This window comes from Corvus hawaiiensis, chromosome 2, assembly GCF_020740725.1.
Source record: "Corvus hawaiiensis isolate bCorHaw1 chromosome 2, bCorHaw1.pri.cur, whole genome shotgun sequence".
Classification (NCBI taxonomy): domain Eukaryota; kingdom Metazoa; phylum Chordata; class Aves; order Passeriformes; family Corvidae; genus Corvus; species Corvus hawaiiensis.
This window is the reverse complement of record NC_063214.1, coordinates 27,989,875-28,061,963: the sequence shown is the minus strand read 5'-3', so window position 1 is coordinate 28,061,963 and position 72,089 is coordinate 27,989,875.

Below are 72,089 nucleotides of genomic sequence, written 5' to 3'. Positions count from 1 at the left end.
CTCGCAGTTTATGATGTCAATAGAACCCCTAAATGAAATTACAGCCTTCTGATACGCAGCGGGGTAGTTTTTTTTCACTGTGTAATATACACGGCCAGAAGAAATTGCACTATATGCACAGTTTCACTAAAGTAGAGTTTATCACAAGAATGTTCCCACTAAAATATGATTAGGCTTCTTGTTTGCTGGATAACACTTCTAATGAATCAGGGTATGCGTGATAGTCATGTTTTGTGAACGCAGACATGTACCCTGAGGTGAACTGGGCACTCCACCACCTCAAAGCACCAGCTATTTCATCTCCACTGTAATTTGCACCTGCTTTGTTTTGCCAGCAGCACAGACCCACACTAGCTCTGGAACTCAAACTTGAAGCTTGCAAAGATGAAAAAAACAAGCAAGGCAGCAATGGGGGGATCTACATGCTGTATTTACAGGCACTTTCATTTTTTAAGCATGCCTGAGCCTGGTTAAACCTGATCAGTAGCCCTGTGAGGGCAGGGAAAAAAAAAATCCACTTTTCAGATGGGTAAGGGAGAAATAGACAGAGGTAAAGATCATAATGATGCATCTGGGATACAGATTCAGGTCTCCTAAAGCCTGTTTCATTTCTCTCCATTCTCATTATGTTACCGATACTTTCCCCTTCACAGCCCAGGACAGGAAAAAACCCCCTTCATCTTACCGTTCATGAACCTTGCTATTTCTTTATCCTTGAGCTGAGGACAGACTGCAGCTGATAATTAAAGATCTGTGGTTAGTGGCTGCTGTACCTCAGTAACTTGCAATCCCTTCTACTTTCCTAACTTTCCTTGTCATATGACTTAATTCAAAATCAAGTTTCACTTTCTTTTCTGAATTACAGGAAGGCAAATTAGTCATGTTTCAATGTTGTTACCCAGGAAAACAAGCTGTTGTTCAACTTTTGGAAAAGAGAGGCTTACAATATTAAATAAGAAAACAAATTGAGAATACCTTAAAATGGGAAATGTACTCAAAACAAGGCAGTTGCTTTTATGTACTTTTATTGCAAAAATTGTCTCTGGATACTGCTTAAATTCTTGTACTTCTGAAGCATCCCAGTACCTATGAATCTGCCTACCTTTATCATTACATCTTTTTCTGTGCTTTGTTCTTGTCTGATGCAGCTAACAGTCACAGAACAACAAGCATATCACGTCAAACAATTGTTGTGCAGAAAACAGTAGTTTTCATTCTACTACATAAACATATATTCTCTTCCCCAAAAGTGTGAAGTGGTGGTTTGAACATGAGGGAAAGAATACCATTTTCTCCTTGCTTGCATCAGGCAAAGGAAGATAACTTTCCCACTTCATCTATGGGTAAAAGAGAGAGGTTTAACTTGGCAGAGCATGCAGAGCACTTTGAGATCACCAGCTGGAAGGGATGCTGTAACTAAAATGGCTACTGCTAGAAGCAGTGTCTGTATAGAAGAATGGCTGTATGTATTAATTTTCTTTTCTTTTTAAGCAACTATGATAAACTATTACACAGTAGATAAAGAAGCTACTACTAATGAGACAATTTATCATCTTACCATCCTAAACTGTTTAAACAGACGGTTAGAATATGATTTGAAATTGCAGATTTTCACCCTAACGATTTTAGACCATAGACAAACCATTATAACCTTGGCCTACAGTCAATAAGCAGCTTATACCATAATAAGAAAGACCGATGAATTTTTCCACATTGCTATAAATAAATACCAGCAAAGACAAGTTCCTTTGCTACCAGAGAGACTTGGAGAACAAATAAATTAATGAAATAATTTAAACATGGAGACGTTTAGAGCAACACAGAGACTCTTAAAAAAGAGATTAAACATTGTTTTTCGTTCTTGGTGAAAGATGCCAGAGTGACAGCCCTTGGCTTCAGTATATCCAGAGAAAAAGTGTTATACAGGCAGAAATTTGAAGTTTCAGACATTTAGCACTGTGCTTTGAGAACTTTCCATTTCAGAAGTACTTATGTCTTTCAGACTTACACTGCCTGGAGGGAGAAAGTAAATCAGAGATAAGCTTCAAAGATCAGACCCAAAAGTGTGTGTGGGCGTTCAGTATAGCCCATTCAGAGAAGAGAAAAAAAAAATCCATTATGTTTCTATCTGTGATGTGAACTGCCTGAAAGTTTGGGATGTTCTGATCTGTCAGCTGCTTTGAGTACACTGCAGAAAGGTGATGCAACAGCCAAGTTGGGATCTTAGCATCAATTTAGTCGAAAGCTGGGACCATTTGGATTGAGGCTTTGATGTATGTAAAGGTTATTTCTATGTGTATGTAAGACTCCTTACTGAAGGGATCAGCCAACTTAATTGCGGGTTTTGTTGAGAGCTGGTGATTTAGTTTAAGTTCAGAGAGAGGTCTGCAGCACCAGGGAATGAGGAGAAACAGCTAACCCTTGCTGCTCAGCACTGAAAAACGTCTGCGGTCAACATAGGGGTTTGTACATGAAAAAGAGGAGTTCACAGTTCTTTACAGTTCTAATGCAAAACCAGATGGAACTCTGAGGTTTTGTCCGTCTTCCACTGAAGTTTTCAAGATTAGTCAAACTTCAGGCTGAAACTGAAGCATGGGGAGGGACTGACAACCCCACGTGGATTGAAACCAACAAAAATATTTGCAAAAATTGCCAGGGAGTAAAGCCACCAAATCTTACAGGACTTTACTTTTTGGTTATAAGAAATAGCAAGTACCTTAATATGGGTTGGACGTGACTTGACACTGAGCTTAGTTCTGAAGTCAGTGTCAAAGCCTCTGACAACTTCAGTGGAGGACTGCTCAGCAACAGCCTTTATGTACCAATCTCAGGACTCAGAAGGGGAATGAAACCAGGGAAAAGGTGACTGGACTTCTCTGTATGTCACAGGTGACCAGCAGTAGTTGAAGAGGGGCTGCCTCCCTGGGTGTCACAGAGACAAGCTTGTTGATACACCTGCTGAATAAATGCTACTCAAAAGCAAGACAAGGGTGAGAAGAATGCTGCCTAGTTAATATCCTGTGTGAGATATGTTGGTTCCATTAAGGATCTTGGTCTTTTGCCAGGGACATGTTTCAAAGAACAGGATAATAACTCAAAATACAAATATTTTGACTGCTACCCTCTGTTCCTTATATGCCTACTTTGTTAAAAGTAGAAAATGTTAGTCAAGAAATGATTCATTTCTTCAAGTCAGATAATATGGAAGATGATGAAGGATGAATGGAACAGCCCACGCATTGCCCTGGCCTTCTTAAGCATTACAGCAGAAAAATATTAACAGAAGTGATATGTTCAGCAGGGCAGGAAAGGACAAAAGGAGACAATCTGGGCCTGGAGCTAGAGGTGCTCATCCTACTCCTTTTTTTTTTTTTTCTGCCTTTCCCATGCAGCCGTGAACAAATCACCGCAGCTTTCTAAGCCTTGTCTTCCCTATCCAACAGCTGAAAATAATTCTAAGTACCTTGATGTTGGCTGAGACACTCAGTTCTTTGGCATCCAAGATTTTGTATATGAAGTTCTACAAAGTACATTATTTTTTTTCCTGATTCACAGTTCCCCGTACAGACAAAAAGAGAACAGACGGGAAGCGACAGAGTTAAAAAAGAGAGAGAAAAAAAAAAAATCCAACCTTTCCCACTCCCTCAAATGGACCAGCAGCCTATAAACCAACTAGTTCTTCCTATTCCCAGAGGTGGCTTCCACAGAAGCATTTTCTCTTACAATGCATCCACCGTAGAGTTTCTTTTCTGCTTGGCTGGGCAATCAGGTATTCAGAGCATAATGTAAATGCTCAGAACACAGAGGCATGAAAACTTGCCAGACAGAAACTCCAAGCGAAGGATTAGCATCCCCCCCCCCTTCCCGTGCCCCCCCGGCCGGCTCGCCCCCCCGCCGCAGCCCGGCCGCGCTGCCCGGCCTGACCCCCGCTGGCGGCCGAGGGGACACCGGGGCGGGCGCGGCCCCCCCGCTCCACCGAGCTCCCCGCACTCGGCTCGGCAGCCGCCGCGCTCCAAGCTTCATATTCCTTCCGTGCTTGCCGCTGATTCTGTTTTCATATTAAAAAAAAAAAAAAAAGAAAAAAAAAAAAAAAGAGGCAAAAACACAACAACAAAAAAAAAAAAAAACAACAAAAAAAAAAAAACCTTTATTTCCTGCTTCGCCGCGGCGGCCCCGAGAATAGAAGCCTTGACACGTCAAATTCTGGGAGCTCACCACTCACCAGGGCTGTGGTTCCTGGTCCAAGCAGTGACGAAGGAGAATCACCTCACAGTCTCTGGAGAGTGGCAGGGCTTGGCTGCGAAGCGCGCCCTGCGCTGATGGGCTTTTTGAGTTCGCTCTGTTCCAGAGCGAGTGCCGAGGCAGAGAAATTAGGGAGGGGAGAGGTGGGAAGGAAAATCACTGGAGCCTCTTACGATCAAACTTCCACTAAGCAAGAGGAAATGTCTTATAAATAAACAACAGCAAGAGAAACAAAAAAATCCATCCCGTCCTGCCAGAGGAATGTACATTATTGTCTCTCGACGGAAAACTTTACACCACACCAGAAAGCAAGAAAGCAGCCATTTCTCCTGAAGCTACCCTCCCTTGGGTGGGGAGGAGGAGGGCAATGCAAACTTAAAAAAAAAAATATTGGGAAGTTCATGCGATTTCCCAGTAGACAAACAAAACTGTCCAAATTCAACAGATGTCACTATTCCAAGGTTTCACGCAGCATTAAATTTCTTTAGATCTGATGATTGTCACTCCACCACTAGGACACATTCAAGGAGGAAGTTCAAGGCAAGGGGAAGGAGGAGAAGGTCACATCATATGTATGTGTGAGTGTAGATCTGTATGCATATGTGTCTGTATTTATTTATGCATAATACCGACATTTTATGCATTTTATGATTCATAAGAATATTTTTATATCTGTATTAAAAAACTCGAGGTGCATGAAATTCTCTTCTCTCGTACCTCCCCATAATTTTTTGAGATTTACGGGTCAGAGTTCCAAGGTCTTCATTCTCGTCTCACAAGACTGCAGCTGTAACCTACTTAGAGCTGACATGTTACTGTACTGCAGCTCACAAGTGACACGAGTTTGGTGATTTCAGTACAGTCCCTGGGTTTGCGAAAAACTATTGCGTGATTTGGCACAATGCACGGCAAATAGCAGTCTCTTTATGAGGAACTACAGATGGCAATTGAAAGAGTAATTCAAATAATTTATCAAGCACATTTGGAGACCTAGAATGGGGGATGGCCCGAGTCGACGAGAAACCAGTATGCTACAAGTCATTATTAGCAAGCTTATTAAACCTGCCTCACATGCACAGCAGTAAAAGATTGGAGATTGCTGGTGAGAACCGAGGTGCTTGGCAGTGTGTGTTTTGGGTCATGACTAGGAAAGCAGAGTACAGCAGGTGAGGACCTACTTGAGAGGAGAAGTGGGACAAAAGACTGAAAGACCATGAGATAACTGAAAATGGCTTGGCAATCTCAACCTGCACTTCTGTTCTAGGGTACTTCACCATTTGAGACAGAGATGCAATGCTGAAAGAACATAGTGCCCACCCCAAAATTCAGTTTACCAAGTCTCAAAAAAATTCCTAATCTGTTGAATTCTTGAGGACTGCTGTACTCACAAGACATGAATGAAAACATGTTTTTTAAACTAATTAGTTTTACATCTGTGTGTTCTTGCTGGCAAAGTAATGCTGTCACAGACTTTTGCTAGCAACAGTCAGTCTACAATGCAGGTGGATAAGGCAGAGACAAGCTTAAGATTGAAGTATGGTTGAAAATAAAAGCCAAGAACCTTTAATGCAAAATTTATAGTAAATCACAGCTTCTTCAGGCTCAGATCTTTAGGAGAAGAGACTGTTAAAGCATTTCTAGCTCTACAATACCCAGGTGATCTTAATAAAATAAAAGAAGGAGGCATTTTCAAGAGATTTCTTAAGACAGAGCAGAAGTGACATCACTGACACAGCACTGGGGGAGTGTAGGAAGGACAGGAGTCTCATTGATCTCACCAGATCAACTGGCAAATTGTACCTCTGACCATCCAGCTCATAAGGGCTGATACCAAAGAGGTCCTTAACCTGGAAGGGCGCTGGGTGACAGAGAGAAGCTGTCAGCTGATCTGACCTCATGAGAAATGCTTTGCTGATTTACAAATCAGCTCAGCATTCACTTCTCTCGCCACCTTTGTGTTTACCAGCATTGCCAGAAATACTGAAGAAAACTGAGACAAATCTGAGCTCTTGCAACTGAAACCTTATTAGTGAGAGGTGTCCAGAGAGCTGAGTGCTCAGAGAGCAGAGAGGTGCACGAAGAATAATGGAACAGAATTCGAAATAATAATTCCTGTCTGTGACGAGGAAAACCTTTAACATTTCTAAGCAGAAACACAATTAGGAGGCTGATCAACTGTGACCTTAGGATCCCAATACCTTAGCTGCCTTTAGGAGACTTACATAGATGGAAGTGGAGGCAGCATTTGGCCCTCTGTGTTTAGTAAGTCATTCGCTAAACAGTCCATAGATCAATAGCAGACATTAAATTAAGCACTCTGGCATTCTTATTATTTAGTATCATTAAGCATTAGGGATGGCTGTAGTGTAAATATAGGGAACAGAGAACCAAATGAAATCTTCTATTAAAAAAAAGCCTATGAAGTTTCTGAAAATTAGACTAAACAAAAAAACACATGCAGTGAACAGATCACGCAATTGTGATCAAAATCTCAGCAAATTCCGGCTGTCTGCCTATCACTGCAGACTATTTCCATTACAGACTTCAGGAGACTGAATTGTGCCATTCCTGCTTCACTAGCATTAACAGTGGCCACAGCCTCAGAACTGCAAAATAATAAGAGTCAGGAGGACAATCATCTTCCTCAGATTTTTTATTTTGACATTTCCCATTTGTGCCCTTTTTCAAAGTTTTAATTTGGTAAAGGCACTTTTCAGCCTGTCTTTTAACAGGTCACTAATAACTTGGGATGCAAGATCTCATATTTCATTTTTTTGCTGCTGCCACCACTAAATATTTCATTTACCTTGAGTACAGCAGACCACTCTGGAAGGTTTATTTATTTTTCTTTTTCTTTTCACTATACTGTTTACAGATTAGTTTTTCTGAGTCATTATTTGCATTAGGTTAGTTTCATTCTACCTGTTAAAGTAAATTAATAAACTGCCTATCAAAATACTTTCTTTAAGTAGCTCAGTGAGGCAACTGTACTGACTTTCCTTTTCCTTGGGAATTTCCATATTTCCTATATGGAAGTAATTGGGAGTCTTGGAGGTGGTACCTAGTTATAACAAAAGCTTCTTCTATACAATATTTTTTCATATTCACAACTATGTAACACACACAAATATAAATATATACATTTGTGTATGTACATCTGTGCATACACACATACATGTAATCAAAACCATCAGAGTTTTATTTCTTCCACCTGTCTTGCCTGTTAGTTCTTGAACCAGAAGACCAAATAAGTTTTGCAGAAATTCTACGTACGCACACACAGAGAATACAGGGCTAGACGCAATAACCCCTAAGGCTTTCTCTGCCTGCTTTGTATCAGTATAGAGAGGACAAGCCTCAAAAAGGGTGATGCTTTCCCCATCTCAGCAAAGAAAGATGAGAAAAACCTCAGCAGAGGAAGGAGAGTGCTTGGAGACCCTGACTTTTCTTTCCTCTCCTCCATACGTCCCTCCACAAGCTAAAGCTCTGTGCTCAGAGAAAGGCCATGCTGCAACCAGACCTTGGGAGCAGCTGCAGATAAGCACCTGGAGGTTAATTCTGCTTTTTGCTCCATTAACCTCTGCTCCACCTTTGTGACACCCTCAAGGAAGAAAGACAGGAAGGCAGCGTGGCCAGGAGAGCCAGGCACGTGCCAGCGGCCAGGCAGCGCTGCAGGGGGATCATACTAGGGTAGGGCTGCCTCTAGATCCTGGGCTTCACAGGCTTTGGAGACCAGTTTGCTTTGTTCCTGCCAGTTCTGCCTCAGCACTGAACACTTGTAGGATGCAAGTATTCCCCTTCTCTGCAAGGCAAGCTTCATGGCAGTTCCCTGCAGCTTTTCCCTCTGTTCTACGTTCCTCTACATAGCAGGAGATACACAGCCTTTGGCAGTGGGTGCAAACACATGAGATAAACAGAGATGAAATAAACCTAGTGGAAAAGTCTTCTCCAGCTGTAGTGTCTCTCACCTATAAATAGATATTCTCCTGGTGTCCTCCACATGCAAACACAGAGCTGAGATTTTTTTTGTTGTTGTTGTTTTCTTGTTTAGTACAAAGCAATTAAAATGTAACGACCTCTCAAAATCTTCCTTTATTTAAAAAAAACTAGGTCAGGGACACAGAAGCAGTCAGTCATGGCTTGGAGTGGGCAAGAAAACAATTTTCCTTTGATTGTGCCCTTGTTTTTGTAACTAGCTTTTCTGCTGTGACCTGCTATACTTACCCTGTCTGCTGTGCTAACCAGCAACATGCCTTTTTAATCTGCCTTCCTGGGGTCTGCATTTGATTACAGCATTCATGTTCTATTTAGATTCTTTTGAATCATGCCCTGTGGTGCTAGCACGAAAGGTGTTATTTATAAAATGAAATTCTGTTGTATTGCAACTTGGATTCAAAAAGGACAAGCAATATTAAATACTTACTTAATTTAATAATATCTTGGATTTATTAACTCAATTTCATTACAAGATTAGAGACGGTAACCTGGAGGGGGTTATTAACTAATAAACAAGCTTCAGGCAACTTTGCCCTATATAAAATAAAATAAAAATACACATATATGCATTTAAATTACTTCTATTTTGAGGGCCCAGATACACACCTCTGGCTCAAAAGTATGGCTTTCTTGATAAATAGTATTGCAGAGAGCTCTTGGCTGGAATCCACGAAGCTCACGGACCCTTTAGGACCACACTCAACAGCTATTCCAAGTGACCGACCCTATTTAGTTGGTTGCATCCCGCGTGGGATGAAGTCTGCCACTCAGCTATGACAGAACTGATGCAGGCTACACTAACTTCAAACCACTGTGGGCAGCACACCAGAAACCATGAAACTATGCCAACCCATCTGCCCCTCCTTGACTTCCCCAGCACCTCAAGGCTCACGTTTGTGAGCTGTTGCACATCTCTTTCTCTCCCAGCATCAGTCCTGCAAATTGCAGGACACAACAAAGGAGAAGATTCCCCAAAGCATTTGGGGAAACTCACAGGCAACATACTGTATCTCCCATAAAAAAGCTCCTGATCTATCGAAAGCCTCTCTTTCCAGAAGATGAGGGGATGGAAAATTCCTGACTGTGCACACAGTATGATACGAATCTGTATTCTGATACTTAGCTCTTCATGGTAACTTTAACAACATTTCAAACCAGTACATATTCTGTTCAGCCAGATATGGCACAACTGGCAGCTGAATTGAACTGCAGTCTCTTCACCTGGTAAGATGCAGCATGTTTGTCAGCACCCCAGCCTAGGGACGAGGGCCAGATTAGAAAATTCACTGGAGGTTGAAAGCTCCTCAGGAGTACAAGAATACTGAGATGCAAATTTTTCTCCATTTCCTAAATAAAACTAACAAATGCTAATACACTATTAAATGCCTCCTCTCTGATACACTCTATGACAAGAAGTAGCTTCTGTGACTTTAAACCTGTCAGGTCCACAATAAAGCCTGAGTCTGACATGGGAAAATAGCACAGTATCAATGTCACAGATACTACAGGCAGGGAATTCCCACTTGGAAGTGCATGGCTGCTAAAAGCTTTCACCCCACATCTGTTGCACAGTTAGCTGTGAGTCACCTGCAGTCAGCTTCATTAGACCCGAAGTGTCACTCAAATAAGACAAGCTATTGCTAGAACAAGAGAATTCAGATTTTTAAGCATTTGATAGATTAAAAGGAAAGTGTCACGATATGTTAAATGGATATTCAAATACTTTAGGTCTCAGTTTTCATCTGCTTACAGATCATATGCCTTTGCTTAAAGCTGCATGGTAGGCAGAGACCAAAAATAAAGGGCAAATTATTTTTTTCACTCATGTGGTGTTGTTCATTGCAATGACTCAGTGAAGGATAGAATCCAGTGCATGAAGATCATGAAAAGACAGAAAGACTAATGAATTAAGTCTGATCAGAAACAGATTTGAATTCAGAGTGATCTCTAAAATTCAGGACAGAACACCTAGAGCATGGTGGTGCATGGATATTCCCAAAAGAAACTGAGGTTAAGTAACAGAAATGTATGGAGAAGAGGTTAATTTGGGTCAGAAATGAAGGGAGATTGAGAAACAGATTTATGGTAAAACTTTCAAAGGCAAAAGCAATAATTGCACCCGCAAAAGGCATGTGCATCATTGCTACAAACAAAAACACATGCTTGGACTCTCTACAGGCAATCTGGCATCTGTCTCTCATTCCCTCCCTCCTCCTGACCCTGAGACCTCTCTCTCTGGAATTTTGTTCCATGAATATTCCATAATGCTACACTCAGCTCCTATTTTCAAGAAAAGTCAGCATTAGCTAATAAGTGGAAGTTCACAGCATTACTGTCAGTCAGTGGTTGGTTTCCATGAGAATGGAGACAGAGCTCAACAGAAAAATAGTGAGGTTCAGGCACAAGTGATATTGTGTCTACATATGTTATGTATGTACCACTTTGAAACTATGGAACTAACTTGTTTGGCACTTGATTTATTAGCAGACTCTCAAGGGTATCTACAAAATAAGCCAAGTTTAAACAACATTCATTCGGGTCATTTTGAAGTGAGGCAGAAACAAAATGTATTATTTGGTAACTTCAGAATACTACAATTTATTCTCCTTTTTTCTTTCCTTGCTTCTTTCTACATGCTTAAAACCACCATTAAGAAAAAGACTGAAGCCTTTTTTTTCTACCTGGCTTTTTTTTTTTTTTTTTTTTAATTTCATCCCACCAGCTCCAGGTCTCAAAGTATAACAATTTCTATCCTAAAATAATTAGTGAGAGAAATTTCTAACTGATTCTGTGCATTATAAAGGGGAACTATCTCTGTTTTATTGATAAAAGCATGCTATTATTCCTGAATTGATACAGTCTGTTTAAAATAAACAGACTGGGCAATATGATGCAATGGCACAGGGTATGCACGGGGTAGAACTTTACAAAGGCACATTTGTCTTCTACTATTTTTACCGATTCATCAGTTTCTGGCATATTCTCTATTAGAACTAAACAAAGTAAACAGTGTAAGAAAATAAGGAAGTCAGTTATTTCCTTTTTCAGGGAAGCAAAGCCCAAAAATCCTATAAAATGTAGATACATGTCTAAATTTCAAATGTCGTTACAATTTAATACAATTGGGCCAATAGCTTTATAAGGAAGTGCTATGAAAAGGTCATTTCAATACTTTAACATAAAGAAGGATTCAGTTATAAAGTACACCCCAAATTTAAGACTATTTAGATAAAAGCTCTTGGCCTTACTTCTGATTAAATTAATGGAAAATGAGCTCATGGGTGATGGGAGAGAAGCACCAAACCAAAACCAGTTGAGAGACACAGTTAAAAAGTCAAACTCTCTTCAGTTGTTTCAGTGTGACTGATCTCAAGAAGAATGAAGCAGTTCTGCAGGGACAGTCAGTCTCAGCAGTGGATGGAAAAACAGGAAGAGACACTGGGGTGAGAATGTCACTTGGGTGAAGCCTGCACAAGCTAGAAATCACTTGGCCTCTCTAAGACCCACCAAGACATAAGAAGTATAAATGAAATGCCACTTGTATGCATTCTTCCAAGTCTCCAGCCTCTTCCATTCTCCTCAGCCAAGAATCTCTCCATGTATCTACCTAAAGAAAAATTTATCTTCTTTTCCTCAGTGAAAATTTAAGAAGTTCGTGGGACAGACCTGTTTTAAAGACAAACAATAATCACACTCTGGCCACACAGTGGGGGAATTTTCTCCCTCTTGGGATACTCTGGTTTTGCCCATGTGAGGTCAGCCTTTGAAGCCCACTCACATCTCTCTATAATACAAAGCAAGAGTTCTTTAATTAACCAGACACTAATATAAAACTGGTACTTGATTTCTATACTGAGACTCAAGTGTGCAGTGTAGGAAGCTGAAGGACCTGGTCCAGCACAGCTGTAATCCCGTTCCACAGTATCCAGTGAAACCACAATTTAAAATTTTTCTTCGAGCATGTTTTCATTCAGCATTCTGTGGAAGGGCTGAGGCCCATTACAGCCATATTACATGGTAGAACAAACCAGTCTGACCCCAGGCAAAGGCTTTATCCTCCCTGTATCTCAGTTTCCCTGAGTGTCAGGCTGGAAGAGTCATTCTTTTTCACTTAATAGAGATGCCTTGGGAATTACCTACTTAATATACAGATAAAAAAAGGCTCTGAAAGACAAAGTACTGTGGGGCTGAGTGAGTAGGCTTGCTGCAGTAACATGGCTGTTGCCAGCAGGCAGCAGGTACCACAGATCTCATGAAAGATCACTCATCGATTTTAAGTTACGTTCATTTTGTGCCTGTTCCGTAGGCCCCCAGAGATTAAATACAGCTGAGTGCTATTATACAGTTAGCTCCAGCGAATGAAAAATATACTCTTTTAGCAGTTTTATTCCTTTATCAATTACTACTTTAAGAGACTTGTACTGTATTATTTTATATTGGCCAGTTGTAAAAATAATTTATTCCCTGAAGAGTTTTATTCCTTTAACATTTCAAATTTTTTGGTTCGATGTTTAGCATGTGACCATTTTCTGACAGAGAATGAAAGGAATACTTTATTGAAGGAGCTAATACAGCTCCTTTTCTTATGTACATTTTGACCATTTTAAAAGTAAAAGATCTGAATAGGATTTCCAGCAACGCAGAAAATCTAGTAAGATTTTTCTGTTTTCAGGTTTCTTTGCATTACTGCATTATCACCCTGGGGGTGAAAAAGATGGAAATCCTGCCCAGATTTCTGGTAAAGTACCAGACCTATTGAGGACCAAGCCCATTTTCCTCCTCTCTTCCAGGTACATCTTTTTTTCTTAAGCTTTCTCCAACCAACGAGTGTATAGAATGAAGACAAGTTCCTTACAAACTAGAAACCCAGTAGAAGAGCCATTGGGATGAAAACCTGTCAAGTGAACACAGAGAGCCACTACAGCACTGAGAGAAAAGCATGCTCAAACACTGTTCAATGACTGACACTGTCAGGTAGCTCCGTGACTTAGTTTTCTCTGTAAGTGGCTCAAACCACAATGAAAAGAGCTGTCACGATGAGGAAGGTGCCCAGTTGGATTGAAAGGGCAAACCTCTGTTTCATTTGAGAACATGGTATCATGGAGGCAGGAACCCAGATCAGCCTCCAGCTCAGCAGAAGTGTGTGATATCACAGAACACAGTGACATCGGTACACGTGCCTCAGTTGTGGTCATACACAGTACAGAGTCAATTAAGGGTGAAGCCATCTGGGATGAAGTTCATCTAAGGATGAAGAGGAGAATGCACCGGGTGTGCAACGGAGCAGAGCTGGTGTTTGAGCACTGCTGAAACAGAGCTAAGCTTTTGTGGAGACAGTGTTGCACAGCCTCATAAAACCTCTGCTTCTCAGCAGAAGATGTTGATTTCATTGCCAATTCATAATTCAGATCAGACGAGGAAGGATTTCCTGAGGTTCTCTAGCCCTGTTAACGATGGGGAGCCCAGCTCGGAGTAACCCTGGAGCTGTTAAAGTGAAAACATGCTGTATACAAGGTTTTGTACAACTTCAGTCCAAACCCTGGAGGTCCTGAAGACTCACCTGAGTTTTACTTTAGGCTACGAAACACAAGCAAACTGTGGGAGAAAAGACTGGCAAAGCTCATAGCCAGCACCTTTCATCAGCTGTTCTCAAAGTAATTTACAAAGGGATTTCCTAATCTATGAGGGCAAAACCACTACAGTGAGGAGGAACACCTTGTTCTAGACCATGGAGCATAGCAGCAGCAGAGCAGGGGCAGAACTTGAGTTTCTTTGTGGTCTAGGCCACCATATTTTCCACAAGACACAACGCCTGAAAAAATGAATACTACAAGTTAGCAGCAAAGCTTTGTACAACCCTAATCAGCAGCCATAGAACACCAATCCCCTACAAACATCTGCTCAGTCATCTAAACTTATTCACTGGATGTGGATGAAAAGAAGTCGTTCACTAACTGGAATGACTTGTGTCAATCTTTAGCCCTTTAAAACACTGACTAATTTTAGAATTTCTGTGGTTAAATACATTTGTAAACTATTAAAACAGTCTCCTGGTACATGGAAAACATATGGTTTCAACAATGTTATTCCTTCATGAAGGCCTGTTTCTTCAAAGTTTCCTTTAGTTGTACACTAAGCTTGTTGTTCAGAATGCTTATTTTTATAACCATTTTCCCTCCTTTCCACAGCTATTTACTGGAATGATATATATGTGCATGAGTGTATATATATATATATTAAAGACACATTTATTGACTGAAGATGTAATGATATGGTGCTAGTCAGAAAAGACTATAAAAAATGCATATCCCCAGGAACACATTTCCTCCCATAGCTGGTGCACTGCAAGTTTGCAGAGAGGAAATGCTGCTCATTGTGCAGTTTTAATTTCTTACACATTTGGTGAATACATTAAAAAACAGGGAAGAAGACAGCCTGCCCAGGCCAAGACCTACACATACATTCAGAAAGAATCCCTACATTCTACTAATGAAGAATGTCCATTGTTTCCCCACCACTCCCAAAGCAGTAAGCTAGAGTTGCTCCCTGTTTTAACTGTTTTTCCTGGGACTATTTTCCACGTCACACGGTAATCACCATATTTGGCTAGCTCCACAGCCACCCTGCATTCACCTTCCCTCTCTGGAGTGATCCCAGCAAACCTTCATTGCTCTGATCACCAGTTCGTTTGTGAGCTTGAAGGAAGTCGTGTTTCTCTTGGGTATCTGGCTTGGCACTGCAGACTGCTGTTGGGTAAGATGTTAATCTCAACCTTACTTTGCACTTTACGGTTGAAAGGGAGAAGTGTAGCAAACAAGACCAGGCTAGTGTTAAGTGGGAAACAGTCATCCTTAACCAACGCTTGGAGCAGGGTGCAAACCCAGGAACTCTAAAAATCAGCCTTTGGCGGAGAAAAATTAAGTAGGAGGCTATTTCTCAGCAGCCAAGTGGGCTACACTGAGCACCACTCCTTCATTTCTGAAGAACAATGGGTCTGGCAAAACACCACGCCTGAATACACGAGAAGTGGACAAGAACAATATCACTTACATAAGAGCAAAACCCTGCTTTAAAGAAATTGAGAGCCGTGTCTCTTGGAAACACACTAGACCTAAAGTCACAAATTAGGGAAAACAGCTGAGGGAAGTGAGTAAACAGGATGGAGCAGAAACAGAATTGGAAAAGGCATGGTGACAGAAATGCAGGATATAAGTTGGGTACTGTATTCTATTGCTGGATGAGGAAACGTGAAAGCCAAACAAGTCCATAAGCTCATTTCAGATATTAGCTGCATTGCTTAATGAACTTCTGCAGCATGCTCATACTATGAGTGCAGAATGATAATCTATAAAAGAGATTTGAAAACTTTTTCAAAGGTGTTTTTGTTCCCCTTGCATTTTACCGCTCTTACGATCACATTTCTTTTTCCTGTGTGAATTTATGCTGCCAAGGTTGGGACTGACTGATGTGTATGCATCTTGTTTGTACAAAGAAATCTAAAACATTACTCATGCAAAATTGTGGATGCAACTCCAGAGGTCAGACGGAAACACTTGTCCATGGAATCAAAATTAATAAATTAATACATTTATGGCTCAAACAGTCTGCCCAAGTAGCACTGTTTTACCTCCAAGTAATGTAAGCCACAGAATTTCACTTGGCTATGTCTGCATTCAATCCTATGGCCAGAAGCATCTTTGAATTGTGAAAACAGAAGGGAAAAAAATTGATAAGAGAGAGATCAAAGAAATGAGAACTAGACCTGGCATGGGAGAATAATTGTCAGTTAAGAAGAGGTAATGCAGGGAGAGAAACACTTGAAGGAATAGATGCCTGTACACTGAGTGAGGGTACTTTCAAAAGATCTAATAAATCTGTAATGCAAATACAGAGAAGGCAGCACTAGGACAGCAAGGGAGTAAGGAAGTATAAAGACAGATTCCATTTATGACTAAAATTGACCAAGGACACAGTAACTATCATACATACTTTTAAAATGAGTACATCTGAACTATCAAGCTTGTGTTCTGACCTCCTGCTTGATGTAAAATTAAGTTTCAAAAAGGGAAAAAGGAAAAGCAAACTTGGCCTCCAGATGGGATGCTGAAAGAAGTGCTGCTTGCTTTATTTGTCCATGCAGTTTTCTTGCCACTCCTGCTAGAACAGTGTGAAGGACAATTGCTTCAAGTGTAATGAAATGAGTGCCCGAATGTGAACACTTCCCAACAGGAGATCCATGATGCCTTGACAAACTGTAGTGCCAGAACCCTCTGCCATCACTGCTCTGTCTGGAAACTGCCCTCAAATATTTGAGGCATTCCTGGAATTAATAAATAAGTGCTGATTTGGCCTGGCTAGTTGCTGCCTGGTATCCCTGGCTGGCACTGCCTTACAATGGATGGCATTGTTTTGTTGCAGCAATTCTTTTGCTTTGCTTCTTAAATTTCCCAGTGCCAGCAACAGGACGACTGATTAATTTCAACTAATGTGACTGTTGAATCAAAGATATGACTCATTTTAAGGAAGCTTTTGTTGGATGCTTAGTCTGTCAAACCATGCATACTTTAGATTATTTGGCTCTGTAGACAATATGATCAGGCAGACACAACCATTTTGGTTGAACTCAGGTACACATTATTTTTGTACTGAAAAGCTGGACATGAACAAAAGTTATAGTGCAGCCTCATGTAAAGTCTATAACCAATCCTTTCTGTGCTATCTGGAAAGACATGCATAATATACAGTGTGCTGAACTTATCAGAAAATGACAAAAAAGCAAGTAAAAGGGAGAAAAAAATGTTTGTCAGCCTCAAGTCAGTGAAGCTGTAGTACTCAGAATTTGCTTTATGCAATATGCATAAATGTCAGGTCACAATACAAAAACTGGGAAAGGAAAAGAGAGTATTTTCTCTTGTTATGCTTTTGTGCCATGGAGCAGCCCATAACACATCAGTTAACTTGGGGCTCCTTGGTGGACTAAACAGAATAATGCATTTCAAACATTTCTTTAATGAATAAAACTAAATGTAATACTACAGATATTGTCTCTACTTTTTGAAGCTCACATATACAGAGCTAAGTTTCAGGGGAAGTTCATCAAAATGCCTTTGGAAAACACCCATCTAGGATCATACTGTTTGCTTTTCTATCCGTGCATTTTCATAACAAGCTTTCATTTACAAAAATGCTTCCAAATGTTAGTTATTCAAGACTCACAATGGCTGAAATGGAAAAACAGTGGTAAAGGGCTGTTGTGATCTACTCAAGGCCACAAAAAAACCCCAGAAAACTTTCATGTATCTGAAACATGCTTTCATTATCATAGAATTAACTGCTTGGCTCACCCACACTTCTGTAAGACAAACACAGTCCTGATTCTATTATTCAAAAAGTGTTTAGAAAGAACTAATTTGCAAGATGGATATATGTAACAAGCATGGTCCTTTTACAGAGAAGAAAGGAGGACTGCTCTGGGTTTTCAGACTACCTTCAAGCCTTCACTACCAGGTCATTTGACTTGAAGCTGCTAAGCACAGAGCTTACCTTGGGTGCATGTAGGTACAATAAATATTTACACATGTGTATACATAAACGATGAATGCAATACATCTACATAAGTTTGAGCATGTACACACAATGTAAGGTGACTAATGAACAATTCATTGGCATGGCAGCAGAGCTGCATTTTTGGGACTTGCCGCATGAGCAGGCTCAACTAGAAAGCAACTGGGAGCAGGAAGACTGGCAATTACATGCCCTCCTCTCACATCAGTGTCTTAACAGTCCCATATAGCAGTCTAGTCCCACAGAGTGGTCAAAGGAACCCATACAGGGTTTCTCTGAGAGAACAATCCTTTTCTACCACCTGGCAGGACTGTTGAAGCTGTATATAACTGTTCCAAGCGGGTAGGGGGTGTGTGTGTAGGTAAGAGGAACTGAACTATGACCTGACCATGAACCAAGAGGCTTTGGGCTTTTGATTCATGTGTTTCTGCCACCCATGTCATAGGGAAAGTTTCTGTTTCCACTTACCCATGTATTAGAAAAGAAATGGAAATAATTACCCACAGCACTTAGGAGACTGAAAGGCTTGACATGTGTATGTGTTTATATCTGTGTACATGCATGAAGTCTCCTGAATAACTTGGGAATATATGGGGCAGATGCTCCATTTAGCCCAGTCCTCCCTCTCCAATGGAGGTCAAGAGTAATCATCTAGAAGAAAATGCATAAAACCAGAGCAAGCCTCTTGTGATACCTTCCCAGAATATTCTCCTTCCCTTCAGTGATTTATCTGAGATACCAAGGAATTTGGAAACCAAGAGAAACAAACAAAAAAAATTAGACCAGTCCAGAAATACGGAAGATTACCCTACATTAAAACCTGTGTCCATGTCAAGCAATGTCAGCCCAGGGGAAACCCAACAGGAAGGCTCAAAACAGAAATGAAGAAGACCTGTTATCTTTTCCTGACCACAGCCAGGTGTGGTCAGAAAAAGACCACATTTAAGCTATCTGTAAAGTCTGCATGTAGACAGGAACCTGTAAAGAGAAATCGGTCCTATTGTAACAGGAGTACCAAAGGAGGAGAATAATTCACCCTGGAAGGGCCAATTTATCTTCATTTATTTTAGAGAAAAATCTAAATTTCTGACTTTCAGATTTCCAAAATTAAGCAGGAAGGATTTTTACCCTTAGCTGCAACTTTGACCCCCAATTGCTATGGGTTAGACCCAAAGGGTGAATTCCTGAACTTCAGAGCTTGGAGGAAGTTTAAATCCCAACTCACACCAAACTTGTCAGACTTTTCCTGTACATACATGCTCCTGTTTTCCTGCAGGGCAGGTTTGTGTTGGGGGAATTCCTCTAATACTTTTCTGCTGTAAACTGGTACTCTTTTTTTCCTTCTCATCTGATGGCGTTCTCAGTACACAGATGGGAAGACTAAAACATTTGGGGTCCCTTCCTCTGTAGCTACAGAAAGGACTCATATATGAGTCCCATTAATATCAGTGGAAGTATTGTAAAGAAATCTGCACTAAGAAGAGAAAATGACCCTGAGTTAAAAAAAAATTTCAAAGCTCTGACATCTAGGAACCCCTGTCACAAAGACAAACAAAGAAGTAAGGAATGCAGGACAACTTGTTTGCCCAACTACAGGACATCTGGTCTGATAAACTCAAGTTGCCTTGATTTAGAAGCAGAAACTGTAACAAGTTAAGCATTTTCAAGGTAGTTTCACTTTTGTTTATTATTTGTTTGAATGTTCAAAAAACCAAAACTGGAATAACTGACACATACTCATACAGAAGGGAAAGCAACCCAATTCCATTCACTGTTTTAAAGGCAACAGAATATTCCCACTGGCAGAAGTGGATCATGAAGCTACTCTTCAGCACTCTGCTGCACTCGAAAGAGAGATATGGAGAGGGATCCCTAAGCATACTTTCCTGTTTTTCTCATTCCACCTGGAAAAGAAGGATGAGCCTGTGCACAAGTTACTCCCAGTACATCCAAAGGCACTGCCTATGGGGTTCTGCAGCGAATTGTCTGCCTACAGGGAAACCTTACAAAAAGCTTTTAACAGATTCCTGCAAGAAGAATTAAGTAGTTCTTCAGAGAACAGATGGAAGGAGAAAAAAAACATTTTTCCATCCCCGGCACCTGCTCTAGCCTCATATAACTAGATGATTATAGCATTCCTGTCTTAAATAATTCTCAAAAAGGGACCAAGTTTAAACTTTACAAACCTCAAACCCTAATTTAACCAAATAAAATACCACTCAACCCCATTGACTGCTTTATTCTTAAATAAAGGAGGTAGAGTTCTTCTCGAGTGAAGCATCATATTTATTTTGACTTTAGACCTAACTCAAATCCCGCAACTCTGAGAATAAGAAAGAAAGAAAAAAGTATTTCAAGTGCACTTGCCAGATTCCAAACTGGGTAAATACAATTTCCTCATTTCAGTCCATTTTGCAGTTTCAACAGTCTAAGTTTTCTCTCTCTATACTTTAGGTTAGTAATGCTCTTGTTTCTTATTCCAAAATGGGTCCTGGTTTTTTGAAGCAGATGATAAGATTCCTGTGCAGTTTCTTTAAAAATTTAAACCTCTGATTATGAAAACATGCACTCATATACTTAGCTTACAGCTGGTTAGCTATTCCCCTGAATTTTTTGTCCTACAGGACTAGTCACACACTTAAATAATAAGCAGTTAGAAGTATTCACAAGAGTTTGTAAGTTCCTTTAGAATTTTTTCAGGTAAACAAACCTACCAAAATTCAAAATACTAATGTCAGGATTTATATTTCTGTCACTGCTCTGAAAATATAACAAATATATATAACATAAAATGCATATGTAAGGTAAATATTTCAATATTTACAAATGTAGTTCCCAGTAGAACTGAGACGTCTCAAAATCAGTGACAGTCTCAAATTCCAGAAGAAACAAATCTTTCTGAGCCATTACACATTGCAAATTGCAGTACCCATCACTGCATTTTTATAATTCTTATTGGTAGCTTTTCATGTTGTTACTACTTTTTACATAAAAAAAGTCCTATTGATCAGAACATCTATTTTGTTCCACATCCTTTTTAAACAAGAGCATAGACTATTTTCAGTAGTACTCAGCTTAGAGGTACCTACATGTACAGCCCAGCCCAGGGCATACAGGTGCCACTGGAAGCATTCCCACTTAGATAAATGGTTTTTGGTGCAGACTTCTTGGGAACATTCCTGGAGCTGTAACAATAATTGCACTGAAGCCAATGAAAGTTCTGGGTGTGCCATTAAATGAAAAAGAAATAGGTCCACACAGGCTTGTACAAATTAGAAATACTCTAAACAGACTGCAAATCTCCTGCTGATTCCTTAATTTGGATTTTTAAACCAGAAATTCCTTCATCTGCTTTTCACTTAGCAACATTTTTATTTTATCCTGCCTTTCACTCAGAAATCTGGTCATATTACCTGGTCAAGACCAGGAACATAAAAATCTAGCATTAAATCCTGAAGCACTGCTTGCTTCTTTCTTGGTCAAAATTCCCGCTGAGATCTATAAAAGAGTATGGGCTAAAAAAAGCTGCTGAGAATTTATCTAACTCAAAAAACAGATGACACATTACGACATGGTCCTGTGACAGTCCACCAAAACTGGGAGAACTGACACGCAAAAGGATTTCTTCCATGACCTGCCAAATGCACTTTGACCTCTTTTTAGTAATTTCCTTAGGCTTTTTGATGGAATTCAAAAGAGCTCTAAAGTCCATTGTCAGAAACGCAGACACCTCACAGTGCTATAATTTTAAATCTCAGGAAGAACCCGTGCACCTAAACTGTTCTCCTCACTCTGCCAAATGCTTTGTCCAGTAAAATGATACAAAAGGATTGATTTGACAGGATAGGCAGTGCATTCTACTGCTGAAATTATGTATTGCTAAACATCCATAAGTAACATTAAGACTAACCTAAAAGCAGTGCTCATTACTTATTTGATTTTCTTTAAGAAAAGGTATAATTCACAGAAATTATTTTATGTGCCAACAAGCTCCTAAAGTAGGCATTCTCTCTAAAGCTGCACAGTAAGAATGTCACAACATCTTGTTGATTTGCACACTGCACTTCACATTAGATGCCACAGAAACAGTCCAGGCTGAAAAACACTCATGGGGACAGCGGATCCCAAAAACCAATTACATAAACAACAGAAAATCATATTTAAAAGCAATAATTCAGCTGCTTCTGGATGAATGATTAATATATATTCACTGAAAAGTTAGATGGCTTGGTCTCCAGTCCATGATGGAGTATGCACGAAGTGGTTCCAGTGTTTACACACAGGAAGTAAAAAAGCACATTTTGCTCTGTACAGTTTTACATAAACTTCATAGTGTCAAAGGTAATACATCCTCCTGGCTAAGGGGCAAGAAGAGCTGCTATCAAGGCAAGTTTGTTGAACAACACTCATCTCCTGCCACACAAAGTGCACGTCTGGAGATGAGAACGATGTCTAATCTGCAAAGGGAAAAGACCTGAAGTAAACAGAGAAGTTCTATGTACAGTCTTATTTCTCTGTAGCAGAATGATCTGCTCTATCAGGCTATGGAAAAGAGTTTCTGGGAACAAAGTGTCTCTAAACTATGAAGCAAATTCTCTAGAATAGGATAAAAAGGTTTCCACTATTTGTCTCCTCGGAACTTTCCATTACACAGTTAAAAAAAGTCTACCAGGACCTGGAAGCTGTGCTACCTGTAGAAAAATTCCATGCAGCAAAAAAGAAAAATCATAGAATCATTTAGGTTTGAAAGACTCTTAAGATCATTTAGTTCAACTGTTAACCAAGAACAGCCAAGCCACCACTAAACCATGTTCCCCAGTGTCACATCCACATGTCTCTTAAATACATCCAGGGATGGTGACTCCACCAGTTCCCTGGGCAGCCCATTCCGATGCTATACCACACTCAGACAGGACTGCTGGTCCCTGCTGTAAAGTGGTTTGGTGAGCACTTCAGCCAGTACCTCCACTCAGTAGGCTTGGGTGGATTTCATCTGGCCCCACAGACATGTGTGTCTCTGAGTGGTGTAGTAGGCTGCTAACTACATTTCTCCTTGGACTATGGGGCTTCGTTCTGCTCACCATCCCTATCTTCTAGCTCAGGGGGCTGGATATCCAGGGGAGCAACAAGTCTTACCATTAAAGACAAAGCTCTCAAACTGCATCCAGTCAACCAAACAAGGATCCTTTGTTTCCATAGGAATCAGCATCTTTTTTGACACAATCTAGAACCCTGAATCACTGTTTTCTGTCTCCTTACCCATTTATTTGTGCAGCTGTTATCTGTTTGCTCAGCAGACAGGGCAGTGAGAAGAGACCCAACAAATCAATACATATAACATAAATCTCTTAACTCTAACCTCAAACCAGTGCCAGGCTCATGAATCAGTGTATCCCCTTCTGAAAACACCAGTATTCTGGGCAGAAATACCACCTTTCTTTGGAAATCCTAATGCTATAAATACGACCTTACAATAAAAAGCTCACAGCCCTCTTCAGGTCAGTATTACTCTGACCTCCTCCTTTACATAAGCAGCAATAGTCCTGGGGGGGCTGTCACAAGTACTATGTTACATCAGACTCTATCAAGTAACACAAAATCTAATAAGGATCTTGTGAGTGTTCCCCAGTAAAAAAACCAGAAGACATTGCAAGTGAACTCCTGCTCTCCTGAGCCATAGGTTTCATGCCTCAACTGAAAATTCCATTATAACTGCTAGATAAATACAGGATCTGGATTATGATGATGGTGAATGTTGATCTTGTAGAAGTAACTGACTGCAGATCCTTAACACCATGTCTGGAACAAAATTATCAGGAGTTTCCTTCTACATGGTGCCCCTTTAGTGTGCAATGCTGGGAGTACTCATGATGTCTCTCAGCTGCACTCTTGAGCCACGGCAGGAAAAAACCTCCAGCAACAGTCAGAAACCCATGGAGCACAAGCAAAACCTGTGTTTTGGAAAAATAGGCCTCACTGAACCTGGAAAGTATTAGCATATCTTGCTTTCCTATGTAGGAAGCTCTTCACCTCCATTTTAAGCAAGACAGAGCAAACAAGTCTATTCTATCTCCTCTAACATGGCAGCATGTGACGGTCCAAGTGTTTGCTTGTCTCTCCTTGGAGTGGGTGATGCAGATTAGACATGCCTGTAAGGCAGGAGAGTGGCTCAGAGCTCAGGATTCCTTTCAGGGGTGACCAACAGAAGATGTGAGTTTGCTAACGCACCACGTCACCCCCTTGGTCTGATGAAAGCCTCCACACCTCCCCTCCCTCCCCTCTCCTTTAATCTCTGCATGCTGCTATGCGGAAGGTGCCAACGTGAGAACAGACAGTTCTGAAAAGAAGGCAATTAGAAAAAAAAAAGCACAGTACTTTAGAAATTTAAACAACAAGCCCTGTGATCAAAATAATTCATAAAGGGAAGGATTTTATGAAGTCATTTCACGAGCACACAATGCCTTTTTCTTTTTTTTGCTTTGTTTTTTAAATAAATCCGTCAGTACACATGCCAAGGCAACACATCTGAATACAATATCAGTAGACACACCCTGAATCCCTGCGCCTGTGCTCTCCCAAGTTACAGCAAAGGCTAAAAGTTGGGCTTTTTGCCCGAATTTTAACAATTATCAATTTATTTCTTTTCGTTTGGGTGCCTTAGTTAAAGCCTTTTCTTCCCCTCGCTCCCCCTTTCTCCTCCTTTACGAGAGTTTCTTTCTCTCCTCCCTTCACAAAAAAAAAAAAAAATTCTGAAAAATAGATTTTTCTCTCTGTGACGGTAAGTGTCTGTTTAAAAAAAAACACCTAAAGAGATCTAACTTATAATGAATCCCTCTGGCATAAGGAAGCCTGTTCTAATCTCTCTTTATAGGGCTTGAGTGATAGTTTTGCTCAACGAGTATTGACAGGGCCGTCCTGTTTCTCAGGCTTTCATTTTCCCTGAGTTGGAAAAAGGATACAGTGCATTTTCACATTCTCCAAGTCTGCAGTTGTTTTTATATAAGAAGCAATTTGCTTGGGTCACATCAGGTCAAACGGGAAGCCTGCCCAGCTCTTGGTTTTAAAGGAAAAACATACAGAAAGACACAAAAACACAGCAGTTTCCTTCATTAAATTCCACTCTACCTGCCATGGGCTTGCAGCCACAATGGAATTTCCCACCCTGGCTGACCATAGCTAAACTTTTTTTTTTTTTTCTTCTCTCAATAAGAAGTCTTATTAGTTTTCTTTCAAGTGAACTTTGAGGTAAGGGTTATTAAAGTCGATGCAATTGTCCATTTTAATAAATAAATAAATTAATAAAGGCCTTCACGGGACTGTGGCCAAGTGTTGAAGTTCTTACTGAAGCCCAGATTCTGATCTTTGTTACAATGCTGTAAGTCAAAAGCAACTCTTCTAAAGTTGTTGGAATTGTGCCTGGGTAAAAGATCAGGATCTTGCCTCAGTTTTTAACTCATTTCTCACTCAGGGAAAACCTCAGCTGACTTCGGTATGAGTTTGCCTGAGTTAAGACTGCCTGTGAAGCACAGCATGAAGCCTGTCTCTGCAATGTGTTAGGCGTTCTGCTGGGCTCTTCCAAACTCACACTGCCTTCAACACTTGAAGGGAATGGCACCCAAATAACTGCCTTTCTTAGTACTTAGTAATTGCAAAAGTTACCAGAACTAGGAAAGCTTACTCCCAAGGAAAAGGAAATCAGCCACAATGCTCCCCCAGCCTCCCAATCACTGAAACCTGAGGTGAAATTCTACCCTGAGCTGCAAGAAGAAGATGCTGAGGAAGTGACTCAGTGTGAACACTTTTAGGAACAATAGATCATGAAGATGCTTCATTGATTTCAATGCAGCCCTTAGGAGAACAAGAGCTGCTTGCTTTGCTTTGACTATGATTTTATTGTACACACAGGGAAGGGGGGGAGGGGAAAGATAGAGAGGGAAAAAAAGGATACATCCTGAACCAGACTGTTTCTTTTAAGATGCTAGAAAGGTGCCTAATTCAAATTTGGATCCATATAACTATCAAAGCCTTTATACCTGGCCTCTCTCTGCTAAATGCCCAGTTGTTCCCACTGCTTTGCTACGAGTTTGCATTTAACTGCAAATGCTATAATTAAGTTTGCAGAGCAGTTTCCATTCAAACTATTTGCCCATAACTTTCTGCAAAGTTCTCCTTTTGGGCTGAAAGACTGGCCTCAAATGAATGATGCAAAGCATAAAGCAGATTGGGAGCAGGTGGAGAGAAAGTAGTGGAGGATCTGCTCAGCCTTGACAGGGCACCACAAGTGGGTGGCCCCCGCTCTCTTCACAGTTTTCTCCACTCTGAAAAGCCGTTTAGAATTTTTTTTCCCCCCACAATAAATTAAAAAAAAAAATAAAGAAGGAGGAAAAAAAAAAAAAAAAAAAAAGGCACAGTTGGCTCAGTGCCCCTGTATCCTCTGTTTTCCAGACACTCATGTGAAACAAGGGCAGTTTTGCCTGAATCAGAGCTGAGAAGTGCTGGAGTTGGCCTCTGAATGATTTTTTGGACTTACTATTGTGACTTTCATCCAGAGATCACAAAGGGGTTTGCACTATTTATCACACCGGGCAGACCTTTGAAGCAGTCTGAGCCGAAGGAGGGCAGAGTCCCTTCTTCCCTTGCAGTGTCCTTCCCCTGGCTGTCTAAGAAACAAATGAGTTTTTAAAAATTTCATATACTCTCTTTGGTTTCAAAGGCTGGCTAGTAAGATACTGCAAAGTTCTCTATTTTGTTTTCCTACGGTCAGATGGTTCTTTTCTTTTTCTTTTCTCCCTGCTCTCTCTGGTGTCTGTTTTTCTAGTTGATTCATCTATTATCCCTCTTTATGTAATTAAATTTCTCTACTCAGTGTGTCATTGTGCTCAGGCTGTATTGTGCTCTGTCACCTCCAATTCCTTTCCTTCAGAATCTCCACATCCCAATTCCTCTTTAAAGTTGCTTGCTGAAGCATTTGTTCTTTCAGCATCCCCATACGTTTATAAACTGGAGATTAGTTCACTTTGTCTGACTTCCAAAGCCATTTGCTGCTTGAGACCATTTCATGAGCTTGTCTATTCATGTGGATAAACAACAAAAAAATAAAATAAAATCATCTATACTGTGAATTAGGAAGAATAAACAGCAGTTGCATGGAACAAATACCAGTAAGGGTGAAATTAGTAACAGTCACAGTTTTGCTGATGTTGCCCCTGCCTGAACTATTTTAGTTTGACATACCTTTAGACAGTAGGATTTCACAAGTTAAAAGGATGATAAACTTTTTCAGTACAACCAAGTGATGTACCGTAACATTTAGCTCACGATTCCAGCATTTCTACACTGAAGAGTCCCTAAACTCACAAACTTCTGTCTAGATGATTAATCTGAATACTCTGCAGCTTCCCCAAGCAGTCCATTATTTCCCACAAAGCCTTTAAAACTTTCTACTAAATTCAGGATTTTGAAGGGATGTCTGGCTAACAGATGTGCTTGTTCTGACACTTTTAGATATCTTCCCTCAAAACAAGAGTCCTTTCAACAATTTAAATGCAAGTCAATGGCAAAATTCATATTGATTTAAAAAGATATGCTCAACTCCTGAAATAAGGAACTGAGCCTGACTGTCAGTCACTTTGTATGCAACATCAGAATAAATACAGAAATTCCAGTCTCCACATGGATCCATCAAATTGTTTTCATTATCTGCAGTTCAAAAATATGGCAGAAGGGGGGGGAAAAAAAAAAAAAAAAAGTTTTGAAATGGTTTACAGGAGAAATGAAGGCTGAAGTTAGACGTAGCCCAAGAAGCTACCATGAGCACTAGAAGGTCTCCTTCCCCTTGAGAATGGGGCTTTGAGCCCTCTGGTCTAGTGGAAGGTGTCCTTGTCCATGGCAGGTGGTTTGGAACTAGGTGATCTTAATTTAAGGACCCTTTCAACCCAAACAATTCTATGCTTCTGTGATCAGATGTGACATTTATGGCAGTCTCCTCAGCAGATTTTCACTCCTCTGAAATGGCCTCAGCCAATTTGCAAGACAACACACACCTCACTTCTCTGCTTTAACTCCCTTGGATCTGCATTTCTGCTCACAGAGATGTACAGTGCTGAAACCTTCCAGGCTTCAGGGTCCATAGCCACAGTCTGCAAGACCCAGAGGAAAACTGGATCATCTCTAGGCAACCACAAATGGTATAAAAGCAGACAGAGGTGAGAAACAGAACTTTTTGTGTCTCTGGTACAAACCTCCGCATGGTAAATGTCTCATCACAGGCTAATGATTTATTGGAGAGAGAACCAGGAGACCAGGTGTACCACTGAAGTCTTAAAGAAACATTTGCCAGCAGAGCTTCAATTCTGGTCAGGGAAACTTAACAGCCTTAAACACCACAACTGACTAAATAAATGTCTTATAATTTTTAAAATGACAGCAGGAATGACTGCAATTATGCTTATTAGCAGATAAAAATGTCTTTAAAGGATTGGATTGGGGGGGTTTATAAAGCAAAACAGGAAACAGGCTCATTGAATACATCTGTGGTGCATGGTTAATCTAAGCCTTGCATACGTTCATTTTCCATGCCAAGCATGATCAGTATAAGACACGATTACAGTCTATCAGTTCTAGGGGTTAGAGCTTCAACTACTATAGAAAACTAGCTTAAAATTATAATCATGTTAAGATATTATACTGGTCTTCTTAAAGACCTGCTTAGCACTTTTGTATTTTGACTGCTTCAACAATATTCCCAGAATCAAGCCTTTAAAATTAACTACTTCATTATTTGTGTTGCTTAGGATTTTTCCAAAGTCAGACTAGGAAAAAAGTTTCAAATATGTTACAAGTTCTTCTCTATAACCTGCTCGTGCTGCAATCAGTTTGATTGAAATTCCACATAATTTATGATTTTTACAACCTTCAAGAGTGGTAGGAACAGGAAAGAGAAAGTAAGAGATATTAATCAATCACACTTAAATGATTTTGATATTTAGGATAAAACCAGGGACCTAGGAAGAAAATACTTATGATTGATTTCAATATCTCTGGGATTTCAGATTTCTTATTTATTTGCTTAAATGGTAGACAATTTAATTACTAAAGTACCAAATTGATAAAATAACTGGGCAGAGGTAAAAAAATCACTAATGATACGTTAACCACCCACAAAACCAGTATTTATCCTTTTAAAAACCCTTACATTGAGAGCAACTAGTCTTCCTGCCTTTAGAGCCATGCACCATCCCTAACTTCTACACACTGAAAACCATAAAACACATTCCACAGACAAAGAAAGATACAAGGTCCGGGGCCGCAAGAGATCACAAACTCAAGGGCCCTGCTGTTTTACTGCTCAGCTGGGCAGGGCTGAGCTTGCAGCTGGGACCTGGGTGAGTTGCTAATCTTGGCCTCCCTGACGGTCGCAGGGAGAGGGACGGAAATGATTCAGCGGTGCCCGGTGCCAGCACAGCCCTGCTGTGCATCACACCCCATCCTCCCTCCTCGGCCCCGCAGCCACCCGCAGCTGGGTGTCCCAGGCCTCGGGACAGCTCTCTGCTAAAACTTGGGCTGGCACTGCCAGGAGGTTAAAGGTCTGTGGGTCTGTGCTGCTTGCTGTGCTGAGGGGTCCAGGTACCTGGGCCAGCTCAGGGCAAGCAGCAGTAAGCCCAATCGGGGTCTTTAACATGGGAACTCATGTGGCTGCCAAACAGGAATTTTTGAAGACTTTTGCAAAAACAACAAAAAAATTTCACTGCAAGGCTGACTTTGTAAGGTAGGTGAGGATACCCAGACTTCTAATTTCAATTTCATCAACCTCCACAATGGAAAATACTTGCAATTTTTTTTCACATTTCAAAACCTGCCAAGATAATTTTTTTTCACTAATTTATTATTATTACCATTATTTTCCCCAAATGTGCAATTCCTGCATCTGAAAGGTCTAGCTGGGTACTATGTTTGAGATGCTAAAGTTGCATGAATTCCCTAGAAATACTCAGCATTCACTTGCTCAGAATGGCAAGTTTCAATGAGATTTTCCTTGCTTTAATCGGTTTGAGCTAGCTCTTTGGCATTGTCTTATAAATAATAGAAGCTACACACTGCACTGTTATAACATCATTCATCTAAGGATCTCATAACTTAATTAAGAGGGACACTGTCAGGTTAAAAATCATATATTTTTCATTAAGTAATTTCCTTATCTATGTTACTAATAACATTTTAGGCTATTAAGCTGGAACAAATTCTTAAAATCTAATTTAACATCTACTACTAACATGTATATATTATATATACACACAGCTGGTTTACTCTCTGAGATATTAAAACAGATGTGCTAGCTTTACTTTTGTTTCAAGTTGGTTTCATTTACAGATTTTCATGTGTGAACAATGTTCTTCCTTCACAGTGGTATAAACACTCCACAAGAACATTTAAATGCAAACAAAAAACTGTATTAACATCCAAGAAAATAAAACATATGTTTTTGTTAATGTAAGACTTGCAAGGATTCAACAATAAAACTTTAATTTTGGAGAAAACTGCCTAACATTGTATGGTGGTTATTTTCACTTTCTCTAAAGGGAAGGTGACAAGTACTATTTCCATAGTGCTTAATTATGGGAGAGCACAAATCTGTTTGCTGTGAGGGAATACATCATTAATAAATCCATTCCGCTATATTTGAGCCTCTTCAGATAACCAGAAATGTGCTGTTCCTTCACTGAGGCTTAAAGCAAGGCTTGCTTTTTGATGGGAGAAGCTAGCTGTGGGGAAAGTTAGCATAATGAAGTTTCTACCTGTCAGAGTTCAGCTAAACTCGAGGTTGTTGAAGTCTGTGTGGCACTGCCATAATGGGGGGGGACAGTCACGAAAGCACTGCGGGGTCCCTGGGAATCCATATAAATAAAGCGTAACATCAAAAACCACAGTGCCTTTTTTTCCAGGCTTCGCTTAATACAGGGTGGAACTAAGACACATGATCAAAGTCACACAGTGAGCTGAAGATAAAACCAAAACAAAAATCCATAGCCTGCACCACTCATTCCTCACTAAACTACTTAGTTTCTTCCTGATGTTTCAATGTATTTCATATGAAGAACAACAACAAAAAAAGCTATTTTTCACTTTTATTCTTATTAACAAATACAGCAAGAAAGATGGGGTTTTGACTTCCAGTAGGCCATTTTGCTTCTCAAGAGATTCCTCCTCTTTCTTCCCTTCCCTAGGTTCAGTGATCAGCAGAGCAGGTGTTCACTTGCAGATCCAGAGCTCCTGACACAAAAGGAGTTTTATATTTCATTTTGCTTTTCAATGGTCCATTGCTCAGACATCAGACCCAGAAGACATACTGCCAACTACTAAACTTTTTAAGCAGGTGGGGGTTGAAATGAGAAGCAGGTCATGGAGTCAACAGCAGCGAGTCAGGTCTGTCTACTGTTTAAAAGAAAGCTGCACTAAGACTGGAAAAAACACAAATAATAAAAACAGACAGCCAAAAGGCTTCTCGAGAGCCAGTGAGGAGCCATGGGAGTTTGCTAAAGACAACCCTGAAGAATGGTGGTACGACCTGATATTCACAACGAAACACAACACTGTTGTGCACAAGACTCCCTGAGATGAGAAACACTAGGGTTCTTCAGTTTAAATGAAACTGCCTTCCAACTCGGCTGCAAATGCTACATGCTCAGGGTTAACCCATTTCACAGAGCAGAGACAATAAGAAACTGGGCAAAGGACCACCTTCTACCACAGGAACAACTAAAGAAACATTATTCTGCCTTTTGCTAGCTGATTGCAGCAGTGAGACTTCAGGGTATATTTGTTTGCTCATAGCCAAACCTCTGATAACCTCTGGTAAAACTTTCATCATTTCACGTTAGTATCATTTTATGTCGGGGTCAGATACAACTGCATGAGAGTCACAGTTTTCAAAAAGGTTAGGAGAGTGCATCCAGGATGCTACAAAATATGGATCCCAAAGACAGACTTTTCATGTTGCATCTATTCAGGATCCAGGACATAACAGCTTAGAACCCATGGCATGGGTCTGAATGGTGGCATTCCTGTATCATCTGCCAACCAGAAAGTTGCTTCAAGGGCTTGGTTAAGTCTTTCAGATTATCGGTGTTTCATTTTCTTAGTTAGCAATGTGTGGGACTTGTCTTGAGTAATGGTGCTTTAGCACTGTGAAGTCCAACCACCATTATGTACATCTCAGCCAAGATAGCCAGGGACAACAGATAGGATAATGCTTTTCAAAACTGTATTTGTGTCTTTATGTTGTTGTCTTAAAAGTATGAGGTCTGATTAATCTGGTATTAATGTGTATAATTGTCTCATTAATCAGCACAGACCTTTTTCTATGCATGCTTCAGCAGTGAATAAATTGTAACAGTGATGGTATTTTTTCAAGTAAGACAATTTTTAAATGTCACACACACATATATGTCTGAAGACACCTGCCTTCCTCCCTGGCTATTCCTAAGACCAGAATATCAAATTTAAAAGGGAGCTTGTCTAAAACACCAAAATCAATCCTAAGAGTCAAGCACAGCTATCACCCTCCATGCCCACTTTGCTTGCTTTAAGGCTATGTTAACGCCCAGAAAGAAAATTTAGTCCTGTATTTCTATGCTTAGGGAGATTTCTCTTAAAATTTAAAAACAAATCCTTAGTTAATGGATTTAAAAATACTGCTGAACCCAAAGTAAAAAAGAAAAACCCAACACATTTGATACAACTTAAAGTTCATATTTGCTGTAATTACCGAGGACAAAACATCACAGCAAACCAGCTGTAGCTATTTATAAAGGAATTTAGGACTGACTCTGGGGTCTGATATCCTTTTCTCGTGGACAGGCTGAGCACACAGGGAAGATGTTCACAGTATAGTACTCTTGAACTGCTAAAACGATTAGCCAGAGCAACCATGAGCCAATGGCCTCAACCCTTTCCACATAAAGGCTAACAAATTCAAGCTGACCGTTACCCTAAAATAGTCCTGGTAGGCCACAACATGGTACTCATTACATGTGTCCAGTTCAAAGATGTTGCAAAACACAGGTAGAGAACTTGGTTTTTCAGAGCTGAGCATTAGCAACAAAATACTTGGGTTTTCAGTGCTTATACACAGGAAACCAAATGAGTTTCTATGTTTGAGTTGCTGAAAGCAAATATGATTGTATTCCATACCTCTCTCTCCTTTGCCCATTCTTGGGCTCACACGTGCACTAGTTTTCCCCCTCAGATACACACTGTCACATTTACTTTCTCCCTCCCTCCTTCATTCCTCCAACCTCTGTGTCCTTCACTGGCTATCCACACATGGTTTTACAAAGTGTTCACGTTCTCCCTTCCCTCTTTAGCCATGGCATGAACCCACAGCAGGGCTTTCTCCCCCCAGCCACTCTCCTGTCAGGTTGCGTCGAGCCCAGTAAGGCAGTAGCTGCTGCAGAAATGCCCTGCTGGGAATGGGTCCCTCTAGGATTCATGCAAAGGACTAAAATGGAGTCTTTTGGTCTATGTTTGAGTATCATCAGACAGCACACCCACTAATTATAACTTTGCCTTGTCCCTCACCTCTCCCTGAACCTGTTTTCCCTCCTCCCTGTCAGGAGAGTTAGAGACAGTGGAGTACATCCTCTGGGTATGTAAGGAAGGCCTCCTTCATTAAATGCTATGAAGTGCTTTGCTATCCTCAGAAGCATGGTGTTATTTAAGTGCTAATCGCTCTAGTCTTCAGCATGTCCAAAATTATTTCACTTGTTACCAAAAAGCTCCATTGTCACACATTACGTTGCTGTTGCACTGAAAAATAATTAACAGCCTACATTTTGGGGTCCATTATTTCAGCTGTCTGCCTGATTAGGGAATTATCCAGCATTCCCAAGTTTTCAACAGAGAAATTAGAAAACATTAAAAAGGTAGGCCAGGGAACAGCTCTGTGAAACAACTCGTACAAAGAATGAGAAAAGAGACCATTCCTCCCAAACACTAAGACAAAGCAGTAGCTAAAAGTCAAGGCAATCTCACATAACAAGCAATCTATATGATAATTTAGGAAGGTAATCTTTTAGATGGAGTTCCAAAGATTATCAAACTCAAGTATTCAGTAAACCATTCTAAACCAGAAATCCTAAAAGTTACGAAGAACAGCACGTAATGCTCAAAACAGAAAGTATAACATATGGTGACACAATTTTCAATTTCAAGCAACGTTTAAAACCGGATGTATACAAGAGAAACAATCCCTAGTACTTGGAGCACTAGCAAATGAGGAATTCATTGTCTCCTCTCTCGCTTGTTCAGAACCTCTTCAATTCCTTGCCTCTGTAGATGCAATCAACTTGATCATCTTGAAGTCTAGCTAATACACTGGCATAAGTCAGAGAGCCAATATCCTTGGCTGAGCCCAACAAAACCAGGTGTCACTGAAACTGCATCCAAACAGACCTCAGACTTCAGTGCCCACCAGGGTGAGACCAGCATCACTTCTTTATCCTTCAGAGCTTCCCGATTCAGTTAGCTAACATTGGGCAAATACTTGTATTACCAAAAAAACCCCCATCAAACCACCCTTCCCCCTAAAAAACTTCAAACACCACAACAACAAACCCAAACTACAAAAAACCCAGTGATATAGAAAATTTAACAAATAAATAAACTAACCTCCAAAGCTTTCAACACATATAAGTAAGCTGCAAATTTGCACAAGAACAAATCTTTAGTTGGAGGTAGAAGAGCAAATGTCTTAGAAGTTAGTACAGGTATTTTAAGAACCTGAATCTCAAGATCAAACTCAGCCTCTGAGGCACAGCAGTCTGGGAAGGGGCATCTTTCAAAGACTCTTTCCTTACATTCCAAACTGGTGGTTTGGGGCTTTTTTTTTCCCTTACTGTCTCAAAGCCGTAGAAAGTCATCTTTCTTTTCTTTCCAGATCCAACTCCTGACTTCCAACACTGCCAGCCAGGCCAGCACCCAATGCACTCTGCCTCCAGCCACCGTGGAATTTCTCACCCTGGCACCACATGCCCAGCTGTGCTCATGGAAGTGGAAAATTTGACAGCATTGTCAAATTGGGATAATTGTTCCCCATAGCTCCTCTCTCAGTGAATATTTTCATATTCCTCTCACAGGAAAGCCACTGTACCTTTCATATTCCTCTGCTCCCAGCCACAGAATTCCTCTTTGCCATTAAAGCAGCAGTTAAACATGTTATAATCTGAGAAAAGGTTTAAAAATCTTGAGCAGATTAAAGCCAACAACACCATAACTGTATCTGGTTTAATAAATTCTTTGTGCAGCATAAACATGGGAAGAAAATGGAAAAGAAACCAAAAAAAGGTATCTATGTTTATGTAACACAGATGGATGTACTTCACGCCTGTAAAATCCTTATTTTATAAATACAATACATAGCTTACACTTGTGTCAATGTAAGAAAGAAAAATCACTATCACAATACAAACACTTTGGTGTAAATTTTAAACAAAACACAGAAAGAAAAGCTGTGCAGTAACTCACAGCCAGGCAGGGATCTGGAGCTCACACAACAGATCTCAGTATGAGGAACCATTTTCACCTCAGATTTACAATTTCCACCTTCAGATCGATCCAACCTTGGTATCCATGTAACCTCATTGCAATGCCATTGTTACCATCATGCCTGAGCTCCCCTTGATGTCCAGTGCCTCCATCCCACAGTCCCTGGGAGGCAAAACATGCTGCTTCCCCAGGGTCCTCTAGAAGAGTGGTGCCAAAGTACGGGACAGCCCAGGGCTGAAGGGTTTCAGGCTGGTATGGTGTTCAATTTTCCTCTTAAGTGCATGTTACACAGTTTTGGGATTTTTTTTAGGGACACAGAACTGAAAAAAAGATGCCAACAAAAATCCTGTTCACTCCAGCGGGACAAGGGCTGCCCTTTCTAATGTTCTCCACTGATTTTCCTCCATTTTTTTTTCCCCTGCCACAACCAGTGATGTTGTACCTGACTACTTGCAAGTCATCACTTTCTTTTTTTTTTTAAATGCTAGCCAACGCTTACACTGTCAAAACCGAAGTCAAGACTGGAGGGATATTCTCTCTGCTGCTTCCTTCTGTTCCTTTTGCTACAGATAAAGTGCCATTGCTACTGGAAGCAGAATAAACAATAGTCCTACTCTACCCAGAGAACTTGAACAACTGTTTCTCTGAGCAATTTTCCACCCTCATATCTGTGCATGCTCCTGTAAAGGCAAGCCTTGTGCTGATCTCAACAATTTTAGGTGCAAACTTACGTTAATAGAGCAAATGAAGCTACGTAGTTTCACACCACCTCTAGCTGGTTCCAGACCAGGCCTGATCTCCCATAAGAAACAGGGATGATTTGAAACCAAAATAATTTAACCAAAGGCACTCAAGTATTACACTGGTATCTCCAAATAACTTTGGTGACCCAGAAAACATAAATAAATAGCTGATGCTCAGTGTGGGAAGCAAAGTGGTTGGTAATATATTAAGTGACATTCTTTCTTTTGATCACATAGAACAATGTTCATAGTCTCTACCTCTCTTAGTAACCCTGACAAGGGTCCCCTCCATTTGTTTCTGCACAGAAGCAGGGGTAGCCTATTCACAAATCAGTGACTGTGATCAGTATGTCTCTTTCAAAAATTAGCCATGTTGTGAGGCGATTAAGAAATACCTTAACGACTAAATGGAGGTGCACAAAATCCTTAGGCACTCAACAAAATTTAGGCCAAAAAATATAAACCATGCATAAATAATAAATGTATTTAGTGCAATGAATGCCTTTTCCTATACATTTTATGTGTTATGAATTGAAAGAAATGAAAAAACATGAAGTAGATACAAATACATGCACACACAGAGAGAAAATTATGTGGCCCTTTCTAGCATGAAAAGGAAATTATTAAAAGTTGGATAAACAACAACGGAGGATATGACAGGGGCAGCTGGAGAACCACACTGGGGGACAGAACTTCTAAGTGAATCCACACAAAAAAATGTCTCCCCTGACAATCCGTTGTTCTTCAAAGAGAATAATGATTCTAGAGATGAGTTTGCATTTGTCTTCGGATGTCACAATAAATGCTAAGAAAGCAGCTGAATGAGAGTTATTATTTCCTCTAAGCAACGAAGGATTTGGGTAGACTGTCAGAACACCAGCACCCGCAATCTGAGGGCAGATACAAAGCAACAGCAAGCTAGCAGGGAGCTCAGAATCTGTCCAGGGCCCTGGGAAAGGAAGATGAAAGAGGCCATGGGGCAAACTAGAGTTCTAAGAAAGGTAGATCTAAGGACCACAACTGCAAGGCAGCTGTTAAATCATGAGGGAAACAGGAACACTGTTTGAGAAAGCGATCACAGGAGGCATAATGTTTTCCAAGACCAACAGAACACAAATGCACGCGAATTGGCGGGGAATGTGCTCCACAGCGGTCTATGCTACTTTGTTGGAATAACTCAGACAGTTTGGGGGTACAGGGGCTGCATCCAAATCCTTACCCTATTCACACATGTGCTACTCTGAACACAGCAGAAGGACTTGTAACCCCTCAGTGCTCAAGAGTATCACAGCTATATTATGGGCTGTCTAATCCTCCTGCTCTAATTGAGCATGCTGGGCACAACATAAATCCAGCCCTACCTCTCAGTAACAAGATGCTTTTCCAACTGGCCTGATGGAGTACTTGGCCTGATGATGACTCTCACAGTCAGATGTGCAATCTACCCTCTGGCTCCCTGTTGGTTTGGACTCATTGCCTATATACTCTAATACCCAAGACTGCGAGAGATAAAAGAGAGACTCCTGTTTGACTGTATAAAACAGTATGTCACAGACTATAGGTAAGCCATGTCCTTGGCACCCGCTGTTGGCAGAACTGGCCCTTTCCACTGCACACTCTTGCCTGTAGTGCTCCTATATGGAAGAAGACAACTGTAAATGACACGAAATTATCTTTAAAGGCAGCTGGAAAAACATCACAAACTGACCAAACAAAGTAGGGTGTAACCTCCCACTTGGTCAGGCTGCTTTGGAGTGTTGGTGTCACAATACTGAGGAACCTGTTTCACGGTTTGCTAACTTCCATGGCACATCTGAATTATCTTTGTTTAATCAGAACTAAGTCTAAAACGGACTAGGGATTGTGTCACGAAAGCATAAAAATATTTTTTAAATCCACAGCCCTGCCCTACGCCCCCATACCATTCTATCAAAACATACACGGGAAAATGTTTACAAGTTACAATCTTCCAGATAAGCTTAGTTTCCTGTATATATTTCAAATGCAATGTCTCAAGAACACACACATCCAAAAATCTAAAAATGCAGGTGGGGGCTGCACAGTGCTAGCTCCAGATTTTAGATTTGAAACATGTTATCTTCTTACCCATTGGCTTCAGTCTTACAGTTTTCCCCACTACAGCTGGGTTATAGGATGAAGTTCAGAACAAAGGGAAATGCTGCCTTTTCTGTATGTCAAGGTGCTCACAATTAGGGGGAACTCAGAATCACAGTTTAATTTGGCATTTTCAAAGCTGAGATTTCTTCATTTCAAAGACTGAGGTAGGTCTGTAAACTTCAAAATATCTAGCACACTATCAAAACAAGAGAACAGAGCAATCACCAGAAGAAAATCAAGTGCTTAAACTAGGACAAAGAAATAACTGACATGGATATTGGGTTTGCATGGCAAGGCTTTGGCAGCAAGGGGGCTATAGGGATGGCTTCTCTGAGAATCTGCCAGAAGCTTCCCCGACATCCAACAGATCCAGGGTCAGACGGCTCCAAGATGAACCCACCACTGGCCAAAGCTGAGCCCATCAGTGACTGTGACAGCTCCTCTGGGACAAGGTACTTGAAAAAGGGATACACAAACTGCAGCACAGCAGAGGTAGAAAGGAGTTAGATAGAATATGTGAGAGAAACAACTTTGTAGACAGCAAGGTCAGTGCTGAAGGAGGGGCAGGAGGTGCTCCAGGCATTGAAGCACCCATTCCCCTGCAGCCCTGGTGCAGACCATGGTGAAGCAGCTGTGCCCCTGCAGCCCATGGAGGTCCATGGTGGAGCAAAGATCCTGCAGCCTATGGAAGACACCACAGCAGTGCAAGTGGATTCCTGAAGAAGACTACATCTCCTTAGGAGGCCCACACTAGAGCAGACTCCTGGCATGACGTGGCCCCATGGACAGAGAAGTCCATACTGAAGCAGGGTTTGCTGGCAGGACTTGTGACCCTGTGGGAGACCCACAATGGAGCAGCCTGTTCCTGAAGGACTACACCCTGAGGAAGGGACGCATGCTGGAGCAGGTTCTGACAAACTGTAGCTTCTGGGAAGGATTCATGTTGGAGAAGTTCACGGAGGGCTTCAGCCCGCATTCTCCATCCCCCTGTGTCACTGCAGGGAGGCGTTAGAGAAAATCAGGAGTGAAGAGAAATTCAAGAAGAAAAGAAGGGTGGGAGGAAGGTGTTTGTAAGATTTGGTTTTATCTCTCATTACCCTACTTTGATTTGACTTGTAATAAATTCTATTAATTTCTCCAAGTTGAGTTTGTTTTGCCTGTGATGGTAATCAATGAATGATCTCTCCCTGTCCTTATCTGATCCATGAGTAATATTTTCTCTCCCCTGTCCATGTTAGGAGGGAAGTGATAGAGTAGCTTTGGTGGGACCCTACAGATCAGCCAGGGTCAGCCCATCACATGTGGAACTGGGCTTTTCCTCCTTTCACTCTCACAATCCTGTGGTAAACCATTTCACTTCATCTTTGGTTTAATTAAGGAAAAAATTATTGAAAACTCTCATGCTCAGAATGAGAACATATTAATCTTTTGTTCTGTGTAATAAGGTGCAAAGAAATGTAGTCCTGGCAGGATACTAATTTTTGATGTTGTCAATTAAAAAACTTCTCCTGGTGTTTTGAATGGAAAAATCTCTCAGAAAGTGTTTTTATCGAAGCACCCAGTTCCAAGTCCTGGATTATTAGGTTAAGCTCCGTCAGCAGAGAGACCAATATAAATGCTTTTCATACCATCTGCCTTGATGCCTTGACAAAAAAATAAAGAAGAGAAAATACATAAGTCCAAAATTCTCTTATTTTAACCTGTTTCGCTTTAATACAAAGCTGGGAAATTCAGGTCCTAAAAATATAAAATGAAAACCACATGATTGCTTTTTTCTTTTTATCTTTCCTCAAAACCTTAAAAAACATCCCAAATCACCCAGTATTTCCAGGACCTGATTTCTTTTTATATTTTGAAATCAGAAAAGCAGCTTTAAGTAAGTATAGGCGCTAGCAAATCATTTGCTCCACTCCCTTTTGCTGTTCTGAAGAGATCTTGTTACAGTGCATGCATTTTACGTGGTGTTTATTAGGAGGCTCTATACAGTTACCAGGGTTTTGATTTTCCTGTTTAAAAACAAATTAGGGTGGTGTGCAGGGCCTTGCAATATTAGGCAGCAACTCCAACAGCTAATGATGGAGGACAGTGCCTCGGTGAAGGTGTTAGCGATCCATCTGGCCAATTAAAGAGTAACTTAGGCAGGGCCCGATACTATTTCTCAATTATGGTGGCTGTGACATCGAGACTTGAGCAGCAGAGAGATTTGGTGTGAAACAATAAAGTGAATCCATGCAGAGAAAAATCAGGGAAAAGCTGCTGTAATCCCACAGCAGAGAGGAAAGGGAAAATACTATCCGCCAGAGATGTATCTTGACTTATCAACAAGAAAGAGGGCTGGACTTCAAAAAAACCAAAACAGCTCAGACATGAAACAGATACTGATAAAGTCTGTCTTCCTACAGATTTGCAACCAGAGCCTGTGAGCACCAGACAAGAGGAGTACAATTGTCTTTGGTCTCCTCTCCCAGAACAAAGATAATGTTCTCAGTGAGCAGAATACAGCCTGTGCTGTGGCTCTTCTGTGCTGGCCAGCCAACTGTCCTCTGCCAAACATGTTTAGCTGATAAGTTCTGCTTGTTTGTCCCTCAGCAGGGGCACTACCCTGAGTTTTTCTCCTCTCCTTAGATACCAGTTCTGTAGAAAACAAATAATCTTTTCAGTTCTTTCCGACTCAGCTGAACAATATCAGCATGCTCAACAGCTACGTATGGGTGTGACAGACAGGCATAGGGACAGGCAGCCCCACAAACTCAGATGAGATAACTTGGACAACAGTACTCCAGAAATCTGAGGTGTTTAAAATCTGAAAGTGGATCCAAACTTTATCTTAAGCCATGCCCCAGGTGAAGAGAGACCAAGGCCTTGTTCTGTTTCTGCCTTCCCATTTGGACCTCCGTGAGGCCTTAACACACGCTCTTTTCTCTCGAGGGTTATTTCTCATGACTGCCAAAGCAGCCCAGCGGGACTGCCCACCGCTTAATTTGGATGTGGATACTGCACAGAACTGCACATATTTCATATCACAGACTGTTTTAAAATTTTTTTCTTGTTTTTTCTTGTCTTGCAGCTTCAAAAGCATCTCACTTGAACTCAGAAGCAAACAATAATATTTCTACCTGTCTTTTCCCGCTTGAGACATTTCTGCTGTCCCCACTTCTAGGAGGTTAGCACACCCCTTCCTTCCCATAGCCAGTCTCCCATGCCAGCTTTTACTCCTTTCTCTCATCTTTCAGCCACGACAGGAGAAGGAGTTAAAAATCTCGTGTTGCTTTCTGGCCAGTACCTTCTTAAGTATGTCACCCCTCCCCACGCACACAGGAGTTGCACTGCCCTCTCCCCAGATGGTTCCACATATCTGTTCTCTGAAGTTACAGAGATGGGAATGATTTTCCTCAACATGAAATGCTGTATAAAGAGTGTGGGTGGGAAATATGCAGTGTAATGGAACTGAAACCCCATAAGGGAAATCAATGCAGGCAGCTGCTGATACACTATTTACTTGAATAAATCATCCATTTTTCTCCCGGGCCAGATGACTTGAGGTATCACCTACCCATGATGGCAAGTGCAAATATAAATAATAAATAAAACTAACTGAGGAAGAATTCTCACTGTAATGGGGTTTTGTAGAAAACGAAGTTTCAGTTAAACTTAATCCTTGCTGTCTTCTGTGTCTCCAGCAGCAGAAACATCTGGTCGGTTTTAGATTCCCCTTGGATTCCCAACTTCAAAGGGAGTTATAAAGAATAACAAATACATGTACTGGCACTGAAAAAAAAAAAAATTAGAGCAGCAGGAGAGAATGGTAAAATTGTCCTTATTTGACTGCTAGTGACAGGCGCCACAGGCAGAACTGTGAGAAAAAATCTTAACAGCTCAGGCAAATAAGCTTTTTTTTTTTTTAATGACTGGCTCTCTGTACCAATGACGCAGAAAATCTATGGGATCTGCCCCATAATGGCAAGAAGCACATGTGCCAACAAATATGCACACAAGGGTATGCAGAAAATAGATTTCAAATCAGATATGTACTAAATAATAGGCAGGAAACTGGGAACTAAGTTTTGTTCCCAGCCTTTTCACTCATAGTGCCCTGTGTGTACTGCTGGCTAAATAATGCAGGTCCAAATTTTGGCTCTTTAAAGTCAGTAGGTCGTTGTAAAGTATGGCCAGAAACAATGACTGTCATATGCACTTTTCAAATCCTACTTCAAAACCTCCAGGAACAGGGGTAGGTAAGCAAACACAGTAACAGATGTCTGCCGCTCTCTGTCTTTCCTTTACTCTCTGGTGGCTGGAAAGTGAATGCTGTGCTCCTTTCATGAATGCAGCACACCAGCAACTACTTATGACATGTTTCTGCCCTTATGTGCAGTGAAAAGAAGCATCTAGCTTCACCCAGAGCTTCTGAATCAGTGCACTCATGAAATAATCACACGCCATTCCTCACTTCATCCATGCAACATCAGGACCTCCTTTTTCCATTTTTTGTTTACCACTTCAGTCATAGGGTTAATAAAATAAATGTAAAATGAAGGATGTGTGAGGATTCAGAAACCTGTGTGAAGCCTCCTATCTGCTAAACATTAACTCATGCTGTATGAACATTAACTCTTGTATGAAAGCTGAACTTGTCGCCTCCTTTCACCAAAACTATAGACTCCCAAACGCCTGGCATCGTGTAATGCAAATTTATAAGATCGATGCCAGAGAGGAAAATTACAGAATAGGCTTTTGCAAATAGTATTAAAACCACAGCCATCCTTCTTTCACCTCCCTTTACAGAGAGTCCATAGAACGTAAGTTTTGAAAGCAGTCATCGAATAAATTCCAACGATTCCTGAATCAAAGAGACTGATCAACTTGTGTACATTTGATGGGACAAGAAAAGCTGTATTTGGCAAATAAATTATTTGTTACAAATAACTCATTCAGTTCTGTTGCTGGAGCTGCAACCACGACTTTTTTCGTGACCTTATTTTGCCTTATTAAGTCATGAGGTAAGCAGCTTCCCATTGTTTCATCTTTAAAGATATTTCAGGATTTCTTAAATGTCTCACATAACAGCAAGATGATATCATGTTTCCCATAAATACAGCAATCACATATTTACATGAAACTTTCAGAAGTTTCAGTTGCAAAAGTATGAAGTTCTTGTATAATGCAATGACCAAAGGACTTACACACATCTGCAACAGGCCCCTTACTGAAGGACCCTATTTCCAAATTTGTTTCTCACTGAATATTAAACCTTGTAAGTGAAGACACTTTACAAAATGCTATAGGAATAGGAATTAATGAATATACGGTGAAATTTGTCATGCTTGAGACAGAAATCAGCAATTTCTGAAGCTGCTGCCATATCTCTGTTAAACAGTTTAGTCTGAAAAGGGAATCCAGAACTAACCTGAATGCACACAGTCAGGAAGACAATTCTATGGATGGTGTACTGCTAATAGCTTTGTGGGAGCCAGCAGGGTAAACTCATTTCTTTCGCCCAAATTAAGTTTTGGGAAAGTCACTGACTTCTTGACCTGAAGACCTTTGATTCCTGAAAGGGAGCATGCCTTCTTAGTGGGGTTTCATTACCTGTGTAATGCAAAATCCTCCTATTAGGAACCCTTTTGGAATTATGCTTACAATTTCCATTTGCCAGCAAAATGGCCCATCTACCTCTATAAGGAAAGATTAAAAAAAAAGATCAGGAGATCTCAGGGTTCCCCAAACTCATACTCCCAGAGGTGATTCCATCAAGCAACACTTAATACCAAGTTAACATCAGACATTTTCTAACTTCTGTATTTGCAGCCAGGACAGCTGTACTGTGTTGATTTGGGGCTGAAGACAGCCCAGCCTGCAATAGCTTGAACAAGAGTCGTGGGTTCCGACTGCATCCAGCAGTGAGAATTGAGAGTTTCCAACATGAACTTGATACCCAGCCCACCAAAGCCAAGGAGAGAACTTCGATGAGGCTCAGTACGTGTTCCAAGAGAACTTCATCTGTTTTCTACAAGAAATCCTGGGACATCAGGTAACAAACACTTCAGTTACATGGCAGGACTTCTCCAAACATCTTTCCAAATGTTTCTTTACATCCTGTTTATGGTCCATTACATTCTCCTGTGACGAGGGCTGGTAGACCAGCTCCTACATGGTCTAATAGTTTCTCAAGTACCTTTCCTGTGCTCTTACATATCTGCAGCCATCCAGGCACAATGCAGCAATTGAATATAACCATTACAAACACAGTTCAATTCCTGACCAACCCTCAGCATGCACATATACATTTACAAAGCATTAATGGCATGGTAAGCTAAAAACAACCATCCCAATAATAGCAGCCAGCTAGGCAAGACCTACAGATGCTTTCTGTTTGCTTGGGATATTTTACTGCTTATATTATTATCTTTTTGATGTGCGCTGCTCTACCAGCATGCAGGAAATATTGTGAGCGTGTCCACAACGTAAACGACTTTATTTATTTACTGAGCTCAGAGGTGGGGTAGCTTTTTTTTTATACTTTTTAAGGCCTAAATATATTAATAACCCAACCCTTCATGTCCAAGACCAGTGCAAAATATATTCTTGAGATTAAATCAGTCTTCTTAAGACTAAATTTAATTTATACCAATACAGTAGGTTGCATTATTAATCATGTAAAAAAAATGCTGGTGAATACAGGAGATAGCTGTTGGACAAAGCATATCATTCTGCCTGTATTGTCACAGGCCTGTTTACTGAGAAATCCTGAACCAACAACACTGTTGGACTATTGCCCTAACATGAATTTATCACAAAATACCCCCCTTCTGGTTTGACAAACAGAAACAATAGGTTAGGTGGTCAAATGAATGGCAAAATTTTTCAATTGGTGTAACTTTGTCACCTCCTGTTTACCTCCAGTGGGAGTGAGAACTCCAAAGTTTGCAGAACCACAACTTCCACTGAATGGGTAATCAGACATTCACTGATCTATCACAAACTTACAAAAGTTGCAGTGCTGATATTCTCAAGGAATATGAGATTGCTGTATCTATCCAAGCTCAAGGCAGACAGACCTGAATAACCAAGATATCACGAGTGGGTTAAGTAGCTCAGTCCTTCAAAAAATAAGGATCATCACACTGTTAAGACAAGGTCAGATGCTTTACATTTTCCAGCAATAGAGCAATTCTTAACTACGTTCTTTGCTTTCAATCTTCACCCTTGCCCTATTTGTCTAACATACCCCCCTTATATTCATGTTTTTCTTTTGTAGAGTGCTCTCAGTGAAGCAGATTTAGGCGAGTCCTGAAGAATTTAAACTTAGACAAAGCTGTAATCTATGAAGTAAAATGCCCCCAGGGCATATACCACATTGTGGCCCTTGACAAGACTGCTGCCAGAAGAATTTCACTATTTAAGTACACAGATTCTACATGAGGAAGAAAAAGAGATAATGTCTAATGGGTGTTACACAGGACAAGGAAAGATGCAAAGCAGCAACCAGAATGTGTTCTTCTAAGGGAAGGTCCCTTTTAAATCAAATCTAGGAAGTAACAAATAAAGTGAGTACACTAATATTAACCATATAGGCTTTACACTCACACTATCATTACCTTCAACTGTTTGCTCCCTTTGCAAGCAGTTGGACTGAGATAGGCACCCAGAATTTGATTCATGACCAGCCCACAGAGATGGAAGTCAGGAGAGCTGAAATGGTATCAAAGGCTTCCCAGTTTGCCGAGCAGAAACACAGAATACATTTCCAGGGGAGATCTACATACAGTTGCAGAGATGGAGTCTGATCAACTCTTACAGAGCTAGAAAGTCCCATGACAACATCAATACAAGAAGATTTCAGTGTAGTCCAAGGGTCACAGAATTATTTAGGTGGGAAAAGACGTCCAAGATCATTGAGTCCAACCTTTGACTAAACACTACCACACCAACTAAGCCACAGCCTTAAGGGCCACATGCAGTTGTTTCCTGAATGCTTCCAGGGATGGTGGCTCCACCACTTCCCTGGGCAGCCCACTGCAATGCTTTACAACCTCTTCAGTGAAAAAAATCTTCCTGAGGTCCAACTTGAACCTCCACTGGCACAGCTTGAGGCCTCCCTCCTCTTGCCCTGTTGGGTCCTCACAATTTTATTTATTTATTTATTTATTTAATTAAACACATTCAGCAGAATTCTGATGAAGCACTCCCTTAAGCACCGCCCAGGAGAGCCCAAACACAACCCAACATTTTTGCTTCACAGGATAGCTAGACTTTTAAATTTGCTTTTGTTTCACAGTTGAATTAAACACTGCATTGCAAAGTTACTCATGAAACAAAAATAAAAAATCATTTCAATCAATTGAATGTTGTTTTGACAAAATAATTTTGTTTTGATTGCTACTTTCAGTTTTGATTTACATTTTATATTAGAATATAAAATACATTTTTGAAATAAAAAGTTTGAAACAAATGCATTTCTGTTCCACAAACGCCAAAAAGCTTTATCGGGAAATATGAAGAATGAAAACAAATAAGAGTCCTGGAAGTATTTTCTTTTTAATGAACCATTATTTCCACAAAAAAAGAAGACCAGTATGTATTTTTTAGTGCTTCTAGTCCTGACCTTCAGTACACTTTAGTTAGCCTCAGAAGCTTGTGATACCTCTGCAACACTATCAATATATCAGTGACAATTGAATTATTATTAATAATCCAGCAGGTAGGCTGTTCTTGTCCAAGAACTGGTGGAGCTTACCACTGTATGAAAGGTAAGAGGCTTTTTCAGACAGCCAGTTATGTAACAACTAACACACATCTTGTTGGGTTAAGTACCATTAATTACTACTGCCATTTGGGGAAGCATCAGAACCAGTTCTGAGCAAGATAAAGCAGCAGACTGAGAGTCACAGAGAGTCCTACTCCTGCAGAAGAATCTGAAGTGAGGAGAAGTGAGGGGAATGACAGTTGTTTCTGCTCTGCCCTTTAACCTTAAACTCAACTGGTAGAAAAATGTAAGAGCAGTTGCAATTAATAAGATATTTAACATCTAAAATTCCTCTTTCTTTAACTATTTGCTTCACCTGATAAGAAAGCTCTTGATCATGGCTCACACATTTGCAAATTACTAAAATGCAAAATACCATGAAGTCATGTGAAGCTTGACTGAAACTATAAGATAAATCCTGGCCTGAACAGGGAAGAACTGAGAGCTTTCACCCAGATCAGGTAGCAGCAGGAGTGCCAACACATGAAACTGTTCATTTAGGAAGACCAGAAAGAGAGCTGAAGCACAGCTAGGCCTTTAACCATGACAGCACATCAGTCCCAGGCATCTCCAGCTGTTTCAGCATTGAGATGCTTATGGGAAGTGGTTGTCTCCCATGCCATTGGGTGAGAGGTTTTTGTAACATGGTCAGAATCTCAGTAAGAACCAAAAAATTTTTGTTTCTTATAAAGTGAATTTCTGAATGCAGTGCTTGGAGAAGAAGTATTCAAACAGCTGTACTGCTTAGTCCCCCATGAAAGCATTTTTAACCAGAACTTGAACCTGCCTACTACAACATCAGATGCCACACTTTGCAAGGCTGAGATGGGCGAAATATTGGGAGAAAATGGTTGGGATTATCTCGCTTGTGGGTTTTTTTAGGTATTAGATTTGGGGACAGGTATTTGGGAGGAGCTAAGGGTGGCTAAAATAAAAGGAGTTTGGCTTGCATATCTTTACCAATAGGTTATTACCACAGGAGAGAAATACAAAGGCTTGTTCAAAAGTCTGAACAACAATTACCTCTAACAGAGATTTTCCTGCTGCACACCAAGCAGACTGCTGAATTTGTATTCTGCATACTGGACCCATGTGCTGACACCTTCCACAATCTGAAAGGAGTTGAAAATTCTCCCCTGCATCTTGTGTGTGCCTGCAGCAAAGGCTGCCTGTAACCCCTTCCTGACAGTAAGATTTCAGAGGAACTGCCTGAGGAAGATGACTGAATCCCTCACCCTGCACAAAATAAAAATACAGATTTAGAGATCAGAAAAAACAAGAAATACCCAAAAGCATGTCCATGCCTCAGCATCCTCATCACTAGCAGTCAATGCTCCTCGGGCTTAGATCCACCTCAAGTGAAAAAGGTTCCCTGTACAAAACAGTGCCTCTTCTGAATGACTTCCAATCCTTTTACCAGCAGCTTCCCTATCCCTTAGCTGGTCTTAGTTATTAGAACAAACAAACAAGAAAACCCCTCCCTCTGCTTAGCATCCCTCCACTCTCCTCTTTTAACTTTCCTTGTGTCTCCCTTCACGCCTCCCCAGGTTTGTTGTTTTTAAGCCCATGCACTAATATCTGCTCTCTTTGTCCTTTTTTTTTTTTTTTCCCTCATTCTGTTTGCTTAAAACTCCCAGCCCCAAAAGCAAATTTGAAGAAAACTGGCTTTCTCTAGTTATCCCATTGTTCTTCTCAGGCAAGATCTATTTCAGATGTTTCTATTTCAAATATTTAATGACAGACCTATTCATACAAAGACATGCCAACACCACTCCCCTGTCTCTTTGGCATGATGCAAAGCACAGAAAAAGATTGTCACAAGATACAAGGACTCTGTTAGTCAATAAAATCAAGTTCTAACTCATAAACAATATGTAGCAGATTCCATACATTGCCACACTTCCAGAAGCACAAACATGACAAAAAAGCAGTTTCAAGGGACACCCCATGGAACAGGCGCATCCTTTTAGCACTACCACAGTGGACCTTGGCTGGCTTCCCTTCCAAGAGGACCTGTAGAGAAGCCAAGGACTGCATTGAGCCTTGGAGAGTTAACTTATTTTTGGGGTCTTGTCTTCACTGCAATGTTGTTTGTAAGTACAATGCTAATGTTGCCCCCAGCACGACTCCCACCCACAACAGAAGCCTCTTGCTCAAACTGAGAGCTATTTTAACTTGACTCTTTGGCCTAAAAACAGATTAGAAGTGGCAGCCCATGTGTTATAGTTACCAGTGTCAGTAACACAGTGGGAACTCATCAGTTCTCCAGTTACGGGTTTAAAGCGCTGATCTAAGTTCCTGCCTTGTAACTGGGATCTAGACTAAAACCACGGAACCCTTTTTCCCAGTTAGCTGCATTAAACTCAAGCAGGTAGAGGTGACACTCTGATGTTAATCATCTGCTTCTCCTCTCCTCAGTCTCGCAGTACATTCTGACAGAGAAATACTCCAAATTTGCAGAAGAAACTGCATATCCACAAATCAGTGTCGGATAGAGAACCCTTACAGACACCAGTCTGTAACACTGCTGTAACAAACTGATTCAACACAGCTAAAACAATACTGGTTTCAATCACTTTTACCCACTACCTCTGCCTACCCAGGCTATTGTTTGGAGTGAGGACGGCTTTTTGCAAGTCCCTTAGAGTCACCATCTGTGAAACACAGCACAGCTGCACCGACAGGCGACATGAACAAGGATTTTAGCTTTGTGTGAATTGCAGGTCTTACATATACAGTCAAAAGCACTTTAAGGCACATGTGGCATGTGAGAGCAAGCTAAGGTGTCCACACAGTTGCTCTGTGGCAACTCCAACCTCTTGCATATTGACTGTTACCTACATAATCCTTCTCTTCACTCTAATAAATTGGCATAAGATGAGCAAATCTAAGTACTGGCAACTAATACAAACCACCACAAAAGTGGCCATATTATCATCTGAACATCTCATGCTCTACTTTATTTACAGTCTCCAGGGCTGTAATCCCAGCTGGTAGTTTTAATTAGTAGTGAATGTACTTTCACAACAAATTGGACCTTCTCCTTCTTGGGCATCAGAGATTCCTTCCACAGATGACTGTGGATTATGAAGAGACAAATTTTGGGGATGTTGGGCAGACAGTTTTCTCATATCACATATCTGAAAAACTAGCATCACTCTCTGGCTCACAAGAGGACTTGGCAGCAAGTCAGACTATGACTATCCAGAAGACTCTTCCCTCAGTGTCAGAGTAGTAAGACACATAACGGAAACTTGCAACAAAGCATAAATAATTCTATTTAGAAGTCAATACAGAATTGTGGACTACAAAGCCAGCTGCAGAGGCTATCTTCTTCTTGTGAGTTTTGAGCCAAAACATGGGATAACACAGCAAGGACCATCAGAGTATGTAAATATCTACGCTTTTGCTTTTCCCAGTCTGTAGCCATTAGCGAGTGCCTTACTACAAAACTGCAAGTGGAGTAGGGTTTTAACAGCCTTTTTCCCCTCGTTGCTCTGGGATTTTTCCTTTCTTGGCTGTAACTAGTTGCAACCAGTTGTGAATAAGTCATTATCCCTCTGTGCAACTCACAGCAACTAAAAGAAACCAGTGTCATTATGCAATTTAAAAAAGAAAAAAAAAAAAGAAAAAGAAAAAAGAAAAAAAAAGAAAAGTTTTGTTTTATGGTTAATTATCCATGGTCTATTTACAAAATAAATCAACCCATTGTGCACCACCAGGATTTGTGGCCTCATTTGAACTTTGCTTTTCATTAATCACTTTAAAAATAAAAGCTAACTAGTTTTTTTTCCTTCTTTTTGGTTTATTACTTGCATCTGGGTATAAATTGGTAAAAATGGTGAAAGAACAAAGTATGGATTATTCATCCTCAGTTTCATGACTTACATGATCCCAGTCTTGTCTTTCTCCACGTGCCTAAACAGATGCACAGTCCAAAAATTCCAACATTCTGTAAGAAATGCAATCACAAGAAGATTGAAATACTTTTTATACTCAAACTTTGTGTTTAAAAAAAAAAATTGCATAAAGGTTGCCTTAAGAAACAAAAAGGTGGGCAAGCATCTACAAACATAATTAAGCCACTGAAGGAGGCAAATGAAATTACTCAAGTAGACATCTAAGTAATACAAAAATGTTTGTGACAGATGAATACAAGGCTATTTTGTTTAGACAAAACCTACTTGCAGGCAGGCTGGAGAAGGCAGAAAATGGATATCTGATTTCTTTACGGTGCTTACAATTTATACAAGAAACCAGAAATTTTTTTTTCTGAAAATGTTTGAATTATATAAGAAGTTTAGATCTTGTCCCTATGAGATGACAGAGAACTACTGCATTTCTGAAAACTCGCCAATGGAGAGGCAGGCAAAGGACATTTTTAGCTGCTCTGTTAAAAAAACCCCAACTAACTGTATTAACACTTATTTCACTCCGATAGGAAATAAAATACATATTAGCATAAAACTGAAATTCTTAACCAAGAAAGACTGAACAATTCATTTGTCTCCACTATGAACTCCTCAAGTAAAACTGAAAAATAAGAAAGGCTGATACACAAACATGATAAAAGTATATACAATGATGGGATACAAAAATGTCACCCCTCTTCTTTATTTATTTATTTTCTTTTTATTTACCAGTACCCCTTAAGTGTCCTTTGCCTTTACTATGACAAACAGAAAGTCACAGTGCTCCACTTAATCGCTAATGAAATGCTACAGATAAAGTTGTGCTGTCTGGAGGTCAAAAAATGTGGTTTTGTTGCACTCAAGACTACAACTTTTTATTTCTAAACTCCTGAGCTGGATGCAAGTACAAAGATGACTAAATGTACCCAACAGGTATATTTTAGAAACTGAGATAAAGAGTTGAAGCTAAGAAATTAGATCATTAATACTACATATTATTACTAATAGGAGCTCTGAAAGATAATTTTTTGCGTGCCTGTTGGTGTGAAAAAGAATTGTAGAGGTTTGAAAAGTTAAAGAAACCCACTGCCTCCTCCTCCACTTTGCAGATGGCTGAGATGCTTTAACTTTCATTTCCAAAAGTAAATTAGCTCCTACTTAAATGAAAGTAAAAATTTAAAGCTGCCTCCACCTGATTGCAAAGCACAGCGGCCGGGCTGGGAGAATGGATAGGCCTTCAAAGAAAATAAAAGCCTTTTTAAGCGACTCCTCATATGAACGCCTGCCCTTGCAGCAGCAAGCTGTGGCCCTACAGCCGCTTTCCATTATAAATGCTAAATTGGGAAATGTTTAACATTCTTTGTTTAATCTTTGCAGTATAAAGAAAAAACAGCTGATTCTCAGAAACATGACAGCCTGAGCAACCATTAGTGATCTGCCTCCCCCTTCCTCAAAGCAGAACAGGCCATTTCCAGCCTCAGCGGTGACTGGCACTTTTTAATCAGGAATTTATATTTAGATGGAACCTAGAAGACAGGATTGAAACTTTGTCATTTTTTTCTTCCAGTGGTGTAAGGGGCCGAAGGCAACCAGGATATTTAATAAAAAATGTGAGTAGAAAAACAGTTTAAGAAATGTATGTAGTGGAAACTATGGACAAAGGTGGTTTCAGATGCTTTCTGCACTCTTTTCTGTTAATACCTTTCCACAGTCCTTCAATGAAGAAGAACATTATTATTTATTTTGATTTAAAATGTTACCAATTGAGTGTATTTTTCTCTTGTTCACAGTACATACAAAGCAGTGAGTCCATCTATTCTGCTGCAACCAGTCACATATAAAACAGCACAAACTCGGGAGTGAGCAGTCTTTTCTGCCGCTTACACAGGCAAACCTCTCTTTGTATCTTGTGTCTGTAAGAACTTCCCTAAAGGGGTGAGTTTCATCACGCATCTGAAAAGTCACACAAGTCAGAGGTTTCTACAGTTGAAATTATGAAGTAATACCTCAAATCAAGTCCCCACAGAAACCAAACCAACTGAAATAGTTAGGTTTTTTACAAGATTTTACCCTGGAGCACACTTTCCGGATCATCAAGTTCTGTTCCCTGCTCTCCTCTACTACAGATATTAAAGGTCACTTCTTAAAGAGTTGTTTTTAATCCTCTGCATCAACAAGGTGAAAAGAGCTCAAACATCCTTCCCATCCCAGCTACCAGCATTCAGTAGCTGCCAGGACAAGACCAGACATCCAGTGAACAAACCCACGAGCAAACGAGGATGTGCTCCTTCCCCAGCGGGGTTCTGACAGACAGCACAGAACATCCCCTCGTGGGGCTCACGATGATGGAGGCACTCAGTCCAGACAGAGCCCTTGCTCTGCTCACTGACAACAGGAAAACATGAACCACGGTACAGAGGCAAAAGCAAGGAGCAGCCAGGTGTCGACCCTGCTCGAAGCACTGCACACATCCCCACAGCTCCTCCTCACTGCTGGCCTTCAGTGACCCTTCCCTGCAGGTGTCACGGCCCACCCGCACACAGCACCTTAAAAAGCAGGGGCAAGAATACACAGGTTCTCCCCGGGAGAGATGAACCAGCTGCTTTGTTTGCTGGAAATGTGCAAGATAATAGCTTTGAAAAGGTGGACTGCAGGAACATTCAGTGCAGCTAGGCTTGATACTTTTGTTACAATTACTCCAAAAACATTGCTTCTTGCATCATTTCCTTGGGACTTCTGCAAGGCAAAAAGACCAGTGAAACTACTGAAGGCACTAGCAATGAGTTACTGATAGTGAAGGACACAAAATTGTCATGAACTTCCACCAAAGTGTGAGAGTTGCAAAAATGACTGTTCTGAGGAAGGGAGCGAGGGAGGGAGGAAACCTTGCAGAATAATTACTAGATAAAAAGCCTACCATAGCTAATTCAGCACATTGCTGGATACAGCAAAATAATTTAGCTAGCTATTTTTCAAATAGCTGCCCAACCCCAACTATGCGTCAGGGAAGAGAAATAATGAAATTTTAAAATAAAAATTAATGTAGAGCTCTTTTCATTTCTGTTGTTGTTTTTAAATCTTTAGGGTTCATATTTAACCTTTTCTCTAAAATAACAAACTTGAATTTAAGAAAACTAAGGCACAGATCTTCACAGAGACAGGACTCAAACAGCTTATGTTTAAAAATAAAATAGCTGAGTCTTTTTAAGTTGTGAAGACTTATTCATTAAAACTGAATATTAACATCTCATTTCAGAAACTGTTCAAACCATCCCTTTTGCCTATTTTGCCTATGAATTTAGGCAGACAGAAGTTTCACAGGTTGCATGTCTAGCATCTGGTCAAGTCAAATCACCCTCTCCTCCATAAATTAAAATTAGATTTCCATTCTGCAGAACACACAAAATTCCCTCGTTCTGGTTGCTGTTCAACCGTGCATATATAACCAGAGTTTTAGCAGCAGGCATTTACAAGGGTTTTTCCCTTTTTAAATTAGAAAATACTCAGGAAATAATTAAACGTTTGTTTGACCATTAAGGAAGGTTAGTGTCTTGATAGTAGTCCAGCCAAGCATACAAAGCAAAGCCAGGGACTGAAGACTTGGGAAGTTAGGGGTAACCTAGTGACACGCAGAGAAATGTCTCAGTAACTGAAAAGCAGACAGATGCCTTTAAGAGGGAAAATTGCTTGTCTGCCATTAGAAGTTATCAGGTTTTGTACACCTATTCCAAATAAGTCTCCCATTGCAATCAGTGCTGACAAAAAACTTACAGACCAAGACTCTGAAAAGACAAGCAGAAAGTAATTTTCACTCAAAGACAAATGATCACTCTTTTGATTAAGTCAAACACTGGACTCATTACTGAGCATGTTCTCTGTAAAGTTACACCATTTACATCTTCCAAGCATTTTATAAAGGGCTGACAGCTATGAGGGACATCAGGATAAGGGATTTTAAGGAGGTTACCCTCCTCCACTGCATGCAACTATGTTATAAACTGCTATTGATATGTTGATTCAGCCACAATTACAATTACATAGGTTTTCAGGCCCTATAATTCCTATAGGATAGTCTTCCAGAATTTAATCATATGATGGCCAAGGTTATTTCCATTTATATATTATCATTACATTATATAGGGTTATTAAATCTTGTGTATGTTTGGTGTCCACAGTTTGGTCTTCATGGCAACACCGACCTGAAATTTAAATAATTTTTTAACCTCTACAAATTATTTCAGTGCCTTCTCCCTATGTATCCAAATTGATTTCATAAACATTAATAAAATAGATTTAGAATATTTCTGCAGGGCACAATAAAGCAGTATCTGCCAGTATAATCCCTAAGTGATTCTTTACTGAGACACAAATGGAGGTAGAAGAAGTTTTCATTGCTCAGAGCCAAAGCAAGGGCTGGTTTCAGAATCCAGGTGTTCCAATACATTTTTGAATATATGTGTACTCCCCAGCAGTTTGGTGAAATATACTTACAGAGCTTAAAACATACTTACAGAGCTTAAAATATTCCACTTCCTGTTTTCACAAAACCCTGTTTCATTTAAAGTTTGTCCCAGGGATCACTGTTGAAAGATGTCAGCTTCAAATTTTTTTTCTATTATGCCTGAAGTGGGCATAATTCACATGTAGACTCATTTTATGGTTCTTTTCTAATGCCAGAAAAACACTTTAAAATAACTGAGGCTCGAGCCCTATAACTTTATAACTGACCTAATAGACTCCTGACATCATATCAACAGAATTAGTAGCATTACACTGGGGAAGAATCTGTCCAAGAATGTGCACGCAGACAAGAACGATTTGTGAAGGGCAAAAGAAAACAAACCCTAACACAATGCTCGCAACCACGAACAGGTCAGATCCTCGGAGGATACAACCAGGAATAAATTGGTTGCAATAGCTACAGGAATAATTTCCTCCTGTAGTATGAACAGAAAAAAAAAGTATGAACTTTTCTTTACTATTGACCCATTTCTTCCCTTCCTTGAAGCCTAAGAATTCCTCTTTTTTTTTTTTAAATTATTATTTTAGCAGGGTTACATGTATTTTTTCTTGCATTTGACAGAAATAAATTAAAATATCCCAACCAATCCTAATTAGAAGAATCTCTGGATCTTTATGGACACCAATAACTTAAAATAGAAATGAATAAATAAAATTCAGCATAACATAAAATTTCACTGTTCTTCTGCACTTGCTGCTGTTATACAGAGACTGACCTGACACTTGCATCAAGGTCAGGAGAGGAAAGGGAAAAAGCTTTCATTGTATACATCCAAAAGTTGGAAGGAGGGGTAGAAGAGAGAGGAGGAGAGAGGCAGAAACACTGTGCGGAAGCCAGGGATGTTCCAGAGCACACTGTGACAAGAAAATGCTCAGTAAGAATTCCTCCAGCCAAATCCAGATCTTAAATAGATCCATTGTCTTCCAGCCTGAAGCCCATAAAAAGGCTCAAAATTAAAGTCTGTGCTGTGGGCACCCAGTCGTTCTTTCCTTTCATCAGGATTTGCAGGTTTTAATACAATCTGTCGTCAGGAAAAACAGTAGAGCTGTACAGTCCAGAGAGGTAACAAAAGCGAAAGGCAGGCAAGAGTTACATAACTGGCTTTTTACATAAATATTACATTGAGAGGTATTTTGCTTTTCAGAAAGGAAAAAAGATTAAAAAAAAAAAAATCTCAAACTAACGCCAGAGAATTCAATCCAACTTCACTTACTCCTCGTCCCTCTTTCACTTTGCAACATGTATCAAATAGTTGAAGTGAGGTGTTTCTTTTTCTTTTTTCATTACGACTAAACAAATAACCAATTCAGCCTTAAACACTTCATAACAGATTGTCTTGTATTACCTGAGAAGTGCACCACATCATGGAAGCTGGAAAAAAGTCTTATTTTCAAGCAAAAGCAAGCCTGCCTTGCTTATCTGCAGCACGGGGCAATTAGAAATGACCATGGATGTTAAACAAGCTCGCCTCTGTACAGTCTGAGAAAAGGGAAAAAAACCCTGCAAGTCTCCCCATCTGTTATTTCCCTTTTCTTTTTTCTTTTTCTTTTTTTTTTTTTTTCTTTTGGCTGTAGAAAAGCAAAATTATGCAAGAGCTTTTGAATGTAAAGCCTGTGTGTGCTTTTTCCCTTTTTGTCTCTGTGTACACGGTATGTGCTATTGCGTAACGGAGCAGAGAGTGGGCGGCGAGCATTTACTATTGATTTACACTACTCCTCACATTGAATTCAGAGCTGCGAGGGAGAAATATACGCAAGGCAATGCAGAGAGGTGACATGGACGTGGATTTAAGGCAATGTGCCGTGGAGAGAGGGAAGCAAAGCATGCAAAAACAGAACTGTGCCTTACTGAACTAAATGCAATTTTCCCTACCTTTTCATTTTTATGCCCTTTGGTAGAAGAGTGGATGCTTAAAACCAAACCTGCAAACCCCTCTGTCCAAAAGTAAGGTTTCCCTCCACGCACCTGTGCCCAAATCCTATTAGAAACCACAAACCCTACCAATTAATGCAATTGTGACACTTGTGCTTGGCATAAAAACACCTAGCAAGCTCTTACTGACCATGAGGGTCATTAAGGTTACAAAGACAATTCTTTTTTTGGTAATACTATACACGAACTTTTTACTAATTTCTTTAGGGCCTAGAGGCTTGTAGGAGTGCAGAAATCATAGACACTATGCAATACAAAGCCTTGAATTTTTCTAGATGATTGGGTGACATGGAAATACAAGAATTAGAAACTGGAAACAAGAGAAGTTCAACCTATTATGCTCACTTATTAAGCCTGCCAAAATATTAATGTTGTTCTCTTTTTTCCACACACCCAGAGTCATCAGTTTAGACAGACAGGCCTCTGGCTCATTAATGAGAATAATTTTGAGTCTGTAAGGGGGAATCCTCTTGTTCCCACAGGTGAATGCCCATCACGTTGCTGAATCCCTTGCCTCCAAGGTGAGGCATGGCTGTCCACATTCTGCCTGCTCCCATTTGATACTAGGTCCTACAAAGCAAGGGAGCACCACCAAGCTGGCACAACACCGGACTTCTGGGGATCCATTTATTTATTCATATTGGGTTGGGGATTTCTCTAATAAAGCCAGTGGGACTCCAAAGCATGTTAACATAGTTTCTAAAGGATGCTGAAAGACTGAAGACTAAAAGGGAGTCTATTACACGCCACAGCAGACACTGAGCCTCACACCAGAAATGAAACTGATTTTGATTTAAAAAAAAAAAAAAAAAATCAAGTATCAATGCTCTTAAAACTTCTTTTGCACTACCTTTATTGGAAGACACACACTCCCCATATTATTTTCTTCAAATTGTGTTTAATGGACAACATGTTTCTACTTCAGAGATCTGACATCAGACATTTTTACAGGTCCTAAAATAGCACAGTGAGCAAACAAAAAGCTCCATGTTATAAGAAAGACAAACCCTATTTTAAGGAAGTTACACAGATATGCAATGTTTCTGACTATTCTATTTATTTTTTTTTTTCCTTTTACCCAGGCCCACATCTACTAACATTAACTATGGTACTACCAGGCAGCATGCAGTCAGGATCTCTGTCAGGCTGTTAGGAAAACATTCATTCACTGTCTTGCACATGCTTATTCATTTTGTTTGCACATAACTGGAATTGCATTAAAATTACCCAGAAAAATTTTACACAAAAAGTCATGTGCAGCGTAACTAGTCTCATTTGTCTTAAAATGAAATAGACCCTTAAAGGAAAAGAATGAGGTCTTCATTAAGAGGGACCTAGTCATGCAACTTACTAATACAGATGGGGCCAACTCAAAACATGCTCAGGCATATTTCCTTTGCTCACCAGGGGAATGCTGGGGGAAACAAAAGAGACCCAGAAGGCAAATTCTACTTCTCTGTCATGCAGTCACTAGAAACGATGCTCCACAAGCAAACTTTGAGTGATGCTATGCAAGGTGAGTGTTTTGTGAAGGCTAAACCAGAGGACCAGCACATCTAACAATGAAAACCTGCACTCTTCTGACAAGACTGAATGTGAAAAATAACGTATTTTTCAGCACCTTTTATACACTTGAAGTTAGTCTGGATGTTTAAGATATCCTCATCTTACGGGATGCAGCTTACAAGCATAAAATGCTTTACAGGATGTTAGATAAAACAGACACAGAAAGAAAATAAAGCAGTAACAGCTAAGGGAAACCAAGCTCAGATACTGCTAAGGGCAGCTCCAATGCTGCTGTGCTTGATTTATCATTGTCCAGAGTACATCTATTTTTAAGCACTTGTTAGCATGTCAAATTTTAAGCAACTAGCTGTGTGGACTCTACATAGCAGGTTCAAACAGAGATCTGAATCACCTAAAAATATGAGCATACAAATAAGGGAGTTCAGATCTGGTATATTCTGTTCTTGAGGGCTATCAAGTGAAGCTGACAAAAATTTCCATTATAACCCACTTCCCTTCAATCATTCAAAAATGTTGGAAACTTCACTACGTCAATTTTCTGTTCATAATGTTTACCCAATCTTAAATTTCCTGAAAACTTGAATAAACAAAAGTTAATCTGTTTTGCACATAGAGAATGAGAAAAAAACATCCAGAGATTTAAGAGAAAGGGAAAAAGGAGAGAAACTATCTATAGAAAAAGCACAGAAAACAATAGAAAATATGAATGGACTCATAGCTTGTAAAGTCAATATTGGCTAGATTTATGTTTCAAGAAAAAGCTTTCTACTATGAAGAAAATACTGAAGTTCTTAAAAGTCCACACACCTACAAAATCCTACCAGACCTTTTATGAATACCATCTTGGATAGACGTTTAGGTCAGAAAATCCGGAAAGAACCCCTATGCGTGTGCTAAAAAACCTTGTATTTGTATTTAACTGTATTATTACATTCTTTAATGTCTCTGATAGATGTTCTCCCTACAAGAGAACATAACTACATTGCAACATTAAACTACATAAAGTAACATTATTTTTCACTGTGTTAGACAGCTGGTTTGGATAGATTTTTTGGGTTTTGATTAGCGAAACACATTAATAGCAGATGCCATTTGCATTTATCAAAGTTTCTATAGCCCCGTATTTGTAGAAAAACGATGTGACTTCTTATTAAAGACTATCATAAGGGAGAAACTAAGGTTATAAACAAGTTATTACTCTAGGATTTCATGATGTTGCAAGTAAGCTTAATGTTTCTCAATACAGATTCTGTCTTTTTAATGACTGTAGGAGGAGATAAGCACAGTGCTAGGTTGCCATGGGCTTTTAATGGCAAAATGAATAATAAAAAAATATTAAAACGATAGAGACAAAACCTAAATATACTGGAGATGCTTGCCAACTGTTCCTGCTAGTTAAAGAATTGATAAACCTTTGCAGACCTTGTGCAACATGACTGTACTTGCAATAAAAGTAATTCACAACAAGTATGCTTTTCTTGGCAATTTACCTTTACTTTTCTCCTACCAACTTCTCTTTCACATGAACCTTTTGGACTCCAGTGTTTTGGAATGACCATGACACAGCAGAAGTTGCTAAACTTTCCCCACCCCTCAGCTAACCTATTAAACATGTGTAATGGTGTTATTTCCTAATGGTTCCTACAGACTGATATATTTCCAAGACGGTTTTAGTCAAAATGAATGGCAGTAAAATTGGCAAAGACTCAGAAAGCAACGTCCAAGGAGACTAGCAAAGAACTCAGTCAGAAAAAATGGTCTCTGGATATTTTTGCCATGTCTGCCAGTACCAAAAGAATAGAGGTTATGTCAGTGTTTCCATAATAAACATCAGTTTTCAAGACTATAACTCAGCTGCAAAGATCTGATCCAGACTGAAATCAACACATGCGTGGTTTTAGATCAAGAGCAATTTTTTTCTTTAAACATGTATTTCCCCTGCTGCAAAAGCAGTATAATGTTATAATTTAATCTGGTGAGGAATTACTAATTTATCAGAATTAGGGAGAGGAAGCAGAAAACAAAATTCAGAATTCACAATAAATACTTTCTGGGATTGCATAATTTCCTTCCAGATATTTATTCCCTATGAGATTTTGAAATGACCATATTTCTAAAGTAATTGCTGGATCAGTATAATCCCCATCCAATGAACCTTAATATCTGTTTTGCTCCCTAAAAGCAACATCTTGTTTTGAAGCAAGTGTGACTTTCATACTGTGCAGCAGATGCAGGAAAAGACTAGGAGGGATTCAGAAGAATTGACAGGATAGGCCAGTTAATTTTTGAAGTACTGTAACTTATCACATGAAATCACCTTATTCCTCTCAAACACCACTCTTAAAACACACAGGTTTCATCCTGAGGGAGCCTGAATAACTGAGCTGAGGATATTCAGACAAAGGGTAGATCACACACCTGAGACATCTCTGAAGTGCAGAGGGCACCATGAGGTGTGAGAGCTGTGCCCAGAGCTGAGAGCATCCTCCAGCTCACAGGCTGGAGCTGCTGCTGCCAAAGCCACCACGAGCTGCAGCACCCCAACCAAGTCTGCAAGTCTCTGTTTCATAAAGCTTTATCACTAGGTCAGGGACAAGAGGAAGTGCCAACACCTCCTGTATCAGTTAGGAATTTCCCACAGGGTCTTATTGTTCATATACACATGACTTCAAACTCCTCTTTAATTCAAGTATCTCAATAGATACAGTAAAAACATGTACCTTCACAGGACACTTCATGTGGCTCAAAAATCAAATTTTCAGGAAGCACCTAGGTGATAGGAAACTGTGGTGTAAACTGAGTATGTTGAAATACACCTGGCAGAGCTTATTTTCAGGTATCAAAATAAGAAAGCTGAGTGAAAAATGGCTTGCACCAAACCAACTAATTAGCTCAGGAGCAAAACCCGGATGTTCTGAGCTGCCTTTTTCTCTTTTTTTCTGTAGAGAAAAGTTATTTTAGACTAGATACTTTAGGAAAACCTGCATTACATGAGCTAAATACCACAGTAAGCCTTTCACCACTTGACATTTTAATTTTCTTTCTTTGGTTCTGTTTTGTCATATTGAGTAAGACTGGTCTGAATATGAATATACACATGCTGGTGTTTGCCTTTCTTCTGCTTTGCTGCAAGTTCCTCAGAATACCAAAACTTGACAGTACTCATCAGCTAATGGCATATTTTGAACACAAATAAATTAAAAACAAGTGAATTGTTTGTAACACAACACAAATCATCGGCAGCAGTATTTTCTACTGTTATCTCTTTGTTTTTCCTCAGGATGGGCAGAGCACTTTGTACAAAGAGATACACTCTTATTGAACACCCTGCCCTGTGAGTAGTTCCAGTGGAATCATGACACCGATTAACCAAAGAAGGTATTATTCAATTACCCAGCTCTGTGACATATTTACTATTAATTAGACTCACAAATGGGAAAGTAAGTTCATAGATTTTAAATTATTTGTGCAAGATCTCACTCTAAGCAAGCGGTCAAGCTGGAAATAGGATGCCAAACAGCTGCCAGTCTGTTGTTGAGGTAAACTCCTCAATACTACCTGTATTATACAAAGTAAAATAAACCACAGCATTGAGAAGTTTCAGGCATTTTCCAGCAACCTTGATTTATCTGAACATCCTCATCAAAGCACTATAGAATAAGAAAGAAATGACCTTTCATGCCCTTCTGAATAGCTGTAGAGTTTACTTTAGTAAGTTTAAAACCTTTTTGATTTTAACTACCTACATTACAGCTATGGATTAGCCAAAGCTATATTGCTAGAACAGAGAGAAAAGATGAGTGTTAAAACAGGCATCAGAGATTTACAAAGAGAAGGCTAAAACACACATATATGGGCACACACCCAGCATTATTTCTGAAAGTTAATTTTGCACTTAAATGCTTTCCTCAATACTCTACCACCCAGGTTCATCTGGAAAGAAGCAAAGAAGATTTGTTGTACAGCAGAAGCAGAAAGCTGACAAGCATAGTGCGTGAAGCTTATTGTAAAATAGAAACCAGAGGTAGCACTTTTTCAGACTGTGGGTCAGGATTTTTATTTTATATCCTTATTTTAAGGTAAAATTACAAATGTTATGCTGTGACTTCAGAAGAAACTACACAACCACTTGTATTAAGCAAATGATTAGAGATATAGTAAATCCTCTGTCACAAGTGCTGCTCATATTGGAAAGAAGTTTTCTTACCTTTTTACTCCGTTTGCTGAGAGCCAACAGTGTCATCCCCTTACTCATGTCAGCGTCAGCTACTCTTTTATTATACAGAAGGCGAGTAATAGCGAAACTGTGCTGATCTGCCTGCCTTCACTCTATATAGTATCTATATTTATAGGCTTTTGCTTCTATCTGAATCTATATTTATCTGCTTTATCTGCCTACAGTGCATCTGCTTCTCGTACACACAGACATATATACATACACATGTGTGCATGCACACAAATATACAGACATACATAAACACACATACGGGCATACCCAGAATATGGGTGCTTACAGCAGGCTTCTGCTCCGCAGCAAGATTTGTATAAATATAAACATATGCAGTGTACACAATATAAACCAAGGCATGCACAAAGAAAATCATCAGCTATTGCATGAATATGCCCTGCTGGCTTTGGGAAGGTTTATTATTCAGCAGTCTGCCTAGTCAAGAGGATTGTATACAATTAGTTTCCTTTACATTACTCTGCTGTTGTAGCTTTGCAAGCAGTAGCAATTTATGCTGTTATTTTGCTGGGAGTTTTTTTTCCATGTAAGCATAGTTGGCACAGTTGTGAAATCACTGCCATCCTGTCAGTAGATGGATTCCCTGTTGGTACCACTAAGAGTTTTTCCTCAGGCTAGTCATTAAAAAGCAAGAGTTAGGCCATCCTATGCCGGTTCAGGAGAGCATTCCCTAGAGGGAAGGAAGAAGGTACAACCCCAGATCCAGGTCGATCTGATAATTTTAAGACCAAACATTCCCTAGGCCTTAAAAATAAACAACATTTTCCCAATTTACTGGAGAATAAATGGAGGTATGCATGTTCACATGAGGAGAAACCATCGTGCCACACTTCCCTGTATCACCAGACAGAGTTGAGGGTATTCTGTGCTATTACTTAGACTGGAACTATGTCTTGCTTCAACCTTTCTTCTTGCTGGTGAGGCTTCTGTTAAGACCATGAGAACTGCCGGGGGAGATAATGGAAGTGGAGTATGTGACAGTAAAGATCTCTGCGTTGCCATAATGTGATAAAGCTTCCATCAGGCCAGCTATCTAAGCAGACCATAGCATGTTTCTGCTGGACAGTCTTAATTCAATACTTTATTCACTCACATCCTACCATCTCCAAGGAGGAGGAGGAGTTTGCACAGTATAAGAGCAAAGCCAGGCAAGAAATCACTGGGGATTTCTTTCTGTCCCCCTCATTGCAGAAGCTACAATTTTGGCTTTCCAGTTGTTCATAAGGCAGTAAAAATGAACTGCTGATTTAATACATGACCTCTGGACTCTTCTGAAAGGGACAGGAATCCCTAAGCAAAAAACTACTGGGTATATAGGCTGAGATACTGAGAAACCCCTGGATATCAAGGGCAGCTGAAGAAGACAGTCTTATCCATAATCCTTTTTAAATCCTGCAAAACTTCAAACAGGGCCCAACAAACATCCTGGCATTTCAGGAGTCAAAAACTATACTTAATTATAAAAACCCAGTCTCCTCTGAAAACCAGGTAACAAGTACATTAACTGCTAACTTGATGAATAAACAAATTATCATTAGGATGTATTTAAAAACCCTCAGAAAGTTCTTTAACTAAAAATCAGAAAAAACCACAAACCCTTAAGAAGACTTTTTATGTCAAGACCATGTTTGATAACTAAACCAGAAATATTACTACAAAATCAAAGACCTTTGGATAATTCTTTCATTCACTTGATCACACTGAAGAACAGCTCCTGTAGTAATTTTATGCTTATCTGGTATTAAGCAGTCCATTTGAAAGGGTTTTCAGAAAATCTACAGACAAGATGGTATTTAAATATAATATATATACTTTTCACTTAGATTTTCTTTTAATCTTAATACTCACATTTCTCAGTCATTACACTGAACTGTAGGTACTGAACAAAACTCTGTTCATGCTTTCCTCACTGTTAAAAGTTATCCTTACCCCAATGGCTGACACAACCATCTCAAAATTTAAAAAAAAAAAGTAATTCCATCCTCTTAACTCACTGTTTTTTTAACTGCCCAACCTACATAGTAACAGGGGATCTGCTCTACTTGAAAAGTTTTGCTGTTTTGCCATCTACAAATAAAATACCAATTTGAAAGAGAAAGGATTTTGAGTTAACTCCTGCATCATCTGAGCACCATTGGTCTGGTAGGATCTATTATGAAAATACTAGCATACTGCAAAAAATGACAGTTTGTGATTACTGTAATGACTCCACATTTATGATAGCTTTAGCAGTGACCATTTAGACACTAGTCCATTAATTTTTTTCTCAGCAGGGTATTTTATAGTTTTAGTGTGTTTAAGAGCATTTCTAAATTGAAAAACATTATTTAATTATTCACGTGGTGGCAGATGGATTACAGAATATAGTTTCTCTTTGAGGGTGCCCTACAATGTACCTTTATACATATAAGAAAGTATTCAAGCACTTCTTTGATGCACAAATGCACAAACTCCTACCTCATTTGTTCAGCATTCTTTGAAATTTTGTAGGTAGCACATAAAAGGAACCTGTCTAATGCAAACTCTCTCCTTTCTTATGACAAAGAGAGTGAATATTACTGGAGTTCAAGAAATGTACCCTTCTCTCTGTATACATTGCACTGAAAAAATATAGGCTGGGACAAATGTCTAATACATCTTGCATTGCTTGGATGAACTTAACATCTGACATCCATCCATCCCTCCTTAGAAATCCTTCTATTAGATTTGCTAACTGATAGCTAGGATCTTAAACACACTATATTATTACTTGGACCAGCTTTAATGATATGTTAAAATTGGAATTACTTAAAGTAACACTTTATTTCCAAATAAATTAAAATATAAAATTTAAGCCCTATCCATCCCTCAAAAAATGACTTATGTCATTTTATACTGATGCAGCTCTGTGGGTTTATAACTCAATCTTATATTAGTATAACTATATACCTTCATTAAGTTGATCTGGTTAATTACTTTAGTAAAAATATCAATCCTTTCAGATAGAGCAATTATATTAGCTAAAATTTATGCACATATTGGGCCTTAGTAGATGTCTGAGACCTTCTAAGACAAAATGGTAGAGACCAGCTGTCCATTCCACTGTTCACATTCCTGAATAAATGCAAAAAAGCTGAAACTGCCCAAAATATGTCAGCTTAAAAGTAAATAAATTACATGAGCCATGCACTAATGTGTTGAGTCAGAATTTCAGGGACCAACAATAAGCATTCATGTACCAGAAGAAAATATTTGTCCAATTTATCAACAGACAAACAGTAATGAGAAATTATAAAAGAGAATTCCTTCAGTGAGTTCAGTGAGACAAATTTGAAGAATTACATGGATACTGTAAAGCAACCAAGTGTGTTCTGCAGCTTTGCACAGAATGGGCTGAAACCTCTTGAGGAAGGGCTGATCAATGCTGCTTCCTAACAAACAAAGTCTTAAGCCTCAGATACACAGGTGCAACTCAGCACCATCATCATCTCTTTATGCACTAGCTGCTTTTACGTGGCCAGCAACACTTAAAATATGGAAACAGGGTAAGCAGTGTGCTCTTCGAAAAACATCCTTCCATAACTATTTCAACTCTTTTACCCACAACTGTAACCAAAGACTGGAAGTGTCCTTTACAAGAGTCAGTAACAGAAACAATGGAGATGTACTAAAATTTGAACGGTGCAGGAATGCCTAGCTTAGCATGATGTATGGGTTTTCTTTCTTCTTTCTTTTTTAAAGCACTCCCAAGTAACATAAATGACTTAAGAAGAAAATACACTCTTGAAACTGTGACATCAATAGATGAATTTTAAAACATTATAAACAGACTTCCCAAAAAGCAGTGTTCCAGGGCTTTAGCACTGAGTTTGATATATCTTTTCAGGAGCTCCTAGTTCTTTACAACTCTTAAATACTCTGTGGTTCTCTGAACACAGAACACAGCCTTATTCCTCCTTAGAAACCAGCAGAAAAAAGTTCTTGAGAAACAGAGGAAAAGAAAAAGAAAAGAAAATATTGTTTAACTCCGTAGATCATCTTAACCAAAATAATGAATTAGCTCAACAAATGTTGACAAAAACTTAAGGAAATGACTATTTCAATCCTATCACTTTTAACTTAAATTGATCATCCCAAATTTCCTGCAGAACTGTTGCAAATTATTTGTCTCCTAACACAATGGAAGGAAAGTATCCTACTCCCTGCTGTAAGCACTAAAAGCTATTGAGTAAGATTTTTGTTGGTAATTATCTCAGGAAGTTTTCTTGAAGGCTCAGGGGGAGCCTGAGCAAATACCTGATGTGGGGGAATAAAGAAGACCACATTTTCCCACGGAAGGACAAGAGGATCGGCGTGAGTGGAAATATCTGAAATTCTATTTAAACATGAACAAAAAATGGTCTTGAGGGTACTCAAACACTGGAATTGCTACTCAGAGAGACTGTGGAATCTCCATCCTTGGAGATACTCAAAAACTAACTTGACATAGCACTGAGCAATGTGCTCCAGGTGAAGCTGCTTTGAGCTGAAGGATTAGACTAGACCTCACTGGTTCTGTGAAATCTTTGCAAATAAGAATTTAGAAGCCACACCAAACCAAATTAAAATACTTTCCTCTATATGACTTTATTTGCCTTGGTCCTGCTCAGAAATATGAAGTTTGACTCCAGGCTGTATGGGCTAACAGAGCAGACAGTAGAATTATCAGTATGCTTTTATAATACCTTCAGTAGCAGCAAAAGGCATATCCTTCACCATGTATTTTGTTTATGAGAGCTGCTGGAGATGGACACAGACTCAGGTCACCATAATCTATAGACTATCAGATCTCGCTGTCTCTGAATGACACCTTGCTTTGGAGATCAGATCTTCATTCTGTGTCTCAGCAAAGCCTAAAGACTCTTTGATCCATCTGATGTAAATATGTCCAAGAAAGAAGTAAAAATTCTGTGTACACATTCAACGAGATGCATTTTTCTAGGCTAATAAATACTTCTGCAAATCCAACATGTGAATGAACAGACCTGACTCAACTGACTTACATCATTAAAAGCAATATGCAAGCTCTCAGCTACCCTAAATTCAGTTTCCAAAAAGTATCATTATTTACAAGCCAAGATGAAACAGTGATAAAATTCCTAAAAGTCTTAAAAGTATTTCCATTATTTCTTCTTATTTGGTATGACTAAGAACTAGAGACATAGCAATTACAGCACAGAAAGAGATGAAGCAGTAATCATTTAATTGAAGTTTTAAAGCCAGAAAGACAGGCAAATACCAACCACCATGACTAGGAAACCTAAATCTGGAGATGCACGATTAGATGCATATAGAGCTACCCACATTCTTAAGAATTAAAACCAGTCAAAAATGCCAAACCAATGAAAAGAAATTTTAGCAAAGGCCAGTTTCCTCTCTTGGTCTTGACCTCCAGTGCTCTCATGTCCTCAGAAATGTGGGGGAAAGTAATAAATGGTAAATATAATAACACAGTCAGAATCCTTTGGCCACTCTACCAGCCTAAAAGATTTTAATTATATAAGACAGTGTTCTGAGGCATATCAATCTTGAAAAGCTTTTACTAGAGCACAGCCCTACTGATTTCCAGCTGCTCAGGATTAAAAGTAATTTACCTTCTTAGGATTTTTGTAAGTATCTACAAGTGAGAATTTTTTCAGATGTGATTTTTAAAAGAGGTGATAATGCTCTACAACAACTGATTAGAAGAAATGGTTGGACAGAAGTGTAACTTAAGTGTTTTTATGGTTATTGTCCGATTCTGTTTTAAGAAGAATTTGCATTTGGACTGTCCATCTTTTACTCTCCACTCAGAACATATACATTTCTTACATACCCATTAGGGCATACTTTCAAGAAGGTTACTTCTGAAGGTTTAGAAAATGATTAATAAAGGCTTCAATAAATGCTTATTAGCTGTTATAAAGGATTGAGTGGAAGAAGCCAACTGATGTTTATAATAACCTCCAGCCAGATCTGTGATGCGCTTACAAAACATGTAATACTTACTATCCATCTCAAAAATGTTCTAAGAATGCTGATAAATCATCTATAAACTTCTATGGGTTGTTTATAAAGTGTGTCATCAATATAAATGTAGCTGCCTAAACAATGCAAGAAAAAACTTGCAAAGAGGCTATTTGGTGTAGCTGTAAACACACATAATGCTTCATTGTGCGAAGACTTGAGTAACAGTCTTCTGCTTTCACAAGGATTACTCCTTCTCATCCCTCAGCTGGTGATCCAAGTCTTATCTCCCCCTCCTGCACAGTACCTGCAGATATCTCAAAACATCTAGGAAAACTGAGCAAATTGTACCCACAGAGACATATGGGCCAGAAACTCCCAGAGCATCAGTAGGGAGTATGGCTTCAGATTTTCAAAACTTTGAAGAAAATTCCACCCTAAGCAACACAGGGAGTATATATGTGGGGGGAGTATGTGAATTTCCTTAAGGAACTTAACCAGTGAATGGATTAGTCCTATGAGCACAGGCAAGTGTTACCTATGTAACAATTATAACACTGACATATTTTTCCCTTTACCCTGCATAATCATAGATTATGCATTTTGCTGTTAAATCAGTAAAAAATCCTTTCATGTCAGTCAAATGACCTCACATTTCATTGAAAGCAGAACCTGTCCTGAATGTCACATCGGTGAGAATACAACAAAATGGAATTCTCTTGTGAGAAGCCAGTGCAGAATTTCATGGCATATTAATGAATCTTTTCTGATTGTGGTAAGCCTTTCACTTACTGACACATCCTAAATATCACAGACAACTTTCAGTCCTTGCTCTTTTTTTTTAGAAAAGAAATTTCCTGGTGATAAAAAAGGCCCATCCAGGAAGTTACATACTGTCAGGAAGTTCGCAGGAGGGAAATAAACATACTGTGTATTACTTCTTGAAAAAATATAAAAAATGAGGGTAGAATTGCTAACAATTGCTAACAATTTCACCAATATTGGCACTAGAGCTTAATCTTCAGCAATGCCATTCTTCATTCATGTTTTGGCAGAAATCATAGCTGTGCTTTAACAGTAATATCATATATTGACTGTTCTCAGTAGAAAGTATCAAGACTATCGTGCTCCAGGTATTCTATGTTTGCAGGTCTATGAAGAGAACAAGATTGTCCATTTTTCATTGCTTATCCCCTAATTCTATTCTTTTAGGCAGCCAAGTGAACTATTATGTCTGAAATTCAAGCCCAACTTCCTATCTACCACCACTGACTGAACCAGTGTGCTTCCACAGGTTTTCCCAGAAGCACAACTACAAAGGAGTGCCGTGGTTACGCTCAAGAAAATACGGATAACATTTTGGTTTGGGAAACACTGTCAGATGAATACATCGCTCCACCTCAGCTCTGATTGTGTCCGAGTAGCACATCAGAAACACATTATAGTTCTGATGGGAGGGTAAGTTAATACAGGAATGTATTACATTGAGTACAGGAAAAATCGGAGGGCATCGTAGAAAATCTGGAGAGAGTGATTATATAGGCTCGGGAGGATACCAGCAATTATGAAAAGGACATTGCCAGTCACAACTGAAAAGCAAAGAACAAAGCCAACAATATGGTATTAATCACATACTCTGTCCGTGTGTAATGCCAAACTATTCAAAGCACAGAATGTTCTTTATTCACCTCACTTTAAATTGCTTGAATGAACCTAGCACTTATGAAAATGAGAGATTAAAAACATTGATATCAACCACCCTTTGGCCAAATCTTACTTATCTTATTGATGCAAGTAGTTCCACTGATTTTAATGGATGTAATTACCATTGACTTCAACAGAGCTACTCACAGAGTCAGGAGAGCAGGATGTGGCTCATTGCATAACCAAGCTTCACTTACCACCATGAATGGTGCCAACTCATCACTTCTGATGCAACATCCCCGCTTTTCTGGTAATGGATCCCTTGAGCAGAAACAACTATACACATCAGATTCTGAGATACTTTTTATGTGAGCACAGCAACAGCTTGACTGAAATGAACAATTTTACTCTCTTCTGCAGAAGCAACAGTCAGAACTGCCTGACACATAGAACTTCATAGCATGATTTTATTGTTAATTTCTCCAATTTCTTATGAATGAAACATCTGTGTGGGGCTGGAATCACACTTCTGCAAGGACTGCCTATTCTCTGATGATCACTGTATATTTGAAAAGCACAGTACAAACCAAACTGATTTACAGTCAGCCTCCTGGGCACACGAATAGGTTGCTTCCAGTTGCGGGTTTCTAGCAGTGGATAGCCCTTCTGAAGAAGATTAGTCTTTTCCCATTCTCCCTGCTTTCAGACTTAAATGCAGAGTCTCATTTATGACCACACCAATTTTCTTCTGCAGTATCCCTTACAACCACGGCAGAACAGAGGGGATTTGAGGGACAAAAACACAGAATGTAACAAAAACATGACTGAGAGAAAAAGAAGGGAGTCACAGTTTTTGACATCTTACAAGTGATGCTAAGGATGTAATCTTCTAGAGGCTCAGTCCTCATCCTTCAGTCGTACTGCTTTAATGCCAGAGGTGGGAACTACTAAATGTGTGAGATGGCACGACAGACATGCAAAACTCAGGAAGGCAGAAGCCTGGAACTCTTTTTTTAAGGACTTCAAGAGGCAGCAAACCAGTTTAAAGGCAGTTAAACCCACTGGAATATACTATAAGCCATGAATGTCTGTCTTCAACCCCAGCTTTCCACAATCCTACAGCATATTCTGAATGGCTATTTATGGTAGGCATCAATTCTAGTGTCTTTCTTATTTCATTATAAAATTTAAGTTACCTCCATCAATCTTAAATTCCTTTGTGGGCAGCTGAGATAAGAACCAGTCTGAAGATGTTCTGCTGCACTAGTTCTTACTCATCTTGGTGAGAGGTTATTCATTGCCCTCTGAAATTCCTCACTGGCTCCTGAATGTAGTTACAGATTCAAAGATGACACAGATCTATATATTTAAGGACACAGGGTCCAGATACTTT